At 38.8% G+C, this 72089-nt stretch overlaps 3 protein-coding genes across 6 annotated transcripts; 2 read left to right on the top strand and 1 right to left on the bottom strand.

Moving 5' to 3' along the window:
* Positions 1–31552: 31552 nt before the first annotated feature.
* On the top strand, positions 31553–32347 carry LOC107791076 (uncharacterized). The gene has a single exon (XM_016613071.1). It carries the CDS (start codon positions 31553–31555, stop codon positions 32345–32347), a length of 795 nt encoding a protein of 264 aa, XP_016468557.1.
* Positions 32348–37618: 5271 nt separating this feature from the next.
* On the top strand, positions 37619–40766 carry LOC107796735 (uncharacterized). The gene is made up of 2 exons (XM_016619538.2): positions 37619–38951; positions 39453–40766. The coding sequence occupies exon 1, from the start codon at positions 37619–37621 to the stop codon at positions 38396–38398; it is 780 nt and encodes a 259-aa protein (XP_016475024.2). The 3' UTR covers positions 38399–38951; positions 39453–40766.
* A 1206-nt stretch (positions 40767–41972) lies between these two features.
* On the bottom strand, positions 41973–63511 carry LOC107796734 (glycerol-3-phosphate acyltransferase, chloroplastic). Of its 4 annotated transcripts, none has more exons than XM_075252536.1 (14): positions 63006–63505; positions 59470–59567; positions 54479–54559; positions 50553–50639; positions 50312–50409; positions 48458–48515; positions 47180–47281; positions 47030–47091; positions 46835–46945; positions 46081–46159; positions 44210–44329; positions 44019–44132; positions 42462–42640; positions 41973–42365 (listed from the first exon to the last, which is right to left on the bottom strand). In XM_075252536.1, the coding sequence occupies exons 1-13, from the start codon at positions 63340–63342 to the stop codon at positions 42506–42508; spliced, it is 1482 nt and encodes a 493-aa protein (XP_075108637.1). In that variant the 5' UTR covers positions 63343–63505; the 3' UTR covers positions 41973–42365; positions 42462–42505. The 4 variants fall into 4 exon arrangements, with proteins under 4 accessions (XP_075108637.1, XP_075108634.1, XP_075108644.1 ...); XM_075252533.1 differs by having other exon boundaries at positions 41973–42358; XM_075252543.1 differs by lacking the exon at positions 54479–54559 and having other exon boundaries at positions 63006–63511.
* Positions 63512–72089: the final 8578 nt, after the last annotated feature.

The following is a 72089-nucleotide window of genomic DNA, read 5'->3' as shown; positions in this document are numbered from 1 at the left end:
AGACACCCTCGGGTCGTACCCAAATGATAAGCAAAATATGAGGACACATAAGAATAGGTGGATCCGGGATCGAATAATACAGAGGCATCTCTGTGGCAGACTGGAATAATACCTGTAATGACAGCATCTGAAGCAACAGCATCTGTCCTACCTGGAATGGCATAGAAACTAGCCTGGCCACCGCCTAATCGACCTCCCCCTCTGGGGCGACCCCTGGATGCCTGACCTCCAACCCTAGCTGACTGTGCGGGTGCTGCAGGAACTGGAACAGAAGACGAAGGTCGGTCCCTCTATTAAAACTGACCACCACGAAGTCGAGGACACTGCCTCTTTATATGACCAAACTCTCCGCACTCGTAGCAACTACCAGGTACTGGAGAAGGGAACTGGAGGGAACCCCTCACACCTGAATGACTAGCCGATGCACTCAGCGCAGATGAACCCTGAATTGAAGGGGCATAGGATGAGCTCTGAGCTGGGAGAGCGTTAAGTAAAGACTGGCCCTGCTGAAATCCCTGATGACCACGGTCTGAAGATGTCCTACTATACTCTGGATGGGCCGGCTGAGGAGGTCTGAAGGAACGACCTCTACCACGCTGGAACTGGCCCCTAGATGGAGCACCACTGAAACTGCTTGAACCTCTGGGCCTCTTGGCCTCCCTCTCCTCTCTCTCTCTCTACGACGAACTGTCTCAATATCACGAGCGATGTCAACCACATCCTCGAACGAAGCACCCACTACTCTCTCTCTAGTCATCAAAATACGGAGAGAGTAGTTAAGACCATCCACGAATCTCCGGATCCTCTCACGATCTGTCGGAATCATCCAAGTAGCATAACGAGCCAACTGTGAAAATATCATCTCGTACTAGGTCACGGACATATCTCCCTGAGTCAACCACTCAAACTGCCTACGCAGCTCCTCTCTGCGGGACTGAGGTACATACTTCTCCAGAAATAGAGTGGAGAACTGCTGCCAAGTAAGAGGCGCTGCACCAACAGGTCTACGTCTCTCAAAATCTTCCCACCGGGTAAATGCAGCTCCCTGGAACTGAAATGTAGTAAAAGATACACCACTCGACTCCAAAATCCCCGTGGTGCGAAGCATACGCTGACACTTGTCAAGAAAACCCTGGGCATCCTCGCCCTCTACACCACTGAATGTCAGAGGCTGGAGCCTACCAAATCTCTCGAGACGACGCTGCTCATCGTCTGGCATAGCTGGGACCACAAGGTTCTAAACTGGTGCAACTGGCTGAGCTGGAACAGCTTCTGGTGTCTGCAATCCATGCACAACCTGCTCAGCTGTGTGATCAACAAGAGTCTAGGTGCCTTCCCTGGCCTGTGAAGTAGATGCGGCTGTAGTGGCTGAGACCGCCTGAGCTAGGCCAGTGCAAACTGTCAAAATCTGAGCCAAGGTCTCCTGAAGACCCGAAATCACAATAGGCATAGCTGGTGCTTGAACTGGTACAGCTGTTGCAGCCTAATCTGGAACTGGGGCAGCTGGTGGATTAACAGGTGCTGCCCGCGCTACTCTACCTCTGCCACGCTGACGACCGCGTCCACGGCCTCTGGTGGCATCAGTGGGTGGCATTGGTGGACGTCCACCTCGTCCAGTAGCACGAGTCCTCGCCATCTGTGAGAGAATAGAATGATAGAAATTTTTAGTGCTCGGATCAACAAAGTTGCACGACAAGAATTTCAAGAATATGAAGTTTTCCTAAAGGTTCTACAGCCTCTCGAGGTTAAATACAGACGTCTCTGTACCGATCCGCGAGACTCTACTAAACCGGCTCATAACTTGCAAGACCAATTAACCTAGGCTCTGATACCAACTTGTCACGACCCCAACCCGGGTCATGATGGCACCCAACACACTGCTAGGCAAGCCCGACCATTCAACAACATTATCCCAAATTCTTATTCAGATTATAGATAAATATCACAGAAAATTTACTAAGTAATTTCATTCAAGTGTATAATTAATAATAAAATCTGCGGACGTTTAATTAAAATACCACACCATAGCCCAATAGAATCCGGTATCACAAATATAGGCCTCTAATACAGAATATCCACCTATTACAAGTCTGTCTAGGAAAAATACAAAATAAAAGATAGATATAGAGGGGAGAGATCAAGGCTGCGAACGCCATGCAGCTACCTCAATACTCCCGGATACTGCTGCTCAGCTAAACAAATCCTCACTCAGTCTGTGGTGTACATGGATCTGCACACAAGGTGTAGGGAGATGTGAGTACTCCGGCCTAGTGAGTAATAAACATAAATAAAGGTTGAGAATAAGAAATCATGGAAAAATACAAAGTAAGCTATAACTGGCAGTTTAGAACAACAAATAGTGGAGCAACAAGTCAATTAAATCAGAGTACCAAATACTGAGACAGGTATAACAGATAAAAACAAATGTATGAGTGCAATGCAATGCATATGATGGTACACTCTATGCATGAGTGTAATGCAATGCATATGATGGTACTCTCTAGTACCCACTGTGGCGTGCAGCCCGAGCCATCCATTTTATTTATCATCGACGGCGCTCACTGGGGGTGTGTACAGACTCCGGAGGGGCTCCTACAGCCCGAGCGCAATAATAAGCCATCTCGTGGCATCAATCAAGTCCTGGTCAGTCATTGTTACCTGACCAATTTATATCACACAGTGCCATTGTTACCACTGTTTCAAGTCGCATCATACAGTGTCATTGTTGTCATTATTTCAAATCACTGTTGCGGCACGCAGCCCGATCCATGCTCAGTCCAGAAATCATAATAAGCCCCTTGGGCATTTGTAAAACAGTAGTTCTCAGCCCGAAATATCATTTAGAAATATCATTTAAGTTTTCAAATCTTAGAAAGATGGCTGAGTTTGCAAAAACAGTATTAAAACCTTGGACTGAGATCAAATGATATGCATGTATGCGAAAACAGTGATGTCAATCCCTGAAGGATTCAAATAATTGGCAAAAAGCCCAAATGTAACAATTAAATCCAAGTAAGGATGATTTTCAATTTAATTCAAGTAGAAAACACGGTAAAAACATCTCTCGGGACGGACTAAGTCACAATCCCCAATGGTGCTCTACCCCACGCCCGTTATCCGGCGTGCAAGTCACCTCAATATAGCGTTACGATGTGAAATTCCGGGGTTTCAAACCCTCAGGACATCATTTACATCAATTACTCACCTCAAACCGGCCAAATCTCTAGCTCGCTATACCCTTGCCTCTCAAATTATCCTCCTCGTGCGACGAATCTGCTCAAAATCACAACGAATATGTCGCATTATGCTAAAGGGACAATACCCAATCGAAAACACTCGAAAAATATCAAAATTAACGAATTTGGCAAAACCCGAGCCTCGGGCCCACATCTCAAAACTCAGAAATTTTTATACAAAAATGTTCTTCGTCCTCTCATGAGTCCGTACATATAAAGAACACAAAAATCGGAGCTCGTTTGACCCTTCAAATCGACCCTAGAAAATCTCAAAAGCACAAGCCCTAAAACCCCACTTTTCTACTGATTTTCATGTTCTAATTCACATATAATCTTGTATTTAACTTGGAAATAAGTAGAAACAATTTGATAATAACTAGGTCGGGAATCCAAATTAGAGTAAGAATTTGAGAAGTAAATGCGGAAGCAATAACAACTAGAATTAAAGAGATGAAAATAAAGGATATGAGAAAAATTCAAGGAAAGAATTCCAAGAACTTCCAAGAATGCAAGTTCTATAGCCTTGACAAGATCAAAGTAACAACGTCTTGATTTATGGAAGAAATCAAACGCCTTTACTTAAAAAGCAAATCAAAACAATAGATTCGGATCTTGACCACTTTACGAGTAACTTAAGACAACAATTAATAACTAGTATTAATCGCCTTCTAAGAATACCACAAAGGAATCAAAGATATCATAAAAGAGAATTAATCTTACTACCTTGAACTAAGAACTAGTAAAGGTTGAAAGATAAATCTCAAAGCACAAGTAACAAAGGTTCAAAAGAACTCTCAAAGTATGATATACTTAATCAATAAATGTTGTGTCTTATGAATGAGAAGAACTCCTTATTTATAGGAGTTAAAAGCACTTAAAATAATGTAGGGGGTTGCTAAAAAGTCATCTAAATTAGGTAGGGGGCTGCTAGGGGTCACAATAGCCATCAAACTTAGGTAGGTGGCTCATAAGGGGTAACAAAAGCCATCAAAATTAAGTGGGGGGCGGCCAAATCCTTTTGGGCAGATTTGGACCTTAAAACTATTAGTTTGGACCATTGGTTTGGACTGCAATTGGGCTCCTTTTGAAACACCCCCTTTTGGACCTCTTTTAACATTTTGAGCCCTATTGGTGGACTTCAAGGGCTAATTTGGTAACCCAATCTTCCTCCTCTTGGACTTCAATTTGGACTACCAAATAATTGTAAAACTTGGACAATTCATCTCCTTTGGACTTGAGATCTTCCTCTACAATTAAAAGCTTCTTTATTTGCCATTGAAGTCTAGCAACCTTAGCTTGCAACTCTTTAGCTTGAGATCTTGTAAATGGCCTTGGAGCTTCCAAAACTCTATCAACTCTATCATTGTCCTTAACTATATCCTTGTTCTTGATGCTATCACAACTCACCTTTGATGCTTGATAAAATCCCCCTTGAAATTCTCTCCAAATTCATCCGAGCCAAATGAAAGAAATGAAAGAAATAAGCCAAATCCGTGTTTAAAGAATCTGTCCGTGCTTCGTCGAGTTGTACCTTGCACTTGTGCTATACAAGTTGTACATCCTATTAAAATTTTCCCTTGTCGGACACCTTCTGTTTAAACATCCATAACGTCTTGTATAAATATCCAAATTACAAACGGTTTGAAGATTTAGAAACTGGACTCGAAGATCTTTAATTTAATAGGTTGTACACCATATAACTCTTTATATATCCCGAGATATGAGCTTCTAAAGTCGGTTCCACGAAATCAGAAAATTCTGGAGAAACTGCTCCACTAGTCATCTTCATTCGATCATAACTTTCTCTACAGATGTCAAAATTACACTTTCCCTAGCTTTCTGGAAACTAGACACGAAGGGCTACAACTTTTGTTTTTGAATCATTTCAAAATTCCTTGTAGATCAAAAGATATAGGCCTCCGAAGTACGCTCCACGACTGCACATTTGCTGTCCAAAGACGGCTTAGCAGCAGAAATTGCAGCAGCTTTTTCTTTTCTTTTTGGGTCCGAATTCCATTCCGTTAACCTTCCGAAATCCACTTGAGGCCCTCGGGACCTTAAACAATTATATAAATATGTCCCACAATATCATTCAAACTTATCCCAACCTTCGGAACACCCAAAATAACATCAAAACATCAAATTATCATCGGATTCAAGCCTATGAATCTCAAGAACTTCCTAATTCCATTTTTGATCAAAAACCGAACCAAACCACGTCCGAATGACCTCAAATTTTGCATACAAGTCCAAAATGACATAACGAAGCTACACCAACTCTCGGAATTCCATTCCGACTCTCGGATCAAAATATCACCTATCAACCGAAAATCGCCAAAATACTAACTTCGTCAATTCAAGCCTAATTCTACACCGGACCTCCAAAATTACTTCCGATCACACTCCTAAGTCACAAATCATCCCCCGAAGCTAACCGAATCATCGGAATTCAAATACGAGCCCTTTAACACATAAGTCAACGTTCGGTTAACTTTTCCAACTTAAACCTCCTTAAAAGAGACTAAGTATATCATTTCCTATCAAAACCAATCCGATTTAACTCTAACACACCGAATACCGATAACGAAACATGAAGAAACATAAAAATGGGGGAAACGGAGCGGTAACTCACGTGACGACGGGTCGGGTCGTCACATCCTCCCCAACTTAAACAAACGCTCGTCCTCGAGCTGGTGAAGAAACATACCTGGAGCCTCGAACAGGTGAGGATATCTGCTCCGCATCTCCCGCTCGGTCTCCCAGGTAGCTTCCTTCACGGGATGACCTCTCCACTGCACTTTTACAGAAGATATATCCTTTGACCTCAATTTCCGAACCTGACGACCCAAAATAGCCACTGGCTTTACATCAAAGGTCAAATCACCATCAAACTGAACCGTGCTGAAATCCAAAACATGGGACGGGTCCCCAACATACTTCCGGAGCATAGAAACATGAAATACCGGATGCACACTCGACAAGCTGGGTGGCAAAGCAAGCATATATGCCACCTCCCCAATCCTCCTAAGTACCTCAAAAGGTCCAATGAATCGTGGACTCAACTTTCCTTTCTTTCCAAATCTCATAACACCCTTCATGGGCGAAACCTTCAGCAAGACCTTCTCACCAACCATGTAGGACACATCTCGAACATTCCGGTCCGCATAACTCTTCTGACGCGACTGCGCTGTACGAAGCCTTTCCTGAATCACCTTCACCTTCTCTAAGGCATCATAAACCAAATCTATCCCCAATAGCCTAGCCTCGCCGGGCTCGAACCAACCAACTGGAGATCTACACCACCTTCCATACAAAGCCTCATACGGTGCCATTTGAATGCTGGACTGATAGCTGTTATTGTAGGCAAACTCTGCAAGTGGTAGAAACTCATCCCAAGAACCTCCGAAATCAATCACACAGGCACGCAACATATCCTCCAATATCTGAATAGTACGCTCGAACTGTCCGTCCATCTGAGGATGAAATGTTGTGCTCAACTCCACCTGGGTACCCAACTCTCCCTGAAAAGTCCTCCAAACCTGGGAAGTAAACTGAGTACCTCTATCTGAGATAATGGAAACTGGAACATCGTGCAATCGCACAATCTCTCGGATAAATATCCCTGCCAACCGCTCCGAAGAATAAGTAGTACACACTGGAATGAAGTGCGTGGTCTTGGTCAGCCGATCCACAATCACCCAAATAGAATCAAATTTCTTCAAAGTCCGAGGAAGTCCACTCATAAAATCCATGGTAACTCTCTCCCACTTCCATTCTGGGATAATCATCCGCTGAAGTAAACCACCCGGTCTTTGATGCTCATATTTCACCTGCTGACAGTTGAGACACCGAGATACATAACCTACAATATCTTTCTTCATTCTTCTCCACCAATAGTGCTATCTCAAGTCCTGATACATCTTCGCGACACCCGTATGAATAGAATACCGCGAGCTGTGGGCCTCCTCCAGAATTAACTCTCTAAGCCCATCTACATTGGGCACACAGATACGGCCTTGCATCCTCAATACGCCATCATCATCTATAGTCACATCCCTGGCATCATCATGCTGAACTCTGTCCTTAAGGACAAGCAAATGCGTATCATCATACTGGCATTCTCTGATGCGATCATATAAGGAAGACCGAGAAACCACACAAGCCAACACCCGACTGGGCTCAGAAATGTCCAGTCTCACAAACCGATTAGCCAAGGTTTGCACATCAACTGCAAAGGGCCTCTCCCCAACTAGAATGTACGCCAAACTCCCCATACTGACTGTCTTTCGGCTCAAGGCATCTGCCACTACATTGGCCTTTCCCGGATGATACAAAATAGTGATGTCATAATCTTTTAGCAACAATATCCACCTCCGCTGCCTCAAATTAAGGTCTTTCTGCTTAAACAAATGCTGAAGACTGCGATGATCAGTGAATACCTCGCAAGATACGCCATATAAATATTGCCTCCAAATTTTCAAGGCATGAACTATAGCAGCCAACTCTAAGTCATGAACATGGTAGTTCTTCTCATGGGGCTTTAGCTGACGAGAAGCATAAGCAATAACTCTACCTTCCTACATCAACACACAGCCAATCCCAACTCTCGAAGCATGACAATATACAGTATATGAACCTGTAGCTGATGGTAAAACCAATACTGGAGTTGTGGTCAAAACTGTCTTGAGCTTCTAAAAGCTCTCCTCACACTCGTCTGACCATACAAATGGAGCACCTTTCTGAGTCAACTTGGTCAAGGGCGATGCAATGGATGAAAACCCCTGAACAAACCGGCGATAATAGCCTGCTAATCCGAGAAAACTACGGATCTCTGTGGCTGAGGACGGTCTAGACCAACTCTGCACTGCTTCTATCTTCTTTGGATCAACCTGAATACCCTCACTGGACACTATGTGTCCCAAGAATGCCACAGAACTTAGCCAAAATTTACACTTGGAGAATTTAGCATAAGGCTTCTCCTCCCTCAATCTCTGCAACACTACACGTAAATGTTTGGCGTGCTCCTCCTGGCTACGCGAGTACACCAGAATGTCATCAATAAATACAATAACAAAAGAATCCAGATAAGGCTGAAATACACTGTTCATCAAATGCATGAACGCTGCTGGGGCATTGGTCAGCCCGAAAGACATGACTAGAAACTCATAGTGACCATATCTAGTCCTGAAAGCTGTCTTAAGAATATCCGAGTCCCTGATTTTTAACTGGTGATAGCCCGAACGGAGATCAATTTTTGAAAACACCCTCGCTCCCTGAAGCTGATCAAATAAGTCATCAATGCGAGGTAAAGGATACTTGTTCTTCACTGTTACCTTATTTAACTGCCTGTAGTCAATGCACATTCTCATTGTGCCATCTTTCTTCTTCACAAACAGAACTTGCGCACCCCACGGTGACACACTAGGCCGAATGAACCCCTTGTCTAGGAGCTCCTGAAGCTGCTCTTTCAATTCCTTCAACTCTGCTGGTGCCATACGATATGGCGGAATAGAAATGGGTTGGGTGCCCGACACCAAGTCAATGCCAAAATCGATATCCCTGTCCGGTGGCATGCCCGACAGCTGTGCAGGAAATACATCAGAAAAATCCCTTGCAACTGGGACAGAATCAATACTAAGAGTCTCAGCTCCAACATCTCGCACAAAAGCTAGATACGATAGACAGCCCTTCCCAACCATACGCTGGGCTTTTAAGAGGGAAATTATTCTGCTAGGAACATAATCAGTCATACCATGCCACTCGATCCTCGGAACACCCGGAATGGCCAAAGTAGCTGTCTTAGCATGACAGTCTAAAATAGCATGACACGGAGATAACCAATCCATGCCCAGAATAACATCAAAATCTACCATGCTCAACAACAATAAATCAACTCGGGTCTTTAGACCCCCAATAGTCACAATACAAGACCGAAACACATAGTCTACAATAATGGTATCGCCCACCGGGGTAGATACGTGCACGGGTAAAGCAAGACACCCTCGGGTCGTACCCAAATGATAAAAAAAAATATGAGGACACGTAAGAATAGGTGGATCCGGGATCGAATAATACAGAGGCATCTCTATGGCAGACTGGAACAATACCTGTAATGACAGCATCTGAAGCAATAGCATCTATCCTACCTGGAATGGCATAGAAACGAGCCTGGCTACCGCCTGATCGACCTCCCCCTCTAGGGAGACCCCTGGATGCCTGACCTCCACCCCTAGCTGACTGTGCGGGTGTTGCAGGAACTGGAGCAGAAGACGAAGGTCGGTCCCTCTATTGAAACTGACCACCACGAAGTCGAGGACACTGCCTCTTTATATGACCAAACTCTCTGCACTCGTAGCAACTACCAGGTACTGGAGAAGGGAACTGGAGGGAACCCCTCGCACCTGAATGACCAGCCGATGCACTCGGCGCAGTTGAACCCTGAATTGAAGGGGCATAGGATGAGCTCTGAGCTGGGAGAGCGTTAAGTAAAAACTGGCCCTGCTGAAATCCCTGATGACCACGGTCTGAAGATGTCCTACTATACTCTGGATGGGCCGGCTGAGGAGGTCTGAAGGAACGACCTCTACCACGCTGGAACTGGCCCTTAAACGAAGCACCACTGAAACTGCCTGAACCTCTGGGCCTCTTGGCCTCCCTCTCCTCTCTCTCTCTGCGGCGAACTGTCTCAATATCACGAGCGATGTCAACCACATCCTCGAATGAAGCACCCACTACTCTCTCTCTAGTCATCAATATGCGGAGAGAGTAGTTAAGACCATCCACGAATCTCCAGATCCTCTCACGATCTGTCGAAATCATCCAAGTAGCATGATGAGCCAACTGTGAAAATCTCATCTCGTACTAGGTCACGGACATATCTCCCCGAGTCAACCACTCAAACTGCCTACGCAGCTCCTCTCTGCGGGACTGAGGTACATACTTCTCCAGAAATAGAGTGGAGAACTGCTGCCAAGTAAGAGGCGCTGCACCAACAGGTCTACGTCTCTCAAAATCTTCCCACCAGGTAAATGCAGCTCCCTGGAACTGAAATGTAGTAAAAGATACACCACTCGACTCCAAAATCCCCGCGGTGCGAAGCATACGCTGACACTTGTCAAGAAAACCCTGGGCATCCTCGCCCTCTACACCACTGAATGTCAGAGGCTGGAGCCTACCAAATCTCTCGAGACGACGCTGCTCATCGTCTGGCATAGCTGGGACCACAAGGTTCTAAACTGGTGCAACTGGTTGAGCTGGAACAGCTTCTGGTGTCTGCAATCATGCACAACCTGCTCAGCTGTGTGATCAACAAGAGTCTAGGTGCCTTCCCTGGCCTATGAAGTAGATGCGGCTGTAGTGGCTGAGACCGCCTGAGCTAGGCCAGTGCAAACTGTCAAAATCTGAGCCAAGGTCTCCTGAAGACCCGGAATCACAATAGGCATAGTTGGTGCTTGAACTGGTAAAGCTGCTGGAGCCTGATCTGGAACTGGGGCAGCTGGTGGATTAACAGGTGCTGCCCACGCTACTCTACCTCTGCCATGCCCACAACCGCGTCCACGGCCTCTGGTGGCATCAGTGGGTGGCACTGGTGGTCGTCCACCTCGTCCAGTAGCATGAGTCCTTGCCATCTGCGAGAGAATAGAATGATAGAAATTTTTAGTGTTCGGATCAACAAAGTTGCACGACAAGAATTTCAAGAATATGAAGTTTTCCTAAAGGTTCTGAAGCCTCTCGAGGATAAATACAGACGTCTCTGTACCGATCCGCGAGACTCTACTAAACCGGCTCATAACTCGCGAGACCAATTAACCTAGGCTCTGATACCAACTTGTCACGACCCCAACCCGGGTCATGATGGCGCCCAAAACACTGCTAGGCAAGCCCGACCATTCAACAACATTATCCTAAATTCTTATTCAGATTATACATAAATATCACAGAGAATTTACTAAGTAATTTCATTCAAGTGTATAATTAATAATAAAATCTACGGAAGTTCAATTAAAATACCACACCATAGCCCAATAGAATCCGTTATCACAAATATGAGCCTCTAATACAGAATATCCACCTATTACAAGTCTGTCTAGGAAAAATACGGAATAAAAGATAGAGATAGAGGGGAGAGATCAAGGCTGTGAACGCCATGCAGCTACCTCAATACTCCCGGATACTGCTGCTCAGCTAAACAAATCCTCACTCAGTCTGTGGTATACCTGGATCTGCACACAAGGTGCAGGGAGTAATGTGAGTACTCCGACCTAGTGAGTAATAAACATAAATAAAGGTTGAGAAAAAGAAATCATGGAAAAATACAAAGTAAGCTATAACTGGCAGTTTAGAACAACAAATAGTGGAGCAACAAGTCAATTAAATCAGAGTACCAAATGCTGAGACAGGTATAACAGATAAAAACAAATGCATGAGTGCAATGCAATGCATATGATGGTACACTCTATGCATGAGTGCAATGCAATGCATATGATGGTACTCTCTAGTACCCACTGCGGCGTGCAGCCCGAGCCATCCATTTTATTTATCATCGACGGCGCTCACTGGGGGTGTGTACAGACTCCGGAGGGGCTCCTACAGCACGAGCGCAATAATAAGCCATCTCGTGGCATCAATCAAGTCCTGGTCAGTCATTGTTACCTGACCAATTTATATCACACAGTGCCATTGTTACCACTGTTTCAAGTCGCATCATACAGTGTCATTGTTACCACTGTTTCAAATCACTGCTGCGGCGCGCAGCCCAATCCATGCTCAGTCCAGAAATTATAATAAGCCCCTTGGGCATTTGTAAAACAGTAGTTCTCAGCCCGAAATATCATTTAGAAATATCATTTAAGTTTTCAAATCTTAGAAAGATGGATGAGTTTGCAAAAACAGTATTAAAACCTTGGACAGAGATCAAATGATATGCATGTATGCGAAAACAGTAATGTCAATCCCTAAAGGATTCAATAATTGTCAAGAAGCCCAAATGTAACAATTAAATCCAAGTATGGATGATTTTCAATTTAATTCAAGTAGAAAACACGGTAAAAACATCTTTCGGGGCATACTAAGTCACAATCCCCAATGGTGCTCTACCCCATGCCCGTTATCCGGCATGCAAGTCACCTCAATATAGCGTTACGATGTGAAATTCCGGGATTTCAAACCCTCAGGACATCATTTACATCAATTACTCACCTCAAACCGGCCAAAGCTCTAGCTCGCTATACCCTTGCCTCTCAAATTAGCCTCCTCGTGCGATGAATCTGCTCAAAATCACAACGAATATGTCGCATTATGCTAAAGGGACAATACCCAATCGAAAACACTCTAAAAATATCAAAATTAACGAATTTGGCAAAACCCGAACCCCAGGCCCACGTCTCAAAACTCAGAAATTTTTATACAAAATGGTTCTTCGTCCTCTCACGAGTCCGTACATATGAAGAACACAAAAATCGGAGCTCGTTTGACCCTTCAAATCGACCCTAGAAAATCTCAAAAGCACAAGCCCTAAAACTCCACTTTTCTATTGATTTTCATGTTCTAATTCACATATAATCTTGTATTTAACTTGGAAATAAGTTGAAACAACTCACTTTTGATGCTTGATAAAATCCCCCTTGAAATTCTCTCCAAAATCATCCAAGCCAAATGAAAGAAATGAAAGAAATAAGCCAAATCCGTGTTTAAAGAATCTGTCTGTGCTTCGTCGAGTTGTACCTTGCACTTGTGCTATACAAGTTATACATCCTATTAAAATTTTCCTTTGTCGGACACCTTCTGTTTAAACACCCATAACGTCTTGTATAAATATCCAAATTACAAACGGTTTAAAGATTTAGAAACTAGACTCGAAGATCTTTAATTTGATAGGTTTTACACCATATAACTCTTTATATATCCCGAGATATGATCTTCTAAAGTCGGTTCCACGAAATCAAAAAATTCTGGAGAAACTGATCCACCAGTCATCTTCAATCGATCATAACTTTCTCTACAGATGTCCAAATTACGATTTCCTTATCTTTCTGGAAACTAGACGCGAAGGGATAACACTTTCGTTTTTGAATCATCTCACAATTCCTTGTAGATAAAATTATATAGACCTCCGAAGTACGCTTCACGACTGCACATTTGCTGTCCAAAGACAGCTTAGCAGCAGAAATTGCAGCAGTTTTTTCTTTTCTTTTTGGGTCCGAATTCCATTCCGTTAACCTTCCGAAATCCACCCGAGGCCCTCGGGACCTTAACCAACTATATCAACATGTCCCACAATATCATTCAAACTTATCCCAACCGTCGGAACACCCAAAATAACATCAAAACATCAAATCATCATCGGATTCAAGCCTGTGAATCTCAAGAACTTCCAAATTCCATTTTTGATCAAACACCCAACCGAACCACGTCCGAATGACCTCAAATTTTGCAGACAAGTCCAAAATGACATAACAAAGCTACAGCAACTCTAGGAATTCCATTCCGACTCTTGGATCAAAATATCACCTATCAACCAGAAATCGCCAAAATACTAACTTCGTCAATTCAAGCCTAATTCTACACCGGACCTCCAAAATTACTTCCGATCACACTCCTAAGTCACAAATCATCCCCCGAAGCTAACCGAATTATCGGAATTCAAATCCGAGCCCTCTAACACATAAGTCAACGTTCGGTTGACTTTTCCAACTTAAACCTCCTTAAAAGAGACAAAGTGTCTCATTTCCTATCAAAACCAATCCGATTTAACTCTAACACACCGAATACCGATAACGAAACATGAAGAAGCATAAAAATGGGGGAAACGGGGCGGTAACTCACGTGACGACGGGCCGGGTCGTCACAATTCATATCCTAAATGTTCAATTCATATCCTAAAGGTTCAACTCATATCCACAAAAGTTCAAGTCATATCCTAAAATTTCAATTTATAAACTAATATCCTAAAGGTTCAATTCATATCCTAAAGGTTCAACTCATATCCATAAAAATTCAAGTCATATCCTAAAATTTTAATTTATAAACTAAAATTCCAATATATAAACTAAAAGTCTAATTCATATCCTAAAGGTTCAATTCATATCCACAAAAGTTCAAGTCATATCCTAAAATTTCAATTTATAAACTAAAATTTCAATACATAAACTAAAAGTCCAACTCATATCCTAAAGGTTCAATTCATATCCTAAAGGTTCAACTCATATCCACAAAAGTTCAATTCATATCCTAAAATTTTAATTTATAAACTAAACTTCCAATACATAAACCAAAAATTTCAATTCATATCTTAAAGGTTCAATTCATATCCTAAAGGTTCAACTCATATCCACAAAAGTTCAAGTCATATCCTAAAATTTTAATTTATAAACTAAAATTCCAATACATAATCCTAAAGGTGCAACTCTTAGGGTTTCTTCTCTTCAAATAATTTCTTCCCCAAATTAGTAGGTAAAATTAACTATTTTGGACTAAATGTATTAATAAGAACCGTAAAAAATGCAAATAATATATAACTTTGAACCCTAATATGGTTGAGCTAACTTTGAACCCTAACATGGAGAAATTAAACCCTAATATGGAGAAATTAACTTTGAACTCTAACATGGTTGAACAAATAATATATAACTTTGAACCCTAACATGGATAAATTAAACAAAATCACTGTATTTCGAAAAAAAAACAAAGAAAGGAGAAAGAAACCTACCTTGGGAATGGAGGTCGCCGGCGGTGGAGCTGCTAACGTCGGTGGTCGTCGGTGGCGTGGGTGGCGCCGCTACTGTTGGGAGTCGGAGAGGGGGTTGAGTGTGAGAGAGAAAAGAGAGATTTTGGGGAAATTTTTTGAAATAATGGGAGGGGAAACCCGATTTTGACATTGGAATTAAAAATAGCGACCAACTTTGGTCGCTATTTTGGTTGCAAAATAAGTTTTGACTTTTTGACCAAAATAGCGACCAAAGTTGGTCGCTATTTCTAAAAAAAAATTACTTTTAATTCAATTTAAAATTATGTACATATGTAGTATAAATTTAGGATTTTAATTCAATTTAAGCTATATATATATATATATACATATATATATATATATATATATATATTAATTGATATAAGTCAAGACGTTTTAATTTATTGTTAATATATATACATGCATATGAGTAGGTTATAAGTCGATGAATCAATTTACAAGTGTATCAATACCTAAAAGAACTCGTCCCTGTGTTCCGAGCGCTATATATATATATATATATACACTATATACTATATTATACTATATATATCGAATATACCTTGATATATAATACACTTAGTATATATACTATACTATACTATGCACTAAGTATTAGTGCATTAGCTAATATTATATCGAATATAGCTTTTATATATATAGTGTATTATATATATATACTTACACTATACTATGCACTAAGTATTAGTGCATTAGCTAATATTATATCGAATATAGCTTATATATATATGCATATGAGTAGGTTATAAGTCAATGAATCAATTTACAAGTGTATCAATACCTAAAAGAACCCGTCCCTGTGTTACGAGCGCTTCATATTCTTATATATATATATATCGAATATACCTTGATATATAATACACTTAGTATATATACTATACTATACTATACTATACTATGCACTAAGTATTAGTGCATTAGCTAATATATATATACATATATTAATTGATATAAGTCGAGACGTTTTCATTTATTGTTAATATATATACATGCATATGAGTAGGTTATAAGTCGATGAATCAATTTACAAGTGTATCAATACCTAAAAGAACCCGTCCCTGTGTTCCGAGCGCTTCATGTTCTTATATATACATACCTAATATTATATCGAATATATATTAACAATAAATTAAAATGTCTCGACTTATATATATATATTATACTATACTATACTATACTATACTATACTATACTATACTATACTATACTATACTATACTATACTATACTATACTATACTATACTATACTATACTATACTATACTATACTATACTATACTATACTATACTATACTATACTATACTATACTATACTATACTATACTATACTATACTATACTATACTATACTATACTATACTATACTATACTATACTATACTATACTATACTATACTATACTATACTATACTATACTATACTATACTATACTATACTATACTATACTATACTATACTATACTATACTATACTATACTATACTATACTATACTATACTATACTATACTATACTATACTATACTATACTATACTATACTATACTATACTATACTATACTATACTATACTATACTATACTATACTATACTATACTATACTATACTATACTATACTATACTATACTATACTATACTATACTATACTATACTATACTATACTATACTATACTATACTATACTATACTATACTATACTATACTATACTATACTATACTATACTATACTATACTATACTATATATATATATATATATATACGCACGCTTTGTAGTACTGCTTAACTGCATATATAGCATGTTAGAGTATATTTTAGTCTATTCATCCTTTGTATTACAAAAGTGTTAGCGGGTTACATTTATATTATTTAGATAGTAAATACAAAAGTAATTTTTAATTTTGACCATTGTTGACCTGAAAAGAGACCAACTTTGGTCGCTAAATATACATAAATTTAAATTAGCGACCAAAGTTGGTCGCTAAATTTAAATCAAATTTATTTATATTTTATATAATATTTAAAATAATAATATAATTGTTAAACGTTAGAACTCGATCCCAGATTAGCGACCAAAGTTGGTCTCTATTTTCGTAAGCGACCAACTTTGGTCGCTAAATTTGAATTATATTTTTTTATATTTTATAAATTTTTTTAAATAAAAATATAATTATTAAAATTTTATAATTGGGTCCCATTTTAGCGACCAAAGTTGGTCGCTATCTGCTTACCCCTTAATTAGCGACCAACTTTGGTCGCTAATTTAAGTTATATTTATTTATATTTTATAATTTTTTTAAAATAATATTATAATTATTATAATTATATAAGTGGGTCCCCCTGTAGCGACCAACGTTGGTCGCTAATCTCAGTATACCTTTGACCAAGCAAGTCTGACCAGTCCGGTCAATATTTTGACAAAATTAGCGACCAAGTAGCGACCAACCTTGGTCGCTAATGTATATCAAATAATTATTTTATTATTTTCGCCAATTTAGCGACCAACTTTGGTCGCTTTTCTTGACAGACCACTTTGGTCGCTAAAGTTTGGTCGCTTTTTTCCGGAATTCTAGTAGTGAGATTACAGCTAGACAGATTTTTGTATTCGAGTGTATTTGACTGTATTCATGGCGTGAAACATAGGATTACAGCTGGACAGATTATTGTATTCGACTGTATTCACGGTATGAAACAAGGGATTACACTGAAAGTGAATCAATTAACATAATAGACTCCTCATTATAACTCAACAAACTCAATTATAACGCACAAATTTTGTACTTCCAGTTATAAAAAAATTCTCAACCGAAAAACACCCCAAAAATATAGCAATTTTCAGAAAAATTATATTAATTAAAAAAACATATGAATACATTCATGGAATATAGAGAGAAAGTGAATACAATAAAATACATAGGATACAGTGGGATACATTGACATACAATGAAAAAAAGACAATAAATACAATGAAATACATAGAATACAATAAAATACATAGAATACAATGAGATACATTGAAATATAATAAAAAAAATACAATGAATACAGCGAGATACATTGAAATATATTAACAAAAAATTCAAGTTGCTCAGCTCCCAACTCCGTTGTCTTTGGTCAAGAACAACCCTAATGTTGTCTCGTTGAAGCAGCATCAGTATCCAGTCCTCGCTCGTCATCACCGTTGCCTCCGGTTGCCGACGATTAGCACGTAATTACTGGATTGAAGACAAAGCATGTGATGAAAGGGGGAAGAAGAAACTTAAAAGCCGCTCTAATGGACTGCCTCCATCGACGCCATTGTTCCTGTTACCATAATACCATCACGTGCGCTTCAAAAAACCTATTTTTTATTATTAAATTTGAATGGCGCTTGTGGATTGGGACGGAAAATCCCATATTGGACAGAACCCTAGAACGACGAAGAGAAGAGGACACAACATAGCACATTGAGTTAATTCAACTTAATAGGCTGTAATAAATCATAAATTACAAATTAAATCATTACACTTGTGCCATTTTCAACGTCCACATAAGTATGTTTAGGGTTGTAAGGGTATTTTGGTGGCCTTTTCTGGTTCTTGGCCGTATCAGATATTGAAGCTTTTTTATTTTTGTCCATAGTTGTTGACTTCACTTCTCTCTCCATTCCATTCTTGCTGAAAAATTCCAGATTGAGAGTCAAAGCTGCTCGTTTCGATCTGTATTTGGGAGAATTGTGGTTGTATTCATGGAGAAAGATTGGAGTTGAAAGAGAGATGGTGGAGAAAAATCTGTAAGAATGAGAGAGAAAAATAATACAAGGCGTATTTTATGGCTTAAGATTGGGAGGTGACCATAAATAGATATTTGGCTATAAAAATCAAAAGGTAGCTATGGAATATAATTTTTTAAAAAGGTATTTATTTAAAATAAATAAAGTATGAAGCTTTGTTATAAGAGGTAACTATTCCAACAGTTAACCACACATATTATCCACTAAAAAATGAGTTGGATAATAAACTTTTTAAAAATGGGTCAAATCTGAATAAGAATCATATTATCCATTTAGAAAATGGATAACCATTGGTAACCAATGGATAACCAATAGGTCTAACTTTTACATTTGTAAAGCTCAAATTGGGGGTTCCTCAAATTAGGGAAACTAAGAATTCTTCCAAAAGTGATCATATGCAAGAAGTCATGGATAATATGGCTACCCATATTATCCACCGGTTATCCCATTTTTTATCCGTATTAACTATGGGTCGGGTCGATAATTTATCCATTTTTTTATTACCCATTTTTTACCCGAACCATATCCGACCTGACCTGCCCATTTGCCACTCTTAGTCCTAAGAGCTGAGATTATCTCGGAGTACCACTAAAAGGTGTCCACATCAGTACTAACCAAGAGATTCATTCAGTCGTCGTCATCAATCGACAATTTACAGCTACCAATGAGCATATATCATTTATTATGTCTTGATACTTCGCGAACGTGATAGCTATTAACCTGCATAAAAGAAAAATAGATGGGGAAGGAAGTTGCCGTCCTTGTTTTGGTTGAGATATTCTTCCTAAGCCTCACGAACACAAACCGACACCTGAAAGCCAGTTACTGATACGATTTAAATTGGAAGTGACACATTTTCATTCTTTGCATTTTGATTCCTTTAGTTTCTCTAATTACATAGTTGTCCCATTACTATTTTAATAGTTTAAGTTAGACCCGTGTCTTTGTTAGGGCTTCTATATTCTGTTTTTGTATCCATTTGAAGGTATGAATGAAAACCCTTTTATCTTATTTGTATTATTGTCTTCTCTTCTTAGCTTAGCTTAGATTTAGTTAGATCCTTCTTCCTCTGAAATTCATTATTCGTAATAGTGGTATCAGCATCATCCACCACCCTTTATGCCCACCGTGCCTTGGATGGTGACGCCGATATTGCAGTGTTCGCCCAGGGCTAGAATGTCTAGCGCACAGCCGTCGAGGACGACATATGCGGAGCGTGGTGGTTTGTTATGAACTATTGCAAAGAATGGGACTTGAGTCCCACATCGGTACTACAAAGTGTTGATGTGGGGTTTATATATCCTTGGGCTCTCCCACCCCAAAAGCTAGCTATTAAGGTGGGAGAGACCAAGGCTATATAAACCCCACATCAACACTTTGTAGTACCGATGTGGGACTCAAGTCCCATTCCTTGCAACATGAATAGGGAATTTGCTACTCTTGAAGCTAACAAAACCTGGGAGGTGGTTCTTTTGCCAAGGGACAGAAAAGCCCTCCCTTGCAAATGGGTCTACAAGGTCAAATACAGGCAGGATGGTTCAGTTGAAAGATTTAAGGCTCGTTTGGTTATAAGGGGTGATATTCAACGAGAAGGGATTGATTTTACTGAAACTTATTCTCCTGTGGTTAAAATGACTACCATAAGGTGTTTATTGGCAGTAGCTGTTAAAAAGAACTGGGACATCTCCCAATTAAATGTGAACAATGTCTTCCTTCATGGTGATTTAGAGGAGGAAGTTTACATGAAATTTCCAGCTGGTCTTTCTCCTCCTACTCCTAATCATGTCTGCAAACTCAAAAAGTTTTTATATGGTTTGAGGCAAGCAAGCCTCAAGGCAATGGTATGTTCGTCTCACTGCAGCACTCAACTTTAAGGGATATTCACATTCACTTAATGACGACTCTTTGTTTTTTAAGAAATCAGAAGGTCGCATCACTATTCTTGTTGTCTATGTCGATGATATTCTACTCACAGGTGATGATCCAGTTGAGTTTGGAGCTCTTAAGATTTTTCTTGATTGCGAGTTTAAAATAAAAGCCTTGGGACAAGCACATTATTTCCTAGGTCTAGAAAACATCAGAGAACCACAAGGGATCATTTTGAGTCAAAGAAAGTTTACCTTGGATTCTTATCCGAGTTTGGTTGCTTGGATCTTTACCCTGTCTACTCTCCTCTTTACCCTACTTCTCATCTTCGCATAAATGAAGGTGAGCCTTTGCAGGATGCCACACTCTATAGAAAGCTCTTGGGGAAACTCAATTACCTTACCCACACTCGCCCTGATTTATCCTTTGTTGTTCAACACCTCAGCCAATTCATGCAGTCTCCTCGTCGTCCTCACTTTTATGCTGCTCTCTGTTGTCTCTGTTATCTACTCCTTGATCCTAGGTTAGGTATTTTTCTGTGTTCATCTTCCTCCTTCAATCTCCTTGCCTTTTATGATTCTGATTGGGGTCGTTGCCCTGATACTCGATGATCAATTAGTGGTTATTTCATAACTTTGGGTTCTTCTCCTATCTCTTGGAAATCCAAGAAACAGGCTTTAGTCTCTTTATCTTCTGCGGAGGCAGAATATCGATCCATGAGACGCATTGTAGCTGAGCTCACCTGGTTGCTGCGCTTACTTGAGGATCTCTCACTCCTTCTCTTCCAGTTCCCCTCCTCTCTAATAGCCAAGCCGCCATCCACAGTTCATGAACGGACCAAACATGTCGACCTCGACTGTCATTTTGTGAGACAACAATACCTTGCTAGCCTCATGAAAGCATCAAGAACAAGGATATAGTTAAGGACAATGATAGAGATGATAGAGTTTTGGAAGCTCCAAGGTCATTTACAAGATCTCAAGCTAAAGAGTTGCAAGCTAAGGTTGCTAGACTTCAATGGCAAATAAAGAAGCTTTTAATTGTAGAGGAAGAGCTCAAGCCCAAAGGAGATGAACTGTCCAAGTTTTACAATTATTTGGTAGTCCAAATTGAAGTCCAAGAGGAGGAAGATTGGGTTACCAAATCAGCCCTTGAAGTCCACCAATAGGGCTCAAAATGACCTTAAAAGAGGTCCAAAAGGGGGTGTTTCAAAAGGAGCCCAAACTAATGGCCCAAACTAATAGTTTTAAGGCCCAAATCTGCCCCAAAAGGATTTGGCCGCCCCCACTTAATTTTGATGGCTTTTGTTACCCCTTAGGAGCCACCTACCTAAGTTTGATGGCTATTGTGACCCCTAGCAGCCCCCTACCTAATTTAGATGACTTTTTAGCAACCCCCTACATTATTTTAAGTGCTTTTAACTCCTATAAATAAGGAGTTCTTCTCATTCATAAGACTACATTTTTTTGATTAAGTATATCATACTTTGAGAGTTCTTTTGAACCTTTGTTACTTGTGCTTTGAGATTTATCTTTCAACCTTTACTAGTTCTTAGTTCAAGGTAGTAAGATTACTTCTCTTTTATGATATCTTTGATTCCTTTGTGGTATTCTTAGAAGGCGATTAATACTAGTTATTAATTGTTGTCTCAAGTTACTCGTAAAGTGGTCAAGATCCGAATCTATTGTTTTGATTTGCTTTTTAAGTAAAGGCGTTTGATTTCTTCCATAAATCAAGACGTTGTTACTTTGATCTTGTCAAGGCTATAGAACTTGCGTTCTTGGAAGTTCTTGGAATTCTTTCCTTGAATTCTTCCCATATCCTTTATTTTCATCTCTTTAATTCTAGTTGTTCAATTCCTTGTTGTTATTGCTTCCGCATTTACTTCTCAAATTCTTACTCTAATCTGGATTCCCGACCTAGTTGTTATCAAGTGGTATCAGAGCGGTTTTATCAAGATTTCGTTCTTGGTAGGTCTTGGGATTTCTTGAATACTAAGAGCAAAGAAAAGAAAAGAAAAAAAAATGAAAATCAGTTTTTAGAACAAAAAATAGAATTGCGTGCTCTCCGGGATATTTCTTTTGTATCTAATTTGTTACCAAAAATTAAAAAAGGAAACAAGAAGAGGGGATCCTAGATTTTCTTACTCTTTCTAATCTAAACATATAATCCTTTCCTTTTTATTCGCGTCATGTTTCAACCGAGCCTAATAGTTCTAGGATTTGTTTTTTTTTTCATTAGTTCCCCAAAAATCTGAATTTTACTACTACGAATTTCATACGAGTTGGGTTTAATTATAAATCTACAAAGTATTTTGTTCAAAGGTTATTCCGAGAAAAACAAAAGAGCTAATTTTTGTGATACAGTTTACACTTTTTTTTAAAGATGTCGCGTATAGGTAGTGATGATGAACGAAGGGTTCTCCAAGAAGCTGAAATCAAAGCAAGAAATGATTTTACCTTGCAAGCTATGCATCAACAATTTGAAAGGTTGAATTTGCAACTCCAAGAGATGAGGGATACCATTGCTGATCAAAATGATACAATAGCTGAACTTAGGAGGGAAAGTAATGTTAGACCCCAAGCTAGGAGAAATGTACCCCATGCTCCCATTGTAAATCAAGAAAACCATATAGATGATTTTAATGATATTGATTTTGATAGGGTGGGAAGAGATAGGAGGGGACAAAGAGGTAGAGTAGAAGATGACAATATAAGTAGTATAAAGATGAAGATGTCATTATTCAAAGGAACAAGGGACCCAGACTTGTACCTTGATTGGGAGAGAAAGGTTGAAGCCATCTTTGATTGTCACAACTACTCTGAGGGTAAGAAAGTTAAACTTGTTGTTGTTGAGTTTTCTGACTATGCTGCTATTTGGTGGAAAAAGCTTGCTAGGGACAGATTGCAAGAAGGACAAGCACCAGTTGCTACTTGGGCTGAGATGAAGAGGGTGATGAGGAAGAGATTCGTGCCATCACACTTTCAAAGAGAGCTACAACAACGTCTTCAAACATTGAAGCAAAGGTCCATGTCTGTGGATGAGTACTTTAAGGCTATGGATATGGCTATGATCCAAGCTAATTGTACAGAGGAAGAAGAGGCTACAATGGCTAGGTTTTTAAATGGTTTAAATAAGGAAATAGCTGATGTAGTAGAATTACAACAATATGTAACAATATATGAGTTAGTTGATTTGTGTGTAAAGATAGAAAATCAAAATAAAAGAAAGCAGACTAGCTCGTGGAAAGGTCGAACAAGCACCATCTCCAAGAAGCCATGGCCATATCATGAGATGAAGAGTTCTTCTAAACCTCAAAAAGACAAGGTTAAAGGTAAATTTGAGAACAAAGAGGGAGGTAAAACCTTTAACCCTAAACCTTTTACACCTTCTAGTTCTATTCAATGTCATAAATGTAAAGGAAGGGGACATATGATGCATGAATGTCCAAGTAGAAGAAACATCATTCTTAGAGAAGATGGAGGATATGAGAGTGAAAAAGGTGAGGGAGAAGAAGAGGGAGATGTGAGTGATGAAGATGATGTAGAACTACCTAATGAGGGCATGATTGGGGTAGTTAGAAGGATTATGACTATTAATTTGGCAAGCAATAGTGAAGAACAAAGGGAGAATATATTCCATACTAGGTGTGGGATAAAGGGAAAAACTTGCTCTATGATCATTGATAGTGGTAGTTGTGCTAATGTGGTGAGTTCATACTTTGTGGAAAAATTGGGACTTGCATGCATGAAACACCCTACTCCATATAGACTCCAATGGTTAAATGATAGTGGTGAACTAAAGGTAAACAAACAGTGCATGATTTCATTTAATGTTGGTAGATATGAGGATGATATTCTTTGTGACATAATACCTATGCAAGCTTGTCATATCTTACTGGGTCGTCCTTGGCAGTATGACAGGAATGTTTTTCATGATGGAAGAAAGAATAGATATTCTCTTGAACTAAATGGCAGGAAATTTACTCTTGCACCTTTATCTCCTTCTCAAGTGTTTGAAGATCAAAAGAGATTAAGGGAAACAATGGGAAAACCAAGGGGAGAGATAAAAAGTGAGCTTGAGGAAAAAGAAAAGAAAGAAGGCCAAGAATTAGAAAAAAGAGAGATGGCCGAGAGAAAGAGAGAGAGGGCAGCAATTTGAGAGAAGAGATAAAAAAGGGTTTGAATGAAAAAATAGACAGTCTTGGTGAGAGGAAAGAGGTTAAGGAAAGAAAAAAAAGAGTTTTTATATAAAAACCAAAGAGTGTTTAAATGCAAGAAAAGAGGGGCTGCCCATAATACTACTTACTTACAAAGAGACTTTGATTAATTCTGAGTTGCTAACTTCTTCTTTGCCAAGTAGTATTTCTTCTCTTTTGCAGGATTTTGAAGATGTCTTTCCAGAAGATATTCCTAATGGATTGCCACCTTTACGTGGCATTGAGCATCAAATTGATTTTGTACCTGGATCACAAATCCCAAATAGGCCAGCCTATAGGAGTAATCCAGAAGAGACAAAAGAACTTCAAAGGCAAGTTGAGGAGTTGCTTGAGAAAGGCTTTGTGAGAGAGAGCATGAGCCCTTGCTCGGTTCCCGTCCTATTGGTACCAAAAAAGGATGGAACTTGGAGGATGTGCGTGAATTGTAGAGCAATCAACAAGATTACGGTAAAGTATCGCCACCCTATTCCTCGTTTTGATGACATGTTGGATCAATTACATGGATCCAAAATCTTTTCTAAAATTGATCTAAAAAGTGGTTACCATTAGATTCGAATGAATCCTGGAGATGAATGGAAAACTGCTTTTAAGAGCAAATATGGGCTTTATGAGTGGTTAGTTATGCCTTTCGGCTTGACTAATGCACCTAGCATTTTCATGAGATTAATGAATCATGTTTTTAAGGATTTTCATGGAAAATTTGTTGTGGTGTACTTCGATGATATCTTGGTCTTTTCTAACACTTTAGAAGAGCATGTAGAACACCTAAAACAAGTTTTTGAAGTTCTTATAAAGCAATTTTTATTTGCTAATCTTAAAAAGTGTACTTTTTATGTGGATCGTGTGATTTTCTTGGGTTTTGTAGTTAGTTCTAAAGGAGTTGAGGTTGATGAAGAGAAAATCAAAGCAATAAAAGAATGGCCTAAACCTAAGAGTGTAACTGAAGTTAGGAGTTTTCATGGACTTGCTAGTTTTTATAGGAGGTTTGTGAGAGACTTTAGTACCATTGCTTCTCCTTTAACTGAAGTTATTAAAAAGGATAAGATTTTTAAATGGGGAAAAGAACAAGATGATGCTTTTAACTTGTTGAAAGAAAAGTTATGTTCTACTCCATTGTTACAATTGCCTGATTTTTCTAAATCTTTTGAAATTGAATGTGATGCTTCGGGCAAAGGAATAGGTGTTGTTTTGATGCAAGATTCTAAACCTATTGCCTACTTTAGTGAAAAGTTGAGTGGAGCCACATTGAACTATTCCACTTATGACAAAGAGCTATATGCTTTGGTAATGGATTAAGCCACAAGGCAACATTACTTGTGGCCAAGAGAGTTTGTCATTAAAACTGATCATGAATCCTTGAAATACTTGAAGAGTCAAGGTAAGATTAGTAGAAGGCATGCTAAGTGGGTTGAATTCATTGAAACGTTTCCTTATGTAATTTCTTACAAACAAGGGAAAGAAAATGTTGTTGTTGATGCACTTTCAAGGAGGTATGTCTTAGTTTCTACCCTGACTTCTAAATTAATGGGTTTTGATCAAATCAAGGGACTTTATGCTAATGATGTTGATTTTGGCAAATTTTTTGCAGATTGTAAGTTGAGTCCTTTTGAGAGGTTTAACCTCCAAGATGGCTTTCTCTTTAAGGAAAATAAGTTGTGTATTCCTAATTTCTCTTTACGTGAAGTATTTGTAAGGGAAGCACATTGTGGAGGGCTTATGGGACACTTTGGAGTCCCAAAGACACTAGACATACTGGCTAAAAATTTCTTTTGGCCTGGAATGAGAAAAGATGTTGAAAGAATGTGCGCACAGTGTTTGGAATGTAAACAAACTAAATCTAAAGTGTTACCACATGGTCTTTACACGCCATTACCTGTTCCTACTTCACCTTGGATTGATATTTCCATGGATTTTGTGTTAGGTTTGCCTAGAACAAGATATGGTAAGGATAGTATATTTGTTGTGGTAGATAGGTTCTCCAAAATGGCTTATTTTATTCCTTGTTTAAAGACTAATGATGCCTCACATGTTGCTGGTCTTTTTGTAAAAGAGGTTGTCAAATTTCATGGTATACCTAGAACTATTGTTAGTGATAGGGATGCTAAGTTTTTGAGCCACTTTTGGCGTGTGTTTTGGGGAAAGTTAGGTACTAAATTGTTGTTTTCTACTTCTTGTCACCCATAAACTGATGGACAAACTGAAGTAGTTAATAGAACCTTAGAAAACATGTTGAGGGCTGTTTTGAAAAGTAAATTAACTTCATGGGAAGATCACTTACCTATGATTGAATTTGCTTACAATAGAACAATCCATTCTTCTACAGGTATGTCTCCTTTTGAGGTTGTTTATGGTTTTAATCCCTTCACTCCCCTTGATTTATTACCATTACAAACTAATGATATTGCTAATCTTGATGGTAGGACAAAGGCTGAGATGATGAAAAAAATTCATGAACAAACAAGGCTTGCAATTGAGAAGAAAAATGAGCAAACTGCCTTGAGAAAGAATAAGAGACGAAAGCAAGTTATTTTTAAAACTGGAGATTTAGTTTGGGTTCACTTTAGAAAGGAGAGATTTCCTTCCAAAAGGAAGTCAAAGTTGCATCCTAGAGGAGATTGCCCATTTCAAGTCCTTGAAAGGATTGGAGACAATGCTTACAAGTTGGACCTTCCTGGTGAGTTCCAAGTAAGTGCCACATTTAATGTTGCTGACTTATCTTTGTTTGATGTAGGATCGAATTCGAGGACGAATTCTTTTCAAGAAGGGGGGAATGATAGCATCAAGAACAAGGATATAGTTAAGGACAATGATAGAGATGATAGAGTTTTGGAAGCTCCAAGGAGTATTAGCGTGATGGTAATTGAGTGGTTATGATAATAAGTGTACGAGGCATATTATAGGTGATTTGGGGTCTAAGGAGAGGCTTAAGTCCAAGTTGAAAATTTTCATTATAGCTGAAAATTTTCAAATGAGTATGCACAAGACCTCACTTTGGGCAAGCATATCTACCTGGATACAATGAGTTGTGTGATTCACAACCTATCAAATTAAATCCCTTTGAGTCTAGTTTCCAACGCAACAAACCGTTCGTCATTTGGAGGTGTATACAGAAAGCTAAGACCATTTTACTGGGCACATTTTACTGGGCAGGTGTCACTAGCGCGAACAGGAGCGCGAAGTCGCGCGTTTTTGCTGAGTACTCTGCCTCCCGCACGCGAACAGGCGCGCGAGCTCGCGCGTCTGGAAGGTTTTAAATATCTTAAAGACCGGAAATAAGAGAAATTGAGTCATTTCTCAAGCTTAGGGCTTCCTCTACACCCCCAACTCGACCAAGGCATCCAATTGCACACCTAAGGTGAGTTTTTAAGTGTGTTGTCATGGTGATTTCACTTCTCAATCACTAGTTACAACATGATTTTGATTGGGTTTCATAGGATTTCTTCAAAATCTCAAGAACACCCCAAAAGTTGTCTTTCAAGATTTGGTCTACAAGAGGTAATCCTACACCCTTAGACTTACATATATGGTGTTATTATGGAATTATGAGTATGAATCAAGTATTACAACTTATGGTATGGTGATTGGAAGTCATAAATTCCCAATTTAAATGCATGACCATGGTAGGGATTTAAAGGTGATTATTTGATAGGATTTGTTGGTTGGGTGTGAATGGATGGTCATACATATGTTGTTGGAAGTTATAAATTGTTAGGAATGATGGTGGAATGAATTGTTGGTTAATGGTGATAGTTGAATGAACCAACACTATAGTTATGAGGTGTAAATATCTATGCCTACAAGGTGTTTGATAATATGCCTAAATGGCATAAGTTATGGAATTTATTACTAATAGTGGGTTCCATTGGATGTTGTTGTTGTAGATTGAAGGTTCTTAGTAGTGTGGATCATTGTAGTATCACTAAGGGGCAAATTGAGGTATGTAAGGCTAACTCTTTACGTTTGGGAATATCTATGATTCTCCCTACGTCCCATTCATCATGAACATTACTAGTTTCCTCAGAAAGTAATTATGTCTTGGTTCCATGAATAGAAGTAGAACTTATATTCTCTAGATGACATAGTTTCATAATCATTCGATATTCTATGAGTTTCAGTTATGACAAATCAACTTATTATGAATACTCATCTCAGTTTAATCCTATTCACTATACCAGTATCATGTAAGTCAGTATGGCTCATTATTTCAGTATCACATATTACAGTATGATTCTCAATTCTTGATTTAAATTCCTGAATGTTGAACACCTGCATTTGGGCCTGAGGCCGCAGTTTATGCTTTATGTATTTTGGACCTGAGGTCGCAGTTATGTATACGTATACTTGGGCCGGGGGCCGCAGTTGTGCACATATATATATATATATATATATATTGGGCCTGAGGCCGCAGTTTAATGTTCAGATAAACAGGTTGTTCATCATTCAGAAGAGGGAGTATTCACATCCTTACTTCCTTGTTCAGTTATCAGTTTATCAGCTAGCAGTTCAGTTTCAGTTTCAGTGTTGATAGTTCTTTTGTTCAGCTATTTTACATACCAGTACAATTCAAATGTACTGACGTCCCTTTTGCCCAGGGCCTGCATCTCGTGATGCAGGTAATGATTTACAGGTTGATGATTTAGAGCGCTAGGATTCTCGTACCAGCTATTTGGTGATCCCCAGTTCTTTCAGGGCATTATCATTGCTACAGTCTTCAGTATTCACATACAGTCAATGTTTTCAGTACTCAAATAGAGGCTTCATAGACTAGAGTAATAGTTAGACAGAGTCACAGGCTTTTCATATTAAGTTATGTTGGTTACAAATATGTTTCAGAATTGTATTAGTATTTTTGCACTTTGATTTATATCATCCAGACTTTCGGTATATCAGCATGTGTTAGTTTATCTTCTGCATTCAGTATGTTATGATACCACATGTTGATTCAGCCAGCCAGTTGGTTCGCTCGGTCACATGTAGTCAGGCACCGAGTGCCGTGTTACGTCCAGGCCCATGTTCGGGGCGTGACAATATAGTTAAGGACAATGATAAAGATGATAGAGTTTTGGAAGCTCCAAGGCCATTTACAAGATCTCAAGCTAAAGAGTTGCAAGCTAAGGTTGCTAGACTTCAATGGCAAATAAAGAAGCTTTTAATTGTAGAGGAAGAGCTCAAGCCCAAAGGAGATGAACTGTCCAAGTTTTACAATTATTTGGTAGTCCAAATTAAAGTCCAAGAGGAGGAAGATTGGGTTATCAAATCAGCCCTTGAAGTCCACCAATAGGGCTCAAAATGACCTTAAAAGAGGTCCAAAAGGGGGTGTTTCAAAAGGAGCCCAATTGGAGTCCAAACCAATGGCCCAAACTAATAGTTTTAAGGCCCAAATCTGCCCCAAAAGGATTTGGCCGCCCCCCACTTAATTTTGATGGCTTTTGTTACCCCTTAGGAGCCACCTACCTAAGTTTGATGGCTATTGTGACCCCTAGCAGCCCCCTACCTAATTTAGATGACTTTTTAGCAACCCCCTACATTATTTTAAGTGCTTTTAACTCCTATAAATAAGGAGTTCTTCTCATTCATAAGACTACATTTTTTTGATTAAGTATATCATACTTTGAGAGTTCTTTTGAACCTTTGTTACTTGTGCTTTGAGATTTATCTTTCAACCTTTACTAGTTCTTAGTTCAAGGTAGTAAGATTACTTCTCTTTTATGATATCTTTGATTCCTTTGTGGTATTCTTAGAAGGCGATTAATACTAGTTATTAATTGTTGTCTCAAGTTACTCGTAAAGTGGTCAAGATCTGAATCTATTGTTTTGATTTGCTTTTTAAGTAAAGGCGTTTGATTTCTTCGATAAATCAAGACGTTGTTACTTTGATCTTGTCAAGGCTATATAACTTGTGTTCTTGGAAGTTCTTGGAATTCTTTCCTTGAATTCTTCCCATATCCTTTATTTTCATCTCTTTAATTCTAGTTGTTCAATTCCTCTTCTCAAATTCTTACTCTAATTTGGATTCCCGACCTAGTTGTTATCACCTCATTTCCCTCTCCTTCGTTCCTTCAATTTCGTAAATCGCCAACGTTTTTACAAAAGCCCTTTCTGGCCCTACTCACCGTCTAATTTTGGGCAAGTTGGGGGTTGCTTCTCCTCCCTCCAACTTGAGGGGGGATGTTGGACCACGGATTTCGACTTTCTCCGATGATAATGGTGATTAGCAGAAGAGAAAGTTGGGTAAAGAAGACGACCTAAGGACATTAAGGTTCAAAGACAAGGCACAAGCTTTGTCGGACTCTTCGAGGTTATGTCTGAACAAGGATACAATATAATGATCTAAGATGGCATTTGATTTTTTTGGCCTATAGTGAAGTGGACTATTTTTGGATTATCACTTCGGCCCAGACTTTCACTTGGACCTTTCTGAATTATACTAGAAGATTCCTTTTATATTTAATTGTAAATAGATTTTTCTTATTCTTGTATTTATCTTATAGTTGGTTATTCTTTTACCAATAGTATAGGGACAACTGTCATAGGTTATTATACATAGATTCTTTTTTAGTTGTATAAAGGAACATTTTGTACAAAGGAGAATTCATTTAATACATAGAAAATTTCCTAAATTTTGTTCTTTACATCATGTTTTCTAATATGGTATCAGAGCTATAAGGTACAATCTTTTGGCTTCATTTTTTTAGTCGTCTTCTTCATCAGCTTCATCTTTCACCATGGGAGATACATATGATGATGTTTCTACTTATGTCACTCGTACTCCTCAAGTGACGCAGGTTGTTGATCCTACTGCAGACTCCGTCATGCTCGATTCATCTCATCCTTTCTACCTCCACCCATCAGATTCTCCTGGGATGGTGCTTGTTAGCTCCATTTTTTATGGGAAAGGTTATGGAGGGTGGCGAAGGGTCATTTTCATTGCCTTGTCAGCTAAAAACAAACTTGGATTTATATCAGGTTCCTTTCCTCAACCCAAAATTTCATCAGACTCTTTCAAGCCATGGACAAGGTGTAACGGTATGGTCATCTTTTGGGTTTTGAACTCTCTCTCTAAAGAAATAGCTGAGAGTGTGCTTTATTCCAAAACTGCCAGGGACATTTGGAATGAGCTTGAGGAGCGATTTGGGCAGAGCAATGGTCCTCAGCTCTATCAACTACAAAAGGAAATCACAGAGTTAGCCCAAGCAAACCTGGACATTGCTGGATATTATACCAAGCTGAAACGACTTTGGGATGAGTTAGACAGCTTGGACATTACACAACATTGTACCTGTGATTGTTCATGTGGAGGAAAGGAGAAACACTACAAGTCTCAACAAGATGAGAGACTTATTCAATTTCTCATGGGGCTCAATAATGCATATGCTGCAGCTAGGAGCAGCTTGCTTATGCTATCTCCATTACCTTCAGTTAACCATGCTTATTCCCTCCTGATTAGGGATAAGAAACAAAGGAAAGTGCAGATCTCTCAGCATGTTCTTCCTCAGAGTGCTTTTGTTGCATCTCAGTAGTCTTATGGAGTTGGTCGCAAATACTCCCCTGATAAGAAGCAAACACAGAGGCAAAGAAGGGCAATCAGTTCTGTGCTTATTGCAAGAAACAAAATCACAGCATAGAAAACTGTTATAGGTTGATTGGGTTTCCAGCTGATTTCAAGTTCACCAAGTCCAATAAAAAGTTTTCTGGACCTAGAAGCAATGCAGCTGTCTCAGTTGAAGATTCAGGATCTTCATCTATCACCTCAGGAGCATGTTGATACCCAATTTTTTCCTATGTATTTTTGTATACAAAATACTTTCAAAATAGCATGTACATGCATACATAAGCATACCCAAGTGTTTTGGTATTTTTTCCTAATTTTTTTTAAGATTTTTAAAATCAATTTATTGTCTATTTTAGCAGTACAAAATCCATAATTATTCCCAAATTCATCAATTGGGTGAATGATTTATTTTATTCCCATATTTATACCAAAATATAGTTAAGATAATTTTTGTACATTTTTTTACAAATTTATTTGGCATTTAAAAGACTAAATTGCATGCAATTGCAATTATAGCCTATTTTAAGATTAATAGCATTTCATAATTGTAAAATTTATTCCAGAATTTTTAAATTAATATTTTTATATTATTAACTGGCTCAGTACTTTTAATTTGCTTTTAAAATTATTTTTACTATTTTTTATAAAATAAAAGGAAAAACTGGCTATTTAACATTTAGCCTCATTCCATTTCAATTACAGCCTATTTACATTTCAATTTTATCCCTCAAATTAACCCAATCCTAAACCCCAGCTGGACCGTCCCAATTTCATCTTTTACCCGACCCATGACCCAATTAAAAAAACCCGCCCGGTTTCCCATTTGATCCAGGTCGTTGATCAAAATGATCAACGACCATAATTTCCCCTTTCCTTTTTAATTTCCCAAACACCCCTAACCCTAATCACTTTCACCTAACTAGCCGCCTTTGAATCCCTTTGTCTCTCTCAAAGGTTCTTCGGAAACCTAGTCGACCTCCACCCTTTTCAACCGTTACTTCACCGGAATCCATGGCTTCTCAAGCCATGGATGGCCTGTACTCACCCCCTCCACCATCAAACCATGGTTGTTCGAAGCTTCGAGGCCCCAATCCAATGGTTCTCTTTAGATCCTGCTCAGATCTGTAGATCTATGGCTTCTCCGGCCATGCTCCGGCATATTCAAGTACTAGAAGCCTTTTCTGACCTCATCCAACTCAAGATCGGACCTTCTTCCAAGCCTTTCTCATTTCTAGGGTTTCTTTGAAATCCTAGCTATTCGAGGTTTTTCTCGGGTTGTTTTCTTAGATCCATGCTATATCTGTGTTCTACTGGAGTTTTAAAACGTTTTCCCCAATCTTCTCTTTCAAAATTTGTTTCTCTTCGATTTAGGGTTTCTGAAAAGTTTTAAAATGTTTTCTGACTCTTCTTCTTCTTTTCTTTGTGTGTATCGGCCTATGTTATGTTCTTATGTTTTCTTTTTATGCCTCGCATGATCTTCCCCTGTGTTCTTATGTTTGCTTTATTATGCATATTCTTCTACTATGCTCAGTTCTTTCTTCTACTGGTTTCTATGTCATGCTTTCACACGTTTATCTTATGTGTTTGTTTAACCTTGTGTCCCTTTACTGTATTTTATACTAAGCTCTTAGTTCTTATTTGCCTTCTTCTGGACTTTGTTCGAGTTCTTTCTAAACATGTTTCATCTACTGTTCTCTTAAGTGCTATGTTACCTGTTTTCTCCTCTGAACCTGTTTAAGTTCCGAGCTTTTCTTAAAATATGTCTTTATGCTTCAAATCAGTTTCTACACTATGTTTGCCTCGAACTTGTTATTGTATCTGCTTGTTTTTCTCATAAGTCTCTGAAAGAGATTCCTGAGCATGTTTCAATTACTTGCCTCCTCCTCTTTGTATCTTACTCGAGCTGGAAACCCTATGATTTGGGGTTTTTGGGAGAGTTCTGATCTGGTGTTCGGACTAGGGTTCTACTTTGGAACTCTGGGCTTTCTCAGACTCGTTTCGAGTCTATGTACTGAACTTGAATTTCTTTATTTTTGACTTTGAACTTTTCTACACTAGATCTTTCTAATTAGCATGACAGTTCTTTCCTGTTTGACATGTCTGTATGCTTTATATATGAAGAATTCTTCCTTCAAAAAAGGTTTGTCAATTTGTGATTGATTCAGAATTTCTTTTTTAATAAGGTTCGATTGATTGTTACTAATTTTCTTTAATTAAACCTTTCTTCACCTTTTCTGGTTGGATTCATTCATACCAAAACTCAATTTCTGATTTTACTGGCTGTTGATTGATTGCATTTCCTTATTTGCACAAACCGTGTTGATATCAAACTCTTTCCTTAAATAGTTTCTATGTATTTTCCCTTCTTGTACTACTTTAGAAAAGATTTTAATTCAATTCTTTCCTTAATTGTCTTCTGCCCGTTTGAAATCAGAATCCCTTAACTGAAGAGGGATTCTGTGTGATTTATTGCAAACGATTCCCTTACCTTTTCTTACTTGTTTTCTGCACTATAAAAGGGGCACGACCCTTCTGCACTGAGACAACCTTGAACCTTCAGTTCAATACTTCGAATTCAATACTTTGCACACACACCTTTCAATTTCAATACTATACTCTCTTCTGAGAACTTTTGTACTGATTGCTTGCAATTTGGTTTACAAGACTTCAGCTTTCACTTATTTGTTTCCCTGAAACTGGTATGCCTTAGTTTCGATTTCAGCACCATCCCTATGTGTTTATTTTACAGTTGCTACGTTCTTGTCTATTTGTTGTTCATATTCTGTATTGAATATGCTACTCTCTCATTGCATCCGCTGTTTGTTATGAACTCCTTATACCCCCATTCCCTTCTATGTGTTTGAGTTAAGGTTCACGACCTGACAACATCCAAATTGTTGCTTAGGTCTGAACCTGATCCTCAATGGATCTCAACTCTCAAAATGTGGCTAATAGGCTAGTCAGGGGTGTGCCAGCACTCCTGATTGCTGGGCATGACCACCAGCCTGCCATGGCTCTCCCTGATTCCCCCCTTGTTCACTTACACTCCCTCTTAGATTCTAAGTTCTGCCCCCCTCTTATGAGCCTTGCTTTGGGACCTTGAGTTCCCTCTGAGTATAGGATTCTACCATGTCTATAGGACGCCTGCACTTTCATAATCGTTTTAAAACCAACAACGCCTAGAAATCATGCCTATAGGAGCAACCTTTGAATCTGATTCGCTTATGCCATCTGCAAGTTTAAAATCAGTTGCAATGTTGTCTAAAATCTGCGGAACTTTCGTTTTTTCTATAATCAGTAAGTTTTCTTTAAAATCGGAGCAAGCACTGTTAGATATCATGCCTATAGGTCTCACTTAGGCAAAACATTAGGTAATTAATTAATTGCATCAGTCTTTGATAAATTACAACCAGGGAAGGCTAATTCAGACTCCTCATCTGAGAAATATGTGATGAATCAGCCTATCCCATGCTTTAATTTGATTTCAGACCATAACCAGTACATGCAAGACATGCTAAACAATTTGTCTTTAAGTGAGGAGGCATGTCTGAGCCTTTTAAATTGTTATGTGTTTCCCATATCCGCCTTATGTGTTTTTCATTGTCGCTTTAGAATTTTATCCTTTTAAACCATACAAAGCCCAAATTTCCCTTCCCTTTAGGACTAGTAGTCCCAAATGCCTCCGGGACTGATAGGATTGGGGCGAGTACTAGCATGCAATAAGTAACGACACCATTCTGCGCTTTACTACCTTAACGGGGTGGGGAGGGTAGATATGGATATGATGACCGGTGCGCTAATAGCACGTGTAACCCCTCTTTTGAGGAGCGATTGTCGGTTGTTGCATTGATATGATCCATATTGTTTGTAAACCTATGACCCCTTTTTCTTCTAACCCATTTTATTGTCCGAACTATTTCTGCTTTCCTTATTCTCTTCAAACTTTCAATTTGCTTGCAATAAGATGTGAAAATCACCTTCTATTTGAGGCCCTTAATTGCTTACTTGATTATGTGAAGTCACAATTGTAACATGGCCGGGAACCACATTAGTGGATCTTGAGGGGTGTCTAACACCTTCCCCTCGAGATAATTTCTAGCCCTTACCCGAACTCTGGTTCTTCAAACTCAAACCCTTCTTAGTGTCCTAATGCACTTAATCATTAGGTGGCGACTCTTCAAGTTCCAAAACCCAATTCCCAAGAGAGAACGAGTTGTCCTCCCAAATGTCACAAGCCCGATTTCGCGAGAAAAAGGGGGCGCGATAGAGCACAACCAATGACCCAAGATCAATTTCACAACCTATATCAGTTGCTTCAGACTGTCAAACTTGGTACTCAGACAGATCAGCCCACTGATGACACAATTTCTACAAATTGTGCTGGTATCTCTTTTCCTTCTCCTTCTTCTAAAAACCTATATTAGTGTTTCTTTAAATTCAATATCCTGGATACTAGACTCAGGAGCTTCAGAACACATGACTTCCAATTTAGCACTTCTATTTAATGTGCAGCTTCTTCATAAACCTATATGTGTCACCTTACCTAACTCAGCCAAGGTATTGGTATTCAAATCAGGATGTTTCACAATTCTGCCTGGTTTTATCCTCACCCATGTTCTGTTTGTTCCTAGCTTCAATTACAACTTGTTGTCTGTGCACAAATTGTGTCTACAATTCCACTCCATCCTAATGTTTTCTTCTTTTGGTGGTACTTTGCAGGCCCCTTCACTGAAGAGGCTAATGGTGCTTGGTAAAGTCAGTCGAGGGATCTATGTTTTCAACTCTGCTGTTACAAGTCAAGTAAAGCCTAGATTAGTTATTTCTAGTTTAATCAAGGCTATTAACCATTCTATTTGTAATCAAAGTGCTACTGCACTAAGTTCTTCTACTTTATGTTTAGGAGCAGTTTCTTCTAATGTAAGACTTTGGCACCCTAGACCGGGCCATATGCCATTTTCAAATACGAAATGTATTCCTTCTATCTCTTTACCATCTACTGATTCTTCCATTAATCCTTGAGATATTTGTTCAAAAGCTAGGCGGACAAAATTACCTTTTCCTTCTAGTACTATCACTTCTAAGCATATATTTGATCTCATACATATAAACACACGGGACCTTATCACACTCTAACTTATGATGGTTATAGATACTTCCTTACTATTGTTGGCGATTATACTAGAGGGACATGGACTTTTCTTCTCACCACTAAATCCAATGCTTTCCTAGTTCTATTATAATGACCCATATTCCAGCTCCTAGACCTGAAGTTCTGTCACAAAATTTCAGTTATGCACAAGGTACTGATTCTTATGGTCATTGTAATACAGCATATTGGGCTACAAACATGGGGTATCAACACCATTTCAATCAAACACCTCCTCTATACACTTCTAATTTCAGTCCACAGCATCCTTGGCAAGTCTCAAGTGCCCAACATGTCCCTTGTATCTACCAGCCGTCAGATGTTGCTGTTGCTGTTCCTAATTTTTGGACTTCAGGCGGGGTTTCGGAAGGAGCTGCGGCTATGGGTTCCGTCGCAGACACAAGAATGATAGGCCCCAACTGTAGATTTGAACATCCTACTCCTCCTGTGTCATTTCATTGGCAACAGTCTCCTGTCAGCACTTCTATTTCTCATTTCTCTCCAAAAGACCTTTGGATTGATGAGGTGAATCCCACTGTTATCCCCAGTAACACCAGCTTCAACGAAGAAAGACCAAGCAGAACTTATGTCGTTCATCATCCACACCTCACCAACAATTCCCCTATCTGTGAATTTGGAGCGGATACTATCTCTTCTCAGGAGGTTTGTGTCCCTAGAACTTCTATCTTAGATGTCATAGTTGCAAACAACAAGGATAGTAGTAGTATGAATTTGGATTTGGAGGTTGACTTAGAAGAACATGGAGCTAATAAGGAAGAGAACAAGTTTGTCTGCCCCTCACCCCTTGATGTGACTGCGCACAAGATGTTTGATGAAATGTCAGTTAATGAAATAGGGGAGCCTTTTGATTAATCAGTTTCTCCTAAAATGAATGAGATTAAGGAAATGGTGCAGAAGCTTGCGTTGCAAATGACTAGCCTAAGCTCGAGGCAAGATAGACAAGTTCAACGATTATCTTCTCAACTGAGGGAAATTAAAGATTCATGGGAAACTAAGAGGAATTTGGATGACCACACCTATCTTGTCATGGCGGAGGTCAAGAAGAGGGAGATTGAACAAAGAAATTGTCCCTTGATCGATGAGAGGCCTGAGGCAATCAATATTGTGTTGAACAACAATGCTAGCAATCACATTATTCATGTTCCTGCAGTTGTAGCTACTGCTGTAGTAGCTGAAAAGAATCATCATGTCATGCAAGATCCTATCACTACTTGGAAGAAGTATATGTCTGAGGAAAATCTGACCAGTGAGGTGGAGTTAAAAGGTATAGATAAGAAGATTGACAAGTTGGTTAAAGAGGTTGAGTTTGCAGATGCAAGCCCTGTTCGGGATCGTAGCCAGCTGCTAGAGCATGTATTTGCTGATCCTAGAAGCTGCAGAATTGGCCCTGATCCAAGGCACAAAGGTACTCAATATTCTCTTATGGTTAATAATGCAGTACGCAGAACTAGAGCAACCTCCAAGTCTGTAAAGAAGAAAAAGAAGAAAAGTTCACTTTCTAATGATTTCTCTAATATGGTGAAAAGCTCGATCAGTAACAAAGAGAATATGACTACTGTTAAAGGTGATACTCATCTTGGTGCTGGTGATTTTGATAATAGAGTTGATGTTCAGCTTGTTGTATGTTTCAAGAAGGATGGAACCATGGTGGATGGTCCTAAACCTGTTGAAACCACTTTTACACAGACTAAATTTGAAATACCTTGTTCAGATCTGACTAAATTTGAAATACCTTGTTCAGATCTGCTTGACAAATTTAAAAACCTTGTTCAAGATGTCTTGAGAGATACTAGATTCTCATTTAGTGATATTCCAGAGGTGATTTCTGTTGGTGGTTCAACACTAATACCAACTGTTCTTGATGATATGGTTGATCCTGATAAAACTGTTGTTAATGGAACTGCAGTGATGACTGGCGTATTAGCCAATGAGGAGAACGAGGGTTTTGCATTGCTCAAAACAGCTACTGACAAATCAGGTTATACTGAAGAAGTGATCATTGGGATGAATGTTGCTGCATCTGGAGTTTATGGGAAGGACAAAATTTGTGATCTGAACTTCAAAAGAAAAGTTGCTGAACTATGGAGCAAGTCTTTGATGGTGGATTGCAATCTCAAGGCTCCCTTGCCCTTGTCCTTGTCCTCGTCCTTAGATCAGATCTTTGCTACAACAATTATGAATGAGAAAAATGTAGCTGAGTTAATCTTATCGCAATCCCAGGTTCTAATTCTACTGGAAAGATGAATTTTATTATAGTAGAGGCCTGCTCACCTACATGGGCGAAGGCTGATGCTACAGATTGTACTCATGAAACTGTTAGGAATTCTCTTGACATAGATCCTCCAAAGATCTTTGAATTTATCCCATGGTGGCAAAGTGGTGTACCTTTGAGGACCCTTTTCCCAGCTGCTGCAGTAACTGTGGTGCTCAAATCTTTCATTCGATTTTGTCAGAGCAAGAAATATGATGTATTTGGTCAAAGGAGGTATGATAATGATTGATGTGAATTTAGGAGCCCAATTACAGCAGTATAGATGCAGTGACAGTATTATCAATTGAAATCAATAAGTTATTTTATCTTTTATTTTCCTTTTCATTTCCTGGTTTGAGCTCCTTTCAATCCTAAATTCTCTCTGCTTGTATGGAAGTCTTGCTGGAGCAGTTTCAAGTTCAAGAACCTTGAGGGATATTTGTGGGATTCTAGAATTATTTATATAGTTGCTTGCTTTATTTGTCTTATTGGGAGTGCTATGTTCCTTTGGAAGCACCAGAAACTCAAGAATATTATGAAAGGAATCACCATATCAAAGTGGACATCATTCCATAGTCTTGGTTTAAGTGAATTTGAAAGACATGATGGCTTAGATGAAACTAACGTAACTAGAAATGGAGCTTCAGGAAGGGTGTACAAAGCTTTCAGATGTCTTGTGCCTTTGGCCCAAAGTCTTACATGGTCGGTTGGAGTTTTTAGTTCCAAGGGAGTTCTTCTCGATCTTTTTGACGCCTGGAAAAAGATGAAGAATATCAGGCTTTATGTTAGGATGTTTGTCCTTGTGGATAGCTATGAGGAACTTAGTTCACAGAGAACTCAGGTGTGCAAAAATCTTGCAAGTTGAAGTTATGCAAAATCTAGTTGCTAGCGTGATTCCTACAACTGAAAAATCACAACTGTATTGTGAAAATGGTGACGAAATAATGCGAATTGTTGTTCCCTCTTTCACTCTTGTGTGTTTCATTGGTCCATGCCTCATTAACGGATAAAATTAAGTGGAGACTGCTTGGTACACTCCATTTTATTCATGTGCGTCATGACTTTGTGCTGAATGTCAGATTTTAGTTTTTTGCTCTTGTAGCAGAGCAGTCTGCTTTCCACCAGCTTAGATCAGTTGAGCAACTCTGTTATATCATTGTGCTTTGGCAAAGAAGTGGTTGTTTTGTTAATGGGATACAAATTGTCATTCAATCAATTCCAAAGAACACCAAATTTATTGCCTCAAGGGTGGAGTTCCTTCTGAAGTTGTTTGAGAGCAAACTTTATGAGAAATCTTGTTTCCCATCTGATGCTAACACGGAAGGGACGTGCTATTCCAGACAGGGCAGCAGGATGGTTGATGTCTATTACTGCTAAATTTCAAGATTTCCTAGTTTTAGGGAGATATCTTATAATTGGTGATCCCGATGGTAATGTCACCCTTGAGGACAAGGGTGATTTGAAGGGAAGGGATCTGATACAATTTAAATTGGAAGTGCCACATTTTCATTCTTTGCATTTTGATTCCTTTAGTTTCTCTAATTACACAGTTGCCCCATTACTATTTTAATAGTTGAAGTTAGACCCGTGTCTTTGTTAGGGCTTCTATATATTCTGTTTTGTATCCATTTGAAGGTATGAATGAAAAATCCTTTTATCTTATTTGTATTATTTTCTTCTCTTCTTAGCTTAGCTTAGCTTTAGTTAGATCCTTCTTCCTCTGAAATTCATTATTCTTAACAGTTACCAAAAAGAACACTGCAGTGCCCGCTGCTAACGTAACGTGAAAGAAAGGAATGTAGGGGTAACCAAGGAAGCAGATGGTGAGGTGGAGAAAGATGAACAAATATGTACATGGGAGAGACAACAGAATGAGGCACGACAACCGTTTGCAATACATGCATGCTCTTGTGGATATCATATTCAGTTCCACTACGTATCAAGCTAAAGGGCCTTTCAAGTTCTGCTTTCATTAGGGGTTCGAGAGGCTCATTGTAGCTACCATTCCTCTTCGATTTAATTGATAAAAGGGGTGACCAGGATGCTTCCATCTGCATCCTGGATTACCAATCGAAGGAAAATAGGTTAATAGCCACTGCCGTTGAAACTAAATCTGACTACATTTAGCGCTGCATCAAATGTAGTTCAAACAGCATCTCACAGTTATAGAAACTATAAACAAGCAGAACTGTTGCAGAGCATTTATTATATTTCCGAACAAATTGGAGTACCGCTTCTAAGGTAAGATGAGCAATCTAGGATACCTACGTACTTACTTAAAAGGTCAGAATTGACGGTGCTTGAAAGCTATCATTGCTAATAGATTCAGATCCAACATGTAGTAGATACAAGGTAAAAGTAACTAACTATACATTCGTGTCAAAAGAATTATCTAAGCCCTGCCAAAAAATTTCCTTCGGTATGTAGGCTGTAACTTCAAGAACTACTTGTTCGTATCAATTGGACAACTCTCCGCATAGACCAACCACATGCAAGCGCAAAGTGTGGCATAGTTTGTGAGTGTTATCCTTGTGATTTGATTATAACTTCCAAACAAACATCTGCAAACTAGTGTAATTCAGAGACATACAGAGACACGACGATATAAGCCAAATGTTCCAGTTCTAAATTTATTCAACAGATTTTTATGGGTGACGAACAAACCTGACTGAAGCAACAAGGTATGGAAAATAAAGTTGGAACAGAAGCTACTGCCATGGTTGTGATAATGAAACGCTGGGAGTTGATACCTCCTGTCCCTGTTTGCCATGTATAGCAGAATTTAGCACGTTGTACTGCTGGTTTACAGAGTCATAAAGTGCCTTTGTGTAGACCAGCTTAGCCTGCATTAAGAACAGTATCCACTCTTAAGCCCTTCACATTAGGTGCAGTTTTCTAAAGCTTTCGTGGATTCATCTCCAATTTCCTTGATCAAAAAGACCAACCACAATGCATTTCCCCAACTATTTGGAAGGAGGGGGGAGGAAATAGCAGCTTTGAATGATGACAGTTGATTGAAAGAAAACAAAAGTCCCAGCGGCATCTCATAAAAATAAGATGCATATCTTGGGCTGTAAAATGGGACATCAATCTGAGATAGAAAAACCCATGGAAATAGAACATTACAGAGAATTCTTACTGTGAAAAGAAAGAATACAGTGAATTGGTGAAATCATTTCCTTTAATGATCGATAGGAAGCAGAGGCAAGTGGGAAATGTTTGAGCTTCAGGTCGGAAAGCAGTGAAATTAGTTAAACCATCTTCTTTACTGAATGACAGAAAAGAGCGACAAAAGAAGAATGTTTGAGCTAAAGGGCTGAGAGATTGTGGGAAGAGGAGAAGAATTTTGAAACAGAAAACTGAAGCCATAGAAAGAGGTAGAAAAACAAATTGTACAACTGCCAAGTACAGCAGCCGAACAGCTTTGGTAAGCTTAAAATAAAAGAGAAAACACAGGAATGAAGGTTGACAGCCAAACAAGTCAGTTAACACCTAAAGGAGGTGGCTTTATATTGGAAATTAGTTGAACTGAAGTCTCACCAACTTCCTACATTATTTAACACTCCAGGAAAATTCATCATTCATTTGAATTCCATGGAATACTATAATTTTCTTATTAGCACATTAGAAGGTACATTTCAGTCTTGTTTGTTAAAGAATAAAAAAGATCATAAATTTCCATCTTTGCTTCTTTTGATATGGAAACAGATTTCACAGTCCTCAGCAAGCTACAAATGCATATTTAGCTTCAGTTTACAGAAATAACTTAACAAGAAATGAATAAAATAAAAACAGTGTCCAATAAATGTTTTACTTGCACACTGATAGTTGCTGTGGAGCTTTTCTTCTTAACTTTCCACCGTCAAGAGAATAGCTCAACTGAAGGAGTCAAAACTTCTAGGAACACGGGTCTTAGCAAAGATCAAAAACGTTCATTTTGATCACCTGTTAATTTGGTCTCAAATAGGAAAAAGAAAATGCATATGAAAAGTGGATTTTTGTCCAACTTTCCTTCTCCTTTCATTCTCTGTTAGATCAAAATAGTTTTTTTTTTTTACTTTCTCTTTAAATGATGGCGGTGTCCACGCCAGCTTGAGTATTAAATACAATAAGTTCCCTCAAGTCTCCCAACAAATATTCACTAAACCTCTCATTAGGCTGCAGAATTTAATCCAAAAAGAGCTTCCAATAATTAAACGAAATGAACCTCTAGCAACCAACCTCTTCAGAGTCTTCCAAAGCACCAGCAACCTCATGAAAATCAATTTTGGGCCCCACGGATATGCCAGTTCCATGAAAAGATATTATTCTTTTCTCTCCAATATTTTTCTCAACCTGTACGTAAGCAAGCAGGGCTATATAAAAATGTACAAGTCATTACAGAAACAAACATAGTTGTCACATAAACCAACCTGGGGCGGAGGGGGCATAATATCATAGCATAATATTGCTAGAGGATAAATGTGACCAGGGACACCAGCATGTTCTACAAGCCTTCTCATGTTGTCTGTTGAGGAAGCATCAAATGGCGCCTCAAGAAAGACAAGCAAAAAGAGTCAACCGCACGTTGGACAGAATCAATCAATCAACTATGCATTAGTCTCTGATCAGTTGGAACCCGTTATATGATTATGGGTTCTCTAAACCTCCCACTTATCCCTTCACAAATATTTAGCTTAATCAATCAATCAACTATGCATCAGTCTCTGATCAGTTGGAACCCGTTATATGATTATGGGTTCTCTAAACCTCCCACTTATCCCTTCACAAATAATTAGCTTAGTCCCAACTAGTTGGTATTACCTATATGGATCCTTGGCTAATTTGGATACAATAACAAAAGCATCTCTTAATTAAAGCAAGGTTCATAAATACCAAAACTTTTGAAACCAATTGTTCATCATACATAGGTACACACTATATATAGATATATTACATGCTAAGAGAAAAAAGAGAAATTGCCAGAGCTAACATTATCCTAGAACTGTCACAAGGCAAATGCAATGGAGATGTTTATTGCCGAACATACTGAATAGAAGCAGTAAACCGTAGTATGTACCTTTGCTATATCAAGAGGATAAAAACAGTTAACTCTGCCTTAAAAGTTACTACCGTATGAACAACCTCACCTAGGAAGCGGCTACTGTCAGGAACACAAATTGTTGACACAATACTTCGGACAACTCTAATTTACCCTCTAAAGAAGTTCATCTAGCGAGAAGCAATCAAGAGCAGCAAATTATTTAATCAGCGGATGAACTTCTTTAGATGGCACTTACCCTTATTTAGAAAAGACTGGCTGACTTCCTGGTTTTTTTATTCAAAGAAGGGAAAGATGGAGAGGAAAGCACAGACGGGAAAGAGAGGGAAAGCTCCTACTGAAGCCATCAAGTGACATATAAAACAAAGTGACATCTTATGCACAAAAGGCGATTAATGCAGATAGTGCAGGGGTTTCCTTCAATCTGGTGGTCTCAACCAAGGAAGAAACATTACAGCTCACGGCCTCAGTTAGCGAAATCAGGGTTGTTGCCCTGTTGTGAAGACAACTGAATGCTATTGTTACTTATTTCACTTGACATCGGCCTTCTTACCGCTGCTTCTGCCTACTACTATTCTTTTGTTGTGCTTCCTGGACAAAAGCTAGTTAGCCTTTTCTTTTACTTATAATTCAAGTAATATTAGTTATTTGTGTAAAGCAACAATTCGTCAACCCACTAACATTTTTAGTTGCTTATTTTTTTTAGTTTTCATACAGTCGGTTACCTATGCAAATTGGCATGAGATGTAATCCAGAATATGTGGGAGCCTTCCCCTGTTGCCTAGGCAGGGAAAGCATATTTCCCCCAAAGGTATTAAGAATCAATTAAAAGAATGAATACGGCAATAACACATACTTCCTCCATTTCAATTTATAACAGCTTTTCTACTTTGGGACTTCCCAAAGTGTTTTCACCATTCCACTGGTATTGTTACTTTGTACAACATGCAACAATTCAAATTCATTTTACTATTCCAATTTCAAATTTTCTGTGATGTTTTCTTTATCAAACTAACTGTTAAACCATTATATTTTTTTCCTCTACTACCACTAATAAAATGCAGAGCCAAATTAACATCTGAAACTCCCCTTCGTTCAAATCATATAGAATGAAACTGAGAAAATACATTATCATGAAAGGATTTTGGCCACGCTTATAAAATGTACATCCATCAAAATAGAATGTAAAAACTAATATATAGGGAAACAGAACAATAATCGAAATCAAAAAAGAAATCTTACTGGATACCATTCTTTTGTAATAGGGTTTGGCCTATCTCTTCCACCACTAGGAGCAATCCATATTAGTTTTGATCCACCCCTGGACCACAAGTACACGTATCCTCAGATGTATGCTTCCATCAAATGGGGCAATAATGGGCTATCTTGAATTGCCAAAAGTATATATATCCTAAGATGTTCTCTTGTATTATTATGCGAACGATGGCATTCAGTTACTCACCCAACACTTTAGGACTTAGAGTATGAACCCGGTAAAGCAGTCATATGGTGGACGATAATTGAATTTCACATATCCATATTCATGAGGAAACCTCCGTCTATCATATTTGTAGTATCTACTACACATTCCACATTAGACATCATTTTTACCACAACTTGCTCTTTGGTTTTCTTCCAGGCAGATTAATCAAGTGGGGTTGAACTCCCTCATGAAAATGAACTATCAAACATCTAATAAAACAAGCTTTTTCAATAGCTAGAGAAGATGAGACGAGATTGAAAAAATAGGACCACACATGCAATATTAGGTTTAGCTTGCCATTTTTAATCATGTCCACTACGCATAGACTTTAAAGAGAGAATCTTCCGTTTCATTTACAAAACTTAGCAGAGACAATCTTGATTAGAGATTGGCACAGATAATATTGGTAATAGTGTCTCCAGAATGGAACCCCGAGACTACCTGGCACAACTTGCAAAGTAAAAGCTTCATCAAAATACTCCAAAAAGGACAAAGTACTAGCAGCATAAGTACCTCAATAGCACAGCCATCTCCTTCAAGCTTCTTGTGTTTGCTCTCTTTTTCTTCTCGACAAGTTTGGGGTCATCACCCATATGTTTTTTCGAATAAACACACAGGAGATTCCTAGACATAAAAAGCTTGTCAGCTGTCTAAAGTAAATGTGATTTCTGAACATACTTTGACAATGCTACTTATCTAATTAAGCACCTTCCCATGCTGAATGGCTTGCAAAGAGGATCAGTAATAACTCTATCTCCTGCAACATAGATCTGTTTACCAGTAAGCATAGATTAGTTAATTAAGCTGCTTGAGGTATAGTTATCTTATAAAGTGCAATTGGGTGAAAATGATTTTAACTATGTTCTCAGCAATGTATGGGTGCTTCGATTCAAGCAACAGAGCAATAACCGCTGGATCTGCTTCACTTTGGTGGTTTGACATCAAAACAACATTATCGCCCTGAAATTAGTATAGAGAGATACTGATTCAGTTAGGACAACAGCAAAAGGATCAAGATAAAATATAAAAAGCCATGCAACAGAAGAACTGTCCCCTTATCCAAAAAAATAAAAGAAACAAACAGAAGAACAGGGCAAACATATCGACTAACAAGTTTGAGCTTTTTTAACAGTAAACGGAGTACGAAAAGGAAATATCAAGAAAAGAACTAAGACTTCACAGTAAGGTTTTTTTTTCTTTTGTTATAAAATTGTTAATCTTTCTTCTGGACAAATTGTACCGCAAGCACTCAAGAGCTCTCCATATATAGTTAGTGCTATACAGCATCGAAGAAGAATATTCAACTTTATAAGAAGATCCTTTTAGGCGTAAACCAGCGAATATCCAGGTGATAAATAAATAGCTGGTCCACCCACAACATCTTGAGCCAAGATTATTTATTCGTGTCTCTTTTTAATAATGAGCATATAATTTTGATGGATAAGGAGAGCACATAGTTCTAACTGGCAAGTAACTTCTTTTGAAAGACGAAATGCATAAAATGAGAAAGACATCTAAATTTTTTCATTAAAGAGACGGACAAACCGGCATAAGATAATAGAAGCTCTGAAGTAGGAACATTAATATAATTCAACTAAATACATAACATATTAAAGCTAAGTAGTTACAAAGTCTTAGGGACATTCATCCCCACCAAGGAAGCTGCTGAATAGGGAGGAAATTAGGAAACATTATCTAGTACATCCAGTTAGGCAAATCCTTTAAGGGGTGTAAAAAGCAAAGCCACGTTAAGCTCATGTTTTGAGAATGTGCTCCAGAAATTTTTTCCAGCATTACTTGATTATTCAAGGAAATTTACATGAAGGAGCTCTAATTGTTTAGCAGATAGTATGCCAACTTCAGTTGGCAAAACCTTTCATCTGATTTACCAAAACCACTTAAAGAGCCACATGGAAGCAGAGCCCAACCAGTACAAGAACAACAAAAGTGTTTTATGCTTGGGCTGATTATTTCATGACAGGTCTCAAGTGAGATCTCATGGAAAGTATAAAGTTTCAATTCAACTGTTTCACTTTATGTGCAGTCCAAGCAATATAGCTATCCCCTTATTCATACTATCACACGCACAGAAGAAAATAATAAATAGTGACACGCTGAAAGTCTGAAATAATGAACCTGCTTGAGCTTCTCTTCTATTTCACCAAAAACTGATATATTGCCAACATAAGAACTCCTAAAAAGTCAAGAATGCTAGAGGTTAGAGTCAGAAATAAATCATGATCTGCAGGGCACAAGGTTGTTTACTTCAATGCAAAAGGCCAAAGAGCTTGCTATTAACCACATTTGAAATGTATTCTCTAAAGCTGATTAAAAATTTTCTAATAAACGAGCCATGCATATCCATAATAGAGATATTGTTCATCAGCGGCCCCTGGTAGAGGCATAGTGAATTCCTTGAACAACACAACCATCTAACATCATACCTTTTTTATGAAAGACAATGTAACATCATACTTATCTGTCAAGCAATACAGACTTTGAATTTCCTATCAATTCCACAATTCAAAAATGTGCAACTTCACTATTTAACAGAGGAGTAACATCCCCACATTATAGCAATTTTACATGAATAGCTAACCATCAATAAATGCTAATGGGAAAGCATGGACTTGTCACTTGGTAAATCGACCCACACAACTCAGTGAAGTGCTAAAACACAAACTAGCTATTAAACAGTCAAATAGATACATCAACTTAAGTACTAGCACCACTATGTGGTGATTAAGTTGTTCATACAACGACTACAACACCTCAATTTGTAAGGTTTTTTGTTAATTGTTCCTCCTTTCAGGAGATTTATTATTTCATCTCTTCCAAAATCTCTATCTACATACCAGTAAAGCCATGACATGCAATGCACAAAGCAACAACAACAACAACAAACCCAGTAGTTTCCCACAAGTGGGATCTAAGGAGGGTAAGATGTACGCAGCCTTACCCCTACCCCGGAAGGGCAGAGATGCAACGCACAAATCAAATTTAGAAAACTATAATAGGTTGCTCCTCCTTAGATATGTCACCAAAACCAACATACTCCCTCTATCCCTTTTTGTTTCACATATTACTATTTGAAGAGTCAAATAACATTTTTCTTTAATTATGATTTTCTTTTCAGTGTTTTATATTTTTAAACTTAAAAGTCCAAAATAATTTTTATGTAGCTTCTAAATATACGTATTTGGATCATAAAATCAATGGAATAAGGTCCAATCGAATGGATAGATTGTTAGGCGCACAGTACTTCGATTGTGTCATTCTTCTTACTGCAGGAATACTATGAGGCATGCTAATCATCACCGGGTAAAAATAATGAATAGATATTAGGACATGACCAATTGTTCATCAGAAAAGAGCAATGACTTAGCTCTTTCCATCAGCTAAAAATAGATGGAGAATTTTCCCAACCAATAGAGAAAATAACATTATTAAACTTACAACTGCAATGAGGAAATAATTAGGGTAATAACAAAAGATATTTTCCCTGTACATAAATGCAAACAATTTAGCTATCCCTTACATCATGATCAAAATGATTTTCTATAGCCATTAGGACAACTATTCTAACATGACATAATCCCTTTCCCCTTCAGATATAAGCAATTTCAGTAGTTTTACTCTCAGTCTCTCAACCTAAATTTGCAACATGTTATTCTCACATATATTCCCCCACCTGCCAACCTTTTATGAACTAGTACTAGCTTATCTGTACCTTACATCGTTCCATTATCTACCAGGTATAAAGAGGCCATATAGAGCAGGCCAGGTCTGAATTTATTGATCTCAACAGGCTGGTGGATACAGTGACAAAAATATGTGGACCACACCCGGTTCAGAGGATATCTTTATGTTGTTTACACGAATAATGCCTATGAATTCAGTCGTTAACCAGGTCAAAAGAACCACACTAATTTTAAGTTAATCAAACTATTACATGATCTTTAACGCAACAATAATAAAATTGAGACTGACCTGAAATCAAGTAAAGGGCGGATATAATTTTGGCCAAACTTGTAATAGTCAAAAGGTTCACGAATGGCCTTATGATGTGGCGAGAACTCAAAAGCATCCTGAAACAAGGGTGTTGCCACATTTACGATGTCGCATTTTAACAACTTGACAGAATACACGTGTGCATGACTGAAGTAAGAAAACAAAGATACAGATCCCAACTTCTAGTGTGAATTGTAAAACCCAAATGGAAGAGGACTACCTTCACATCCACAAAAATACGATCCAACGCAAGAGCCATGTTATACAAAATGATCTCATCTGCTTTGGGTACTCCACTTTGTAAAACCTTAAAAAGAAAAAAAGGCAATCAGGAGAAATCAAGAGAAGCACATGACCCGCAAGAAGTTTCAAATAAGCAAAACAGAAAATGCCAAATAGTTTTGGGTCTCAACGGACTCATTCTCTCTCTAAGAAAAGCAATACATACAACAACAAACCCAGTGTAATCCCATAAATGGAGTCTGGGAAGGGTAGTGTGTACACAGACCTTACCCCTACCTCATAAAGATAGAGAGGTTGTTTCCAATAGACCCTCGGCTCAAGGAATAGTGGAGATAAAGCAACCAAGTAGCAAACAATAGTAACAACAATATAATATGGTAACGGGCGCGAATGACACAGCATGTAATAATAAAGAACCATGAATAAGAAAGTACACTACTATCTGTCAACCTACAACCCTAATCCTCAACCTCCACACCTTCCTATCATGGGTCATATCCTCAGTAAGCTGAAGCAATAACATGTCCTGCCTAATTACCTCTCCCCAATACTTCTTAGGCCTACCAATTCCCTTCCTCAGACCCGCCATGGACAACCTCTCACAACTCCTGACCGAAGCATCTATGTCTCTCCTTTTCACATGCCCGAACCATCTTAACCTCGATTCCCACAACTTGTCCTCCACAGATGTCACTCCTACCTTGTCCCTAATAACTTCATTCCTAATCCTGTCTTTCCTGCACAGACTGACAATATGCTTAAGTCTAAAAGAAGTAGTCTTCCGAGAAGGAGATAATGAACTCTTCTACATTTTAATTGGAAAGAGAAAGCAAGTAGCAGACCAATTCATTGACATTCAAATTAAGATGTAGCTTGAGGCACAGGAAAAAGTAAGACACATAGGACAAACCAAGAAAAGAAGAAAATTCAAATATAAGAAACTTGTTAAAGAGTGTGAGAATGCACGGAAGAAAATATAATTGATATTATTCTCATCTGTTAAACATGATACAATGAGCCCTATACATAACATGTCCTACTCCTAATACATATGGGATTAGGGTTACATAATTATTCTAACACTCCTCCTCAAGCTGGTGCATATAAATCATATGTACCGAGTTTGTTACATATGTAGTGAATACGAGGACCAGTGAGAGACTTGGTGAAAATATCTGCAAGTTGATCATTCGACTTCACAAACTTTGTAGCAATATCTCCCGAGAGTATCTTTTCTCTGACAAAGTGACAGTCAATCTCAACGTGTTTAGTTCTCTCGTGGAACAATGGATTTGACGCAATATGAAGAGCAGCTTGATTATCACACACAAGTCCCATCTAACTAATCTCACCAAATTTCAACTCCTTGAGCAACTGTTTGATCCAACTTAGCTCACATGTCGCCATAGTCATTGCTCGATATTCTGATTATGCACTAGACCGAGCAACCACATTCTGTTTCTTGCTCTTCCAAGATACCAAATTTCCTCCTACTAAGACACAATATCCAGAAGTAGAACGTCTATCAGAAGGTGATCCTGCCCAATCAGCATCTGAGTATCCAACGATCTGCTCATGGCCTCGATCCTCAAACAATAAACCTTTGCCTGGAGCTGATTTTATATACCGAAGAATGCGAACAACTGCATCCCAATGACTATCACACGGAGAATCCATAAACTGACTCACAACACTCACAGGAAAGAAAATGTCAGGTCTTGTCACTATAAGGTAATTTAATTTACCAACCAACCGCCTATATCTTGCAGGATCGCTAAAAGGCTCCCCCTATCCTGGCAGAAGTTTAGAATTCGGATCCATCGGAGTATCAACAGGTCTACAACCTGTCATTCCTGTCTCCTCAAGAATATCTAAGGCATACTTCCGTTGTGAGATCACAATACCTGAGCTAGACTGAGCGACCTCAATACCCAGAAAATACTTTAGTTTGCCCAGATCCTTAGTCTGAAAGTGTTGAAAGAGATGTTGCTTCAATTTAGTAATACATCCTGGTCATTGCCGGTAATAACAATGTCGTCAACATAGACCACCAGATAAATACAGAGACTCGAAGCAGAATGCCGATAAAATACAGAGTGATCAGCTTCACTCCGAGTCATGCCAAATTCCTGGATAACTGTGTTGAACTTACCAAACCAGGCTCAAGGAGACTGACTGCTTTAGACCATAAAGTGACCGGCGCAAGAGACATACAAGGCCACGAGACTCCCCCTGAGCAACAAACCCAGGTGGTTGCTCCATATAAATTTCATCCTCAAGGTCACCGTGTAAAAAAACATTCTTCATGTCCAGCTGATAGAGTGGCCAATGGCGAACAACAGTCATGGATAGAAAAAGGCGGACTGATGCTATCTTAGCCACGGGAGAGAAGGTATCACTGTAATCGAGCCCAAATATCTGAGTATATCCCTTGGCAACAAGACGAGCCTTAAGACGATCAACCTTACCATCCGGACCAACCTTGACTGCATATACCCAACGACAACCAACAGTAGATTTACCTGAAGGAAAAGGGACGAGCTCCCAAGTACCACTCGTATGTAAAGCAGACATCTCGTCAATCATAGCCTGTCGACATCCTGGATGAGACAATGCTTCACCTGTAGACTTAGGGATGGAAACAGAGGACAAAGAAGATAGAAAAGTATAATAGGGTGATGACAAACGATGATAACTTAAACCGACATAATGGGGATTAGGATTAAGGGTGGTCCGTATACCTTTCCGAAGTGCAATCGGTGTACTAGGAAGAGACAAGTCCGCAGTAGGAGCAGGGTCAGGTGCAGGACGTGAATCAGCTAGGCCTGATGCTGGGTGCGGACGATGATGATATGTCAAGAGTGGTGTTCCTGTGGCAGGGAGTGTAGGAGGAGCCACACTAGACTCCCCAACGATTGGAATGGGTAAGACGTCTGTGGCGGAAGGTGAAGGAGGAGCTATAGTAGACTCCTTAAAGGTCGGTATAGGTAAGACCTCAGATATATCAAAGTGGTCAGAATGGTCATAAGAGGTAAAGAAAGGTTTAGACTCAAAAAATGTGATGTCGGAGGACATAAAGTACCTACGAAGATGAGGTGAGTAACAACGATATCCCTTCTGAACACGAGAATAACCAAGGAATACACACTTGAGAGCACGAGGAGCTAGCTTATCTTTCCCGGGGGCTAAGTTATGAACGAAACAAGTGCTTCCAAAAACACGAGGGAGAACAGAGTATAAGGGTGACTTAGGAAACAATACTGCATACGGAATCTGATTCTGGATGGGAGATGAAGGCATCCGATTAACCAAATAACAAGCTGTGAGAACTGCATCGCCCCAAAAACGTAACGGAACATGATATTCAATGAGAAGTGTGCGAGCAGTCTCAATGATGTGCCTATTCTTTCTCTCTGCAACCCCATTTTGCTGAGGGGTATAAGGACAAGAGGTCTGATGAATAATTCCTTGAGAAGTCATAAACTGCTGAAATCGAGAGGATAAATATTCTAAGGCATTATCACTGCGAAAAGTGCAAATGGAAACACCAAATTGATTTTTAATTTCAGCACAAAAATTCTGGAATATAGAAAACAACTCAGAACGATCTTTCATTAAGAAAATCCAAGTGCATCTTGAATGATCATCAATGAAACTAACAAAATAACGAAATCCCAAGGTTGAATTGACTCTACTAGGACCCCATATATCAGAATGAACAGACTCTGCATGACTCTCAATATTACGAGGAAAGGATGCTCGGGTATGTTTCCCGAGCTGACATGACTCACACTCTAATGTAGATAAACTAGACAAACTAGGCACTACTTTCTGAAGCTTGGATAAGCTTGGATGTCCTAAACGTCTGTGAATTAGGTCTGGAGGATCTGTAACTAGACATGCCTTGGAGGAATTGAGTGAGTTAAGGTAGTAAAGGCCTTTTGATTCAAGTCTTGTTCCAATCGCCTGTCCCGTACTGCGGTCCTGCATAATAAAAGAATCATCAATAAAATATATACCACAATGGAGGGCACGAGTCAAACGACTAACAGATGCAAGATTAAAAGGACAGCCAGGGACATAAAGAACGGAATCTAGAGTGATAGAGGGTAGGGGATTCGCTTGTCCAACACCTTTTGCTTTAGTTTGAGACCCATTGGCTAAAGTAACAGTGGGAAGAGACTGTGAATACGCAATATTTGACAAAAGTGATTTATTACCAGAGATATGATCAGAAGCGGCTGAGTCCACAACCCATTGTCCAAAAGTACTAGACAAGGAAACGACAAGCAAAAGAATTACCAGCAACAGAAGTATCAGTCTGAGCAATAGAGGCTACTTGTGGAGATATCTGCTTACTTGCTCGATATTGAAGGAACTCATTATACTCCCTTCAGATAAAGAAAATCCCTGGTTACATGTAGTCTCGGTATGAGCAACATAAGCATTTTTGGGTAGGCGACCATGTAAAGAATAGCACACTTCACGAGTGTTTCCAAGTTTATGACAATAAGAGCACTTGGGTCTAGATCTTCCAAAACGACCTCCTTCTCGTCTATTCTCCATAGTTTGAGATGCCCGATTGTCCACTGACTGGGATACCAGGACAGATGAGTCAAGTGTTAGTGATGAGCTCACTGGGTGACTAGGTGCTGCAGCAAGGCGAAGTAATCGAGAGAATAATTCATCAACTGTGGGGACAGTCGGACTAGCCAAAATCTGGTCACGTACTGAATCAAGGTCATTAGGGAGTCCAGCGAGTGTAAGAACTAGAAACATCTTATGTCGTTGCTCTTGTTGCTTTTCAATACTAGCAGAAACTGGCATCAATGTCTCAAATTCTTCCATGACTACCTGTACTTGTCCCAAGTAAGTAGACATATCCAATTCTTGCTTCTTCAAGCTTATCATTCACGATATTACATCATAGAAACGAGATATGTCATTAGTGTATAAATTACGAGCCTTTTCCCAAACTAAATAACATGTTTGGAATGGACGGAACAAGGGCATCAACTTGGAATCAATAGATCGCCACAGGATACTACATAACTGAGCATCGACCTTCTCCCAAAGTGTTTTGGCCTTTTCATCACCTTCGCTAGCCTTTTTTGTTAAATGATCTTGAACTCCTTGACCTTTACACCACAACTCGACAGACGAAGCCTAAGCTAAGTAGTTTGAACTTCCCATTAAAGGTTCTGAGGTGATCATAATACCGAAACTGCCAAAACCCGGGTTTTTAGACCCGAAAGCATCGACTCCCAAAGACATCGTTGGATTGAAGTGAGGTCTATAAAATTATCACCAAATAACAGAAAGAATCAATTGAAAACTCGCTGAAACAGATGGAGACACTGTTTTTTTTGCCGGAAAATTACTGTAGCTGCCGGAAAAACTCAAAGTGGTCGGAATCAAACGAAAACAGTATGGGTGGGGTCGGAATTGGTACACGACCCAACTGTTCTGAAGAAAGTTTTTCAAAAAATGGCCGGAGGGTTCTGCACGCGCCGGCATGTGAGCTCACGCGCGTGAGCTTCTAGTGGCGCGTGGCGGCGCGTGGGACTTCTGTTGCCGGAGATTTTTCTAGGGTTTGGTCACCGGACAGTGGCGACTCTTGTGGTAGTGTAGGATTTTGCACAACACTAACAGAGACAACGCAAACACAAACAGCCTTGAAAATGTCGCCGGAAAAAGGCTTCCGGTGACTGATTTCTCTTCCTGAAATCGCTGGAATTTGTGCACAGCGATAAATCTCTCACAATTGCTCTGATACCATGTGAGAATGCACGGGAGAAAATATGATTGATATTATTCCCATCTGTTAAACATGATATAATGAGCCCTATATATATACATAACATGTCCTACTCCTAATACATATGGGATTAGGGTTACATAACTATTCTAACAAAGAGATTTATCTCTGTTAGAATTCTGCCATCCTAAGGTCATATATTCCATGCTCCAGGAAGAAATGATAACGAACATGTCGAGTGACAGACTACACATAAACTCTTCACAAGAGCTTAACCTATTATCATGAGGTTATTTTCTGCAATTTCCAGCACATAATTGGTTTATGGAAAAGTCAAGATATGTCAAATTGTGGCTTCTCTCTCCATTTTACCTTTTCTAGCTCCAAAGTTTCAAGTATTGTTACTGGTACACTACAGAAAGAGGTTTTGATGCCTTGACTTTGAAAGGTGAACTTTATTTTTTCATACCAACAGCACATGGTTGTATAGTACCATCCACTAAAACCCAAATGATCAAATACAATAGTAGAAACAAAATAAACATTCACCATCTTAAATATATTTGGAGTGTCGGTTGTCAGGTATGGGAACTTGGAGGAGTAGTGGGAATGCGAACACTATGTGATCAGCAGCAGCGGACTGTATAAGAGAATCTGCGAGAGAGGTGTTAGGGGTCTCAACCGGTGTCTCTGGTGGGCACAAAGGAGATTGGTGGTGGAATGAAGTGGTCCAAGGCAAAGTGGAAGCGAAGAAGGCGGCATACCTGAAGTTAGTGGAGAGCATAGGTGAGGAGGAGAGGCGAGCGTGCATGGAGAGATATAAGGTAGCTAGGAAGTAAGCTAAATTGTCGGTCACGGAGGCTAAGAATGCGGCTTATGGTCGTTGTACGAGGAACTGGGGGAAAAAGGCGGGGAGAAGAAATTATTTCGGCTGGCCCAGTCGAGAGGGAGGAAGGCTCGAGATTTGGACCAAGTGAGATGCATTGAGGACGAAGATGGAAGAGTACTGGTGGAAGATGCCCAGATTAAAAGGAAATGGCACTTACTTTCATAAACTTCTGAATGAAAAAGGGGATCGTGATATTGTGCTAGGCGAATTGGAGCATTCCGAGAGTCACCGTGACTTCGGGCACTGCAGGCGTATCAAGGTCGAGGAAGTCGTGGGGGCTATGCGTAAGATGAGTACGGGCAGAGCTACCAAGCCAGACGAGATTCCGGTGGAATTTTGGAAGTGTATAGGGAGAGCAGGTGTGGAGTAGTTGACTAGGTTGTTTAATGTTATTTTTAAGGCGAAGAGGATGCCGGATGAGTGGAGGTGGAGTACGGTGGTTCCATTGTATAAGAACAAAGGTGATATCCAGAGTTGTAACAATTATAGTGGTATCAAATTACTGAGTCATACCATGAAAGTATGGGAGAGGGTGGTTGAAGCGAGGGTGAGGATGACAGTGTTTGTATCCGACAACTAGTTCGGGTTCATGCCGGGGCGTTCCACCACAGAAGCTATACACCTTGTTAGGAGGTTGGTGGAACTGTACAGAGAGAAAGAAGGATCTGCACATGGTGTTTATTGACCTAGAGAAAGCATATGACAAGGTTCCTAGAGAAGTTCTCTGGAGATGCTTGGAGGCAAAAGGTATGTCGGTTCCTTATGTTATGGCAATTAAGGACATGTATGATGGGGCTAAGACTCGGGTTAGGACAGTAGGAGGGGACTCTGAGCATTTTCCGGTTGAAATGGGGTTACACCAAGGCTCTGCACTCAGTCCGTTCTTATTCGCCCTGGTGATGGATGCGATAACAAACCATATTCAAGGGGAGGTGCCATGGTGCATGCTATTCGCCGATGACGTAGTTCTGATTGATGAGTCACGAGCCTGTGTTAACGAGAGATTGGAAGTGTGGAGACAGACTCTTGAGTCTAAGGGTTTCAAGCTAAGCAGAACGAAGACGGAATACCTCGAGTGTAAGTTCAGCGCTAGGCCGGAAGAAGTGGACGTGGATGTGAGACTTGAGTCTCAAGTTATCCCAAGTAGAGATAGCTTCAAGTACCTTGGTTCGGTTATCCACGGGGGAGGGGAGATCGACGAGGATGTCACACACCGTATTGGGGTAGGATGGATGAAGTGGAGGTTAGCATATGGAGTCTTGTGTGACAAGAGAGTGCCAACGATACTTAAAGGTAAGTTCTATAAAGCGGTGGTTAGACCGGTCATGATGTATGGGGCTGAGTGTTGGCCTGTTAAGAACTCACATATCCAAAAGATGAAAGTAGCAGAAATGAGGATGTTGAGGTGGATGTGCGAGCACACTAGGATGGATAAGATTAGAAATGATGATGATATTCGGGAGAAGGTGCACGTGGCTCCCATTGATGACAAGATGCGGGAAGCGAGGCTCAGATGGTTTGGGCATGTACAGAGGAGAAGCCCAGATGCTCCAGTAAGGAGGTGTGAGCGGCTGGTTGTGGAAGGCGCGAGAAGAGGTAGAGGCGGCCTAAGAAGTATTGGGGAGAGGTGATCAGACAGGATATGGCGAGGCTTCAGATTTCCGAGGACATGACACTTGATAGGAAGTTGTGGAGGTCGAGTATTACGGTTGTAGGCTAGGAGGTAGTTGAGTCTTGCGTTACTTTGTACCTTTGTGAGCCTAGTCCGCTGGGGTTTTGTCTAAGATAGTTAGGGGCAATGTCGTGTCTTACTATTTTCTATTTTCGACGCAGGATCCATTTACTAGCCATCGTTTTTGCTTTGCATTTTTCTTCTGCATTTTATGTTCCTTTTTTCCTATGATCTCCGTGGTGAATCTAATATTCTCTCCTTTTGTCTTTTTATTATCTTGAGCCGAGGGTCTTTCGCAAACAGCCTCTCTACCCCTTCGGGGTAGGGGTAAGGTCTGCGTAAACACTACCCTCCCCAGACCCCACTTATGGGATTTTACTAGGTTGTTGTTGTTGTTGTTGTTCATCTTAAATATATTATAATGTTCTTTAGTACCCTAAGATAGCATGTTATACCCCCAGAAAGTAAGTCCATTCAAGAAGATTCTTACATGTATGACCAAACACATTTAAGCTGACAAAGAACCCAACACCAAAAAAGTACATTAATCAAAAGGCTGAAGAAAGTTATTTTACTGCATTCTGATAGTTATGATACAACTCCTCCATCCCTTCAGCAACATTAAGCGGCAGTTTTTCATCTTCCACTGCTTTCCGAATAGCAGATAGCAAATCTGTACAAGAAAGAGAACACTCAATGCAGGGGAAAAAGTAGAAAAAGGTTCATTCAAAACAATTAGAAGCGATCTACCAAAATACATGTCACGATACACGAGCGCAAGGCATCTGCCGAGCAGTATGTTTAAATTTAGCAAGCAAAACCAAGCCAGTGAAAGATGGTAAGGTGACTAGACAAGTGTCAACAAGGTCTTACACTTATGAACTGCCACAACATGTTAGTAGGTTTCCAAATCCTTTTAAGAAGAAGTTTTCAAGAATTCGGCAGCAGTCCTACTATTCTTAAAATGTATATTGCAATCCAACCCTCGGTAAGATGCCCAAGGTTTCTCTTTTTGACAGGTAAATAATATCAACAAAATACTTCCCAACAGTAATGCACCCATGTGCTAAAACATACTAGACACCATGTAGCAAATCAACCTATGAGATACCTCAAAAGAAGCCAAAGAAACACAAAGTAGACAACATATAAATGCCTAAAGCGATCTCATAACATAGATAAACAAAAAAAACAGAAATAAAACATTTCCTTTCTTTTTGCTCTTTCTTCCACAGATGTGGCACTTCTCACAGCACGACAGAGCACCTGTTGGAACTAGGTATTTCCAAGTTTTAGCTCGACTCCAGAAAACAGTAAACCAGTGCCTAGTGAAACATATGTTACTGATTCACCAGTCTCCCAACTCTTTAACCCTCAAAACCAACAAATCACTAATTAATAGAAATTCTACACTCATCCAGAATCACCTCAAATGAAGGAGAGAAAAGTAAACCATTAACAGCAAAAGGAGTGGCCAAACATGACATGTTTTTAAGATCCTACTTCGTACATTTCATGTAAATAACTAGCCCCTAAGCTAGCACACCGGTTGAGAACTGCTTCAGATGTCTGTCCTTTTAATCTTTCCAAATCAATCTTGTTTGATTAGAAATTATAAGTAGGGAATATAGAAGAGAAAAAAGGCACAACTCACAGCCCCAAAAAAAAAAAACAGGATAGGATTTAATTGAGTTTACCCAAAAAGACAAAGGAAGGAATGTGGTGGGGGGAAAGCAAGTCATGGAAAGGAAGGAAAAATGCTCCATTAAAGTCTTGAGGAAGCATTCTAAGAACCTTAATATTCTCTTTTTTTTATGACCAAATATAACTTTATACCTCAACTTATTTTACAAGAAACTTAAGACTGCATTTGTACATAGTTTTAAGTTTTATTTATGCCAAGTACTTTTTTTTATAAGGAAAAAGAGACAGTTTTGCTTTTATGTCAAGTACATAATTCTTTTAACTTATTTCTTGATGGATAATCATTTTCCACTAGAGTATACGATTTACAGTCTATATATCATTAGACATGAAACAGTTTAAAGTGATTATCTTTACAAAGACTTTCCCTCATGCCGCTACTTGCACATTTTCATCACGTAACAAGATAGCAGTCATAACAATTATGAGATCATGACAATTAGCAGAGGAAATGAAATCCTTCAAAAAGCAATGGAGAAGATATCCAAAGGAATTAAAGACAGTATCAGAAAGAAAACTTAGCTAATCCTTTTTACATTTTGAACTAGTTAAATATGTCGAGTGAAACTAGAAGAATAGCATCTAGACCACAGAGTGCTTTAAAGTGGTATTTGCGTCTAATCCCCAACAAAATTAGCAGCCATGTGAGAAGATAGTATAAGTGTATGTGTCATGTCAGTCAAGATCCAACTAGGTGATGCCTTGTCAAAAAAAGATCCAACTAGACCACATTGTTTTCCAATCTTTGCATGAATTTTGAGATTTATAAGCTACGACAAAATAGAAGTGTAAGCTAGCTCGAATCTAAGACCCCGAATGCTTCATCCAAGAAGGCTACACGTTGCGGCCACACGTTGCGTTCTTACCGCTAGACCAAAGACCTGGGGGCCAACGCATTCAATGTTTTTACAATCCAAAAGCACAAAAATAACGACAAGGTCCATGAGGCTTGAAACGAAAAAAGAGAAGAAAAGAGCACCTTTCCCTGAAGTGAACAACACAATTTACAGGAAATAAAAAAAAATCAAACATCTACGAATTTAGTATAACAAGAATTAAATTGAAATTAAACTACTAATTTCAACACCAAATATACAATAGTGCCATATTAGTCCAACTCCTCGAACTTGAGATTCAAAGAAGCGATTGATTCTCATGGGACTTGCGTTGTGCACCATTGTTTGAAGCGCAAACTTCTCTAAGGCGCATGATTTTACATATGAAGCAACAACACCTTGCTTCACTTCATCGCTTTAAGCGACAAAGCGATGGCTTTTAATAACACTAATGCAAATTAGTCTATAGCTTTTACCTCTCAGCAATCAACTCCTTTAAACCAAACAGATGGAAAAGAGAAAGAAAAAAAGAGTAGAAACCAGTTAGCTTCTTAATTCTCTTTAACAATCCTGTCTTGGTAGTTCATCTGGTTATTTTGATGTTCATAAAAAGGTTTTCAACCCCTAACTTTTATTTAGCCTTACCCTTCAATATATATCCTTCCCCTCATCACATCCCCTATTAACTGTCTCGAGTCTCTTACCATCCACAAATTATCAAGCACCATCATCAAGATGGACTCACATTACGTTATAGTGGCACCGTTCTTCAAGTTTAGTTCTGCTAGTTGTCAGTTTAAGATGTCCCTATGAAGTTGAAGCAACAAAGCCCAACTGATGTGTTTCATAGAGGAACACTCATTGAGCTTACTGTAACCAAAACATACTTTACCTGTGCATCAAGGTTGACAAATTCATTGAAATGGTGTTTGAACTCTTAAGCATGCTTCCACAGACCAGTATGCTATTTATTGCATAAAAAAATAATTGAATTAATAGTTTAATACCACTACTGAAACTGCTCTTGTGACCAATCATCTCTTAGAATGGAACGTTTTTCCTACAAGTCTATTTGACAGGACTATTAGGAAAAACATAATATTAAACAAACCTCAGATCTCCATCACTTTATTTTACCTTGAACAATGAACATAGAGTTCACTTGTTCATGCGGCAAAACCAATTATAACTCCAAACATTCACAGTAAAAGTCCATGCCAAATGGGATATCCTTACTTTTTAACTATCAGCTCAACACAATTTTTTATCCTAACAAACAAACTGAAGTTCAGGAAGAGGAAAAAACAGAAATATAAGCTCTCACAGAAGAGAAAAAATCTACCCGCGCATTTGCGAGTACCATGTATGTTTAGCATCGTTAGCTGTGAAGAATATCAAGGATTTCAATGCATTCGAACAAAAACGCCGTCGTACCGTAAATGCGTACAAGGGACACTGACACATTACGCACAAAAATGCACGAGTGGATAGAAAATAAACCACACTGACATAGCACAAAATGCAAAAGATATTTCAAATTGAAAAAAAAAAAAGAGCAGCTAGAAATAAACCTTCTCCAGTACGAGCGTCAAGGAAGGCACGCGACTGCGGAAGCTCATGATTCTCAGAAGTAGAAACTGCGACGGCGGCGGCAGCAGCAGCAGTTGAATTCGATTCCTTCTTCTCTTCAACTATTTCCGCCATTCCACGAACCTTCGAAGCACAGAAAATTGCACACCGTAACTTCCGAATTGACAGTAGCCTGGCAGCAGCTTTGACTGCAACTACTGGAAGTGAAGTTGAAAATGAAGCAGAAGATGAAGACGAGGAAGAAATTAAAGGCCTAGAAATGTGTGAAGAAGAAGAAGAGAGAGTGGAGGAAGAAGGAGACGCAGAGAGGATCAACATCACCACAGACTAGGCGGTTTTAGAGAGAGGGAACATTTAGAGAGAGAAAGACTTTGGAGAAACGAAGTGAGGAGGGATATGAATATGTGCATTAGCGTGTGTGCGAGAGAGAGAGTTTATTGGTTGAGGGAGCACGTGCTTTCCATCGCCCAATTGTGGATTGTGGCAACAGTGGTTTTGAGTATTCCTTTCTTATTTCATTGGTTTTTGTGGACCTAGCCTAGACTTATCTGGACACGTGTAACACCTGTACGCCTTTCTTTTTGGATTACTGTCATTCGTTTATAGGCCTTCTCTGGGACCCACTTTTAAGTACCTTTTCTCCACAGAAAACAATTCAATGTAACATATTTTTTGTTCTAAATAAATTGTACTCCTAGTATAAACCAAAAAAGAATTCTCCATTTGATTAAATTTGAATTAATTTCTCAAAAAATAAATAACAGCAAAAATATTTTGCCAAATCCAAAAACAATACAAAGTACGTTCTTACTGTTATAAATATATTATATTATGGATGTTCATTTAGTACTCCGTTGTAAATAAGCTTCCTGAAGAAATTTATTCATATGAGACTCCGCCGTAAATATATTTATCTATTTAGTACTCTATTGGAAATAAACCTCCTGAAGAAGCTTATCACTTCGGTACCCGGTTATGGATAAACATTACCCCTGATAGAAGATTATTCATACCGGGTATAATAAGCTTATTCTTTCGATACTCCGTTATGGATAAATATTACCCCGGTAGAAGATTATCCATACCGGGTATTATAAGCTTATCCTTTCGATACTCCGTTATGGATAAACATTACCCCCGGTGGAAGATTATCCATACCGGGTACAATGAGCTTATTCTTTCAGTACTCCGTTATGGATAAACATTACTCCCAGTAGAAGATTATCTATACCTGGTATAATGAGCTTATTCTTTCAGTACTCCGTTATGGATAAATATTACCCCCAATAGAAGATTATCTATACATGGTACAATGAGTTTATCCTTTCAGTATTCCGTTATGGATAAACATTACTCTCAGTAGAAGATTATCCATATCTGGTATAGTAGCAGCTTACACAGTAGCTTGCACTAGCAGCCTGCAGTAGCAGCTTACGCAATAGCTTTCTTTCTTCTATAAATAGAAGAGATTTCAGTTCATTATGGACATCAGTTTGAATTCGAATAATATATTAGTTTCTCTCTATACTTGTCTTTACTTTATAGTCTTTATTTTATAACACGTTATCAGCACGAGACTCTGCCATCTCGAGCAAATACTTTGAAATTATTTGAGGTACGAACTTTCTTTTTCTATATAATGTCAAATCTTTCTAAACTTGAATTTGTAGCCCTGGATATATCGGGCAAAAGCTACATGTCTGGGGTGCTTGATGCTGAAATTCATCTTGATGCGATGGGTCTGGCAGACACCATCAAGGGTAAAAATCAGGCATCAAACCAAGATCGTGCCAAAGCAATGATATTCTTACGTCATCACCTTGATGAGGGCTTGAAAATGGAATATCTCACTATTAAAGATCCAGTCATACTGTGGAATAATTTGAAAGATAGATATGACCACCTGAAGATGGTCGTTCTTCCACAGGCACGTTATGATTGGACTCATCTAAGGCTACAAGAATTTAAATCTATAAGTGAATATAATTCTACTATGTTCAGAATTATTTCCCAATTGCAATTATATGGTGATAATATTACTGAGCATGATATGTTGGAGAAAACTTTCACCACTTTTCATGCCTCGAATATGCTCCTGCAGCAGCAATATCGAGAGATGGGATTTAAAAAGTATTCTGAGCTTATCTCACATCTTCTTATAGTCGAGCAACGTAATGGGCTATTAATGAAAAACCATGAAAGCCGACCTACTGGTTCTTGTCCATTCCCTGAAGTGAATGAGACGAACTTCCACCAAGCTAGACGTGGAAAAGGTCGTGGCCCCAGTCGTGGTCATGGCCATGGTCGGGGAAGAAATTTTAATCATGGTAATAATAATGCACCAAAGAACTCTCCTCACCACCAGCAGTGGAAAAGGAAGGAACAAAAGCATGAAGTGGTGCAAGCACCAAATGTAAAAAATGCATGTTATAGATGTGGAGGAAAAGGGCATTGGTCACGTACCTGTCGTACGCCAAAGCACCTGGTTGAACTTTATCAAGCCTCCCTAAAGAAGACAGAGAAAAATGTTGAAGCAAATTTTATTTCTGAAGATAATTTAGACTTCATGCATTTGGATGTAGCTGATTACCTTGCACTGCCAGAAGGAGAAACAAGTCATGTAATCGGTGGTGAATCTATAGAAATGTAAATATTTTAATTTTTGTTATTTGTAATAGATAGTATGGTTATGTAATTGTTGTACATAAAGAAAAATTATGATTTGATAATGATGTTTACTATAATATATCTTATTTATGTCATTTTGAAGAATATGGATAACATTATTAGATCAATTTAAACTCTAGCAGAGTTTGCAAGAAATATACAACCACGAGAAGTGGTTATATTTCATATATCTCATTGTAATTATATTTTGTTAACCACCAGAAGTGGTATATGCCTATGATCACCAGAAGTGATAATTTAGGCTTTCTATGGTTACAATTGAAAATAAGCTACATAAATATTCTCTATATTAAATGCAAGCCTCGATTTGCTCCTGAAGTAGTAAATATTTTAAAAGAGGTTGAGGCATCACAATTTGATGTGATTAATGCGCATTCAGATAATTATGTTCGATTTCCTGAAGGATGAGAACTTTTGATAATATTAATTTATTCCCTGAAATGAATGTGACAATATTAATAAATCTGGTAAATATGAACGCGCTCTTGAAATGAATATATTACAATTCACCTCCAGAAGAGTTAATATAATTGAGAGAATATATACTCAATATTTCGTATTTTAAATTTGTTCCCGAAGAAATAACACAATTGAAATTGCCTCTTGAAGTAGGAAAATATTATGAAAAAGAGTTTTCTTGTGCTTAAATGATTGTTTTACATTGTTTATTTGATTGTGATTTTCTCTCATGATACCAGAAATGTATGAGTAATATTTGATAGTACAAAATGTATCAACAACTCCTGAAGAGCTAATTGTTTGCCTAGAAGACACACGACACCAGTAGTGTCCGATAAATATTAGATTGTGGATAATAAATGAAGGCTCTCAAAGATCTTATATACAAATATGTCATTCATATAATATGATTATGGTCAAAACATATGTTGTATTAAACCTGAAGTTTACCAATACAAATGACTATCATATTGAGACTACAAATGAATGGAAGATTGAAAATCTTCATGTTTTCACAATCATAGGGGGTAAAATAATATGTATGTGAGAAGTTACCCGCCTTATTCTTCAATTTATATTATATCATGTATCACAGTAAATTAGAAATTTACTAATGCAAAAGCAGTCACGGTAAACCAGAAGTTTATTAATGCAAAAGTTTATGCCATAGTAAACCAGAAGTTTACTAAGAGATAGCACATGCCATGATAAACTTGAAGTTTTCATTTGCCATTTTTGAATGAGCTATTTAAGAATTCAGATAAACATATATTGAAGAACTAGAAGATTCTTCAAGAATTTCCCTGTGTTGCTTGTTCTTATAATAAATTGATTATACCAACTAAAGTTGGGACTAAGATCCCTGATTCTGAAATATATAAAAGGTGAATATGGACTCATTCACCTGTCATGTGAACCACTTAAAGATGCATATATAAGATGGTTACATGTATGTTTATTGTCAACCTGTAATTTGGCATTTGAGATTGTTTTTCTCAATTAAGAGCATAACTTTCAGATTATGAAATCAAAACAGTTCATCTTGATAATGCTGGTTTATATCCAAGCTGGTTTAGTATTGAATACCTCCTACTATTGGCTAAATTATTGCTTATGAGAACAAAGCTTCATGTGTTGGTCTAAGATATTCTAAATTGCATACAGCAGCACTTGTATGCATCAAACCAACAATATATGATAAAGTCCTCCCCTCACAATTGGTTTAGAATCAAAAATCAAATATTTTTACTATCTTTTGATGTGTGGTATATGATTAACTTCTCTACCACAATACACAAAGATATGTTTCCCAAAGAAGATTGGGGATATATGTTAATTTTTCTAACTTTTGGGGGATGGAATAAACAGCTGAAATGCGATATGAATCGAATTATCATTAATATGATCCTCAATTAGAAGATAATTCAAGTCAAATGCCAGAAGCATTTGCTGATCCAAAATTTAATATCATATTTCAGCTACAAATACTCCTATTAAAATTAAAGTCCCTGAATGATAGAGTTTACTGTACGCATGAAGCGTGGTATACCAATCGATTCCAAAGGTAACAATCCTTGAAAAATGGTAGGAGCTAATGATCAAAATAATCATAATGAGGAGGAAATAAGCTCTAGAAGAGCCCACGACATAACATTTCATGAAACTCCCGAAGAAGTTCAGGTACCTGAAAATAAAGAAAGTGATGAGATCTCAACAAGTTATGTCGCTTAGGAACTGACACAAAATGATCGTCGACGATATATTTGATACAATATAGTGCACAATATTGTAAAAGATTGTGAGGATCGGACCAGCAGTCCAGACACTTGAAGATGTCATACCATTTAGATACAAGTCTTAACCTATATGACTTATTTGATTAAATCTATATGAAGATCCTTGAAGGATTAAAAATGCCTGAAGCATATAATTCAAAGTCTTGAGAAATGTACTTGATCAAATTATAAAGATCTTTGTACGGTTTAAAGCAATCAGTGCGCGTATGGTATAATCGCCTCAGTAAATATTTGCTGAAAGAAGATTACATAAATGGTGTTATTTGTCCATGTATTTTTATAAAGAAAATATCATCAGAATTTGTTATACTTGTTGTTTATATGTGACGACCCGGCCAGTCGTCTCATGAGTTACCGCTCCGTTTCCCCCATTTCTGCTTCTTTATGCCTTGTTATCCGTGTTTTATGTGATCGAGTTGATTAGTTTGCGTTCGGGGTGGATTTGGTAAGAAATGAGACACTTAGTCTCTTTTAAGAAGGTTTAAGTTGGAAAAGTCAACCAGATATTGACTTATGTGTTAGAGGGCTTGGATGCGAGTTCATATGGTTCGATTAGCTTAGGGAGGTGATTTATGACTTAGAAGTGTGATCGGAATTGGTTTTGGAGGTTCGGTGTAGAATTAGGCTTGAATTGGCGAAGTTAGTATTTTGGCGATTTCCGGTTGGTAGGTGAGATTTTGATCTGGGGGTCGGAATGAAATTCCGAAAGTTTCTATATCTTCGTTGTGTCGTTTGTGATGTGTGTGCAAAATTTCAGGTCATTCGGACGGGGTTTGGTTGGGTTTTTGATCGAAAGCGTATTTCGGAAGTTTTTAGAAAACTTAGGCTTGGATTCGATGTGAATTGACGGATTCGGTGTTGTTTGAGGTATTTTGATGATTGGAGCAAGTTTGAATGAGGTTTTAGGATGTGTCTGTGCTTTTGGTTGAGGTCCCGGGGGCCTCGGGTGAGTTTCGGGTGGTCAATCGGACCACTTTTGAGTTTGGAAAGTTGTAGAAAATTGATCTCAGCAGTTGCAGCAATTTATCTCTTCGCGTTCGCATAAGGGTCCTCGCGTTCGCGAAGAGTAAGAGGAGGAAGGTGTGAAATTGGCCTTCGCATTCGCGAGGCAGGCCACACATTCGCGAAGGGGAGTGAGCTTGGTGCATCGCGTTCGCAAGGGGTACTGTCGCGTTCACATAGAAGGATTTTGGGCTGGCCTGAGTTTGGCCTTCACGTTCGTGTTTAGGGAATCGCATTCGCGGAGGGATTTGGACTTGTGCTTTGCGTTCACACGTAAAGTCCCGCGTTCGCGTAGGTTGGAGAGTTGAAGCATCGCGTTCGCGAGTCCTATGTCGCGATCGCGTAGAAGGAAAATCTGGTCAAGATAAGTTGTGCATCACGAACGCAAGAGTTTGACCGCATTCGCGAAGAAGGAATATCAGAACTGGGCAGAAAGTTTATAAGATATTTTATCCGCGATTTTGAACCATTTTTCCTCCATAACTGAGTATTTTGAGAGCTTTTTGAAGGTGATTGAAGAGGGATTCAAGGAGAATTGATTGGAGGTAAGATTTTTGAAGCTAAAACGTGATTCTATTGTGAAATTAACCTAGAAATTCATGAAATTTAAGCTAAAAATGGAAGAACTAGGGCTTGGGATTTTGAACTTTTGAATTGGGATTTGAAGGACCATTTGAGGTCGGATTGGAGGACTTTTGATATGTATGAACTCGTGGGGTGATAAGCAATCTAATGATGTGAAAATTTCTGAGTTTCGAGAAGTGGGTCCAGGGCTCGGGTTTTGCTAATTTCGGGATTTTTGATATTTTTCGATTGTTTTCGCTTGGGCTTTGTTCCCTTAGCATATTGTGACGTATTCGTTCCGCTTTTGGATAGATACGACGTGCGTGGAGGCCGATTCGAAGGGCAAAGGCGTCGCGAGCTAGAGTTGTAGCCGGTTCGAGGTGAGTAATGATTGTAAATGATGTCCTGAGGGTTTGAAACCCTGGATTGCACATCGTAGTGCTATATTGAGGTGAGACACACGCTTGATGATGAGCGTGAAGTCGTTTACTATTGGGGATTGTGACTTGGTCTGTCCCGATTGATGATTTTATCGCGTATTTGACTGAAACTTGTTTGTTATCATCATGGTTTGGACTGATTGCCATATTTAGGTTTCGTGCCAATTATTTGAACCCTTCAGGGATTTTATCACTAATTCCTCACTGTTTTGACTTATTACTTGAACTCAGTCCTGTTGATATTTACTATTTTACAAACTCAGCCATTGTTACTCATATTTTAAACTTAAATGATATTTCTAAATGATGTTTTGGGCTGAGAACTATTGTTTTACAAATGCCCGATGGGCTTGTGATGATTTTTGGACTGAGTGAGGCCGAGGGCCATATGTGAGGATATGTTGAGTGATATGAGGCCGAGGGCCTGAGACATTTTTTTTATACGCCACGAGGTGACTTGATTGATATGAGGCCGAGGGCCTAGATTTGATGCCACGAGATGGCTTGATATTGCGCTTCGGCCGTAAGGGGCCCCTCCGGAGTCTGCACACCCACAGTGAGTGTGAGTACCCATCATGATCTGAGAGTGAGCCCGAGGGGCTGATACTGTTCTGAGGGATTGTTACTGTGCTCGAGGGGCAGATTTCTACTCGTTATTTACCTGCTAAATTACCTATTTTACTTGGTTTAAAGGAATTTCATTTGACTTCTTCATGGATTTACTGCTTTAAGTGATTTTACTGCTTGATATAGAATTGCTTTGTGCCTTTACGTGTTTTCTTGCTTTCAGCCATTATTTATGATTATTACTCCCTGAGTCGGAGTACTCACATTACTTCCTGCACCGTGTGTGCAGATTCAGGCATCGCAGATGTCATGACCCGGATTTCCCACCATCGGGTATCGTGATGGCGCCTACTATCGGAGCTAGGCAAGCCAAATATTTAAAATACCTTTCCTGCTTTCTTTCAAACAATATAATAAATGAGACAAAATTTAAGCGGAAGACTTTAAATCTAAAGCAACTGTAAACCAAAAGTGTGGAAGTTTAATACACAACACTGCCCAAGGTCTGGTGTCACTAGCTCACGGACTACTACAGAATACTACAAACAATGTCTGAAAGGAAATACATCATGTTTGTCTGATACAAGATGAACAAACAAAAAAACATGGAAAGAGACTTCGTCTTACAAACGCCAGCTAGGCTACCTCGAGAGTCCCTGGACTGAAGATAGCTCCCAGAAGTCCTACTGTTGTGGTCCGTAAGCTGCTCCCTGATCTGTGCACCAAAAATGCACAGAGTGTAGCATCAACACAACCGACCTCATGTGCTGGTAAGTGCTCGGCCTAACCCCGGCGAAGTAGTGACGAGGCTAGACAGGACCTACCACAATTAACCTGTACAGATATATATACAAGTGCAAGAAAACAATAACAAGATAATACAAAGTAAAGCTAGGAGGGGACATGCTATCGGGGAGTAACAAATAAAAATGAAATATCGGAAATAAACAGAAGAAACTCCGGTTCCCATGATATATACACGATCCCATAATATCATATATAAGTGGACGGCGTGCCACACGATCCCAATTTTCATATACCACGTGGTAGGCGTACCACTCGTTCCCATTTCATCTTTATCACAATGCGCAATATGTCACCGGCAACGGAGGCCAATAACCAATAATCACTCTAATTTGTGGTAGGCGTACCACTCGATCCCATTTCGTAAAATCATACGTGGACGACGTGCCACACGATCCCATAATATCATATATAAGTGGACGGCGTGCCACACGATCCCATAATATCATATAAAAGTGGACGGCGTGCCACACGATCCCATAATATAATTCGAAACATCTGATTTTGTAAGGAGAGTCCCATTAGGGGAAATCAACAACATATCATCTAACCCGGCAAGGGTACAACTAACAGCCCAAATATATCGAGACAAGGGAGAGTATATATATCGGTCTACACATCCCGGCAAGGGAGTAATCACAACACATTCTCTTTTTAAATCCCTTCTTCCTCAGCTAACACATTCATGTTCGAGCTAACGCTCCAAAAGTACACCAATCACAATTTTACCTCAACCGTTCACATT

The sequence above is a fragment of the Nicotiana tabacum genome, chromosome 1 (genome assembly GCF_000715075.1).
Source record: "Nicotiana tabacum cultivar K326 chromosome 1, ASM71507v2, whole genome shotgun sequence".
In the NCBI taxonomy this organism is placed as follows: Eukaryota; Viridiplantae; Streptophyta; class Magnoliopsida; order Solanales; family Solanaceae; genus Nicotiana; species Nicotiana tabacum.
Note: the sequence above shows the minus strand (reverse complement) of the source record. Positions and strands in the feature narration are given on the sequence as shown.

What these genes read in the sequence shown, in the direction of transcription:
- LOC107791076 (XM_016613071.1), top strand. Translation starts at nt 31,553, where the DNA reads ATGGGAGATACATATGATGATGTTTCTACTTATGTCACTCGTACTCCT.
- LOC107796735 (XM_016619538.2), top strand. Translation starts at nt 37,619, where the DNA reads ATGACCCATATTCCAGCTCCTAGACCTGAAGTTCTGTCACAAAATTTC.
- LOC107796734 (XM_075252536.1), bottom strand. Translation starts at nt 63,342, where the DNA reads ATGTTGATCCTCTCTGCGTCTCCTTCTTCCTCCACTCTCTCTTCTTCT. An exon ending in CATACATTGCTGAGAACATA is followed by an intron (nt 47,092 to 47,179) that starts GTTAAAATCATT and finishes ACTGGTAAACAG; the next exon opens with ATCTATGTTGCAGGAGATAG. An exon ending in GAGATGGCTGTGCTATTGAG is followed by an intron (nt 46,160 to 46,834) that starts GTACTTATGCTG and finishes CTTGTGGTCCAG; the next exon opens with GGGTGGATCAAAACTAATAT.